The sequence below is a fragment of the Pristis pectinata genome, chromosome 5 (genome assembly GCF_009764475.1).
Source record: "Pristis pectinata isolate sPriPec2 chromosome 5, sPriPec2.1.pri, whole genome shotgun sequence".
Taxonomy (NCBI): Eukaryota; Metazoa; Chordata; class Chondrichthyes; order Rhinopristiformes; family Pristidae; genus Pristis; species Pristis pectinata.
Genome location: NC_067409.1, coordinates 96,736,552 through 96,808,640, shown reverse-complemented (window position 1 = coordinate 96,808,640; position 72,089 = coordinate 96,736,552).

Below are 72,089 nucleotides of genomic sequence, written 5' to 3'. Positions count from 1 at the left end.
TCCACAGAATTTGCCATTTCCCAAGAACATTATAACACACTTTATAATCGATGAAGTATGGTTGAAGACACAAGAGATTCTGCAGATGCTGGAATCTGGAGCAACACACACAAAATGCTGGAGGAACTCAGTAGGTCAGGCAGCATCTGTGGAGGGAAATAATCAGTCGGCATTTCAGGTCGAGACCCTTCATCAGGAATGGAAAGGAAGAGGTCAGAAACCAGAATAAGAAGGTCGGGGGAGGGGGAGGAGCACAAGCCGGCACTTGATAGGAAAGTCCAGGTGAGGGGGGGGGGGGGGGAAGGTAGGTGGGTGCCCTCTTCCTTTTCAGTCCTGATGAAGGGTCTCAACCTGAAGTGTCGACTAACAGTTCATAGATGCTGCCTGACCTGCTGAGTTCCTCCAGCACTGTGTAAGTATCGTTGAAGTATAGTCACTGTTGCAATGCAGAAAGCACAACAAGTCCCATAAACAGCAATCTGAAAACCATAAAATAATCTGTTTTAATGTTGTTAATTAAGGAATGTATTTTCCAATTATCAGAGGTAACTTGTCTTTTCTTCTTTAAATCAGTGGGATTTAGTATGTCCACCTGAATGAACAAACAGGGAATTGCTTTAGAACTTGCAATGTTGTAGTGTTTCCTCAGCACTGCATAGAAGTGTGAGCCTGTATGTTTGTACCTGCAATTAATTTTCTCCTCTGAAGTTTCAGCACAGATGATATTTACTGTTTAAAGATAATCTAAATGAAGCTGAGCAAATGAAAATATTCAAATAACATTCAGAAGAAGTTAATTTTAAAACAAAACTTACTGGGTGTCATTATTTTACTTATTCACTTACCCGTATTTAACTTTAGTGGTTTTGCAAATTCATGATTGATCACTCCATGGATATGACAACTTTTAGCAATTTAACAGGACAATGTAATGTGAGTAAATTATCGGCACAGGTCACTTACAGAATTCCAGAGTACTCACTGTTGAGTTGATTGATCAGCATTACCAGCAGCAAGCAAGATAAAATATATAAGTGATGTGCTGTTGTAGGTGGTGCCTGAACATACCCTCAAGCTGCAATCATGTCAGCCTGGACATTCTCTCAGTGCTGTCCTGATATTGGCCAGATTGTTCCCTCAGTGTGTGTCCCAGTTTTGGCTTTGGTTCTCTGAAATGCCCATACTAGAGGGTCCTGGTTAATGAAGTGCTGGATAATCAAGCTTTCAGAACAGCTGCTGGCTTCTGCTGAAGCAGTAAACAGCAGAGTTATCAGCACAAAGCAGGAACTTTTTTATTATTATTATTAATAATAGGTATATTTATGATAAAATTACATGATATTGTTAGTACACATTACAGTAAGTTTATTAATGGTATTACATTATTATTACACTTTGCATCATAAACTTTTTTTTTATTTCCATACTTTTATAAAAATATTATTTGCAGTTTTCAGGATTCACACCCTTTTTTAGAACATATCCCCATGAAAGTTAAAGGATTTCGGTGCATTTGGAAAGAACTGAAAAACAGAAAAACTGTGTCATTGCCATGATAAAACACCATAATGCAATCTAATGGGAGGTTGGTTAAATCAAATATCACAGATTCTCCAAACATTTCAAGACCACAATTTCATATAAATAAATAATATGTTCAATGACTCGAAGAAGTGTTTTATTTCCACCTTTAAAGTGACAAAGGCCTTTTCTTCTTATCATGTGTAAGGAATAAAATGTACTTCTGGGTGGTGTTACCAAAGAGGATATGAATCAAACCAGAGCAGGCTTGTAACCATCCACTGGAGTTTCAAAGAGAGGGAGGAGACATGACAGAAAATAAAAGATCCTGAAGGCTCCTGACAGGATTGAAGTAGGGAGGATGTTTCCTCTTGTGGGAGAACCTGAAATGATGATCAGCTACACAGGTGGACACCACCAATACACCTCCCGTGTTACCAGTTATAAGAATTATCATTCCATCCAAAAAACATGTTGCAGAACTACTTGTTATCTAGCCAGAGGTAACTTGGTGGAAGTAATGTGCGAAGAATAATTAAAATTTACTTGATATTGATTGTAGCAACTATTTAGATTGCATGAGCTGAAAAATCTTAGAATTTAAATTAAAAGCACAATTATTTTGGAACAATCTTTTCAACAGAATTCAAATTGCTGGAAGGGAGACTGTGGTGATATCAATGCAAAAACATTACCCTTTCAATATGATATTTCACTGGAACATACTTTAATACCAAATTATGTAGACCAAGCCTTTATCTCATCAAATGGAATGTTTGAGACTTCACACTCTCCTGTTATGTATAATTAACCCCCTAATGGCTGGTGTAAAGAAGGTTACACCCATGAAAGGAACATTCACGTAATCAGCAGATATAAAAGACAGTGGAGTTGTAAAATGGGGACACAGGAGACCCACTGAGTTCCTCTAGCAGATTTATTGTTGATTCAGATAGTCGGAATGTTCCTCAGCTTGCAAATCTTCCCACTAATCCACACTATATTTGAAAGAGGGAAAAAAAAGTATAGATATACAAACACAACAATAACAACCAACTTATTTAAAATTATTTAATCGTGCCCTTAATCCATTTTCTTATGGCGTTTGGGCATTATTGACAAGCCCAATGATTAGACTAATTGCTCTTGAGGTGCTGAGTCTGTGAAGTGAAAATACTCCTGAATGAAGTTATTTTAAGGGTTTCAGGATTTTGCCCAAAGAGAGATAAATGATTTGCGATATTTTTCCAAGTTAATACACAGTGTGACATGGAATAGAACATCTCAGTTGGGGTGTTCCCATTACTCTTGTTGTTTTAGAAAGTAGAGTTCATGTGTTTGGGAGGTACTGTAGAAGATGTCTTGTCAAGTTGCTGTAGTGCCTTTTGTAGATGGCACACATTGCAATTGTTGTGGTCCACTGGTGGAGGAAGATGAAGTGGCAATCAATTGGAAAATTGTACCAATGGACAAAAAAGATATCATTGCCATTTTAAAGATTATTGCCTCAATACAATGTTTACTCCTGCTCTCCCTTGGGACATTGGTGAAGCTGACAGAGACAAAATGTAAAGATCTTAAAATCCCACATGTCTTAACTGCTCCACTAGTCCCTCAGCAGAGGACAACCAGAACTTGGGACAACCCTCTGAAAAATTCTTGGGATAAGATATACTCTGATTGGGAGATTGGTAACAGATAAGGATTAAATGCGAAACACTGAGGAAAAATGACCTTCACCATCAAGGGAGCTGTGGAGTACATAAATATGTATTATGCTGGGTATAATGTAATTGATCATGTGTATATCATTATATGTGGGTGTGCAATCGAAGAAAAAACAAATAAGCCAGAAACACCTTTTAGAACAGTTCTTATTTCCTACGTACCACTCCATTGAGTAAGCAGCGACACACAGATCTCAACAGAGTACTTACCTTTCACTGATGACAAAGGCAGAATTGAAAGCAGCAAAGTTGTTGAGAGTGTCAAACACCTCACCATTTATTGGGTTGCTCACAGTAGCAACAAGGTGCAGTCTGAAGGCTAAGGGACTCAAGTTGGGCACAAGAGAATTAAAAACCTATGTACAACATTATAAGGTCTTGAAACCTTTAAATGGAACAGTGCAAGATGATAGCACAGACTCAGTCTGGCAACATGGGAGCCTTGGAGTCTATGACAAAGTGCAAGAGATCAGTTCATCTGTAGAACTGATGGAGATCTCTTTAGGGCAAAGAACAGAGATCAAGAACAAAGATCAAGATGGCTCCCATCCAAAATGAATACATTTGTGAACGTAAGAAAGTGAGCTCACCGACACAGAGAGGTGTAGCTGCACATCCATTCTAGTGGACCTCCTTTTCCATACAAAGCAAAAGATGCCCAGTAGCCTTGGATATTATAAAGATGTGTGACCAGGAACCAAAGGTTTGGCAAGACCACTAGATACTGTATATTTGAAGAACCTGGAGCCCTCCTGAACTGAGCACAGGTGAATGAGTTTGAGTTGAGCTTAATAGATGCACAATGCAAATTATTTAATAGGCAAGATCAAACTTTTGAGTATGAATGTGAGATAACCACAGTATTAGAGGTGGCTTCTAAAAGATGGTAAGGAATTTCACCTAGTTCTTAACATTAAGAATGAAGCCTAATGTTAGTGCAGAGTGTGAACAGACAGGCAAGGGCAAGAGCACTGGCATTAAGTGTTAATTGTAAAAGAAAGGCAATATAACCTCAGTAGGCAAGGCAAAACCTGGAATATCAAGGCAGAAAAATAGAAGCCAAATGGGTTCTCAGAGCATGGGAACTTCTGACAGGAAGCTGGTATAATATTAAGGCTGATGAACACTCTAAGGAATGAATCTTAAATAGTGTTTATGCCACTCGAGGCAGCAGTATGAAAGAGAGCCATTCAAAGGTAAAAATAAAAATTAATGACCAGTATATTGACATGAACATCAGTAAAGCTGCTGACTGCTCATTCATGGGCAGAAATATGTATACCAAATAAGTGCAGCAGGGTATCATTAGCAAAGAGCATGCTGAATTTGAAGACTTGGTCTCGTGAGACGTTGAAAACCCGAGGGCAGATGTGATGTGCAGTTTCTTCCAACGGCAAAAAGGAAAAGTTAACAATCATTGTGTCTTAATTATATTAACAGGCCAACCCCTGTTAGAGAAAGATTGCTTCAAGAAATTAGATGTGGATTGGAAGAATGTATTCAATGCATGCACTTGGCAGCCACACTTGGAAAAGCTGCTGGACCAATATGCAGGCTTATTCAAAGGCTTGTATACAGGTATTAAGCGGCATGGTTCAAATATACTTCAAGTGAGATGTTGAATTGATTTACTGCACACTGGGTCTGGTGCTATTTGCAGGCGACCAACCGCGATACAGCCATTCAGGCAGTAGAAATTTGCCCTTACAGAATTCACAAGCCACTACCCCAAAATTTGAGGTACAGAATAAGATTCCCTCTCACAAAATGTGTGTGAAAAAGAGTAAATAAATCAACACAAAATGTATTTTTTTCCACTCGTATTTCTTGATACACAGATGACGCAGATCTGCATTAAGGAATATCACAATATGGCCTGTTTTCTAGGAATGCAACCCCCGCATGTCACCTGTACGTTGAAGGTTTAAGTGGAGGAAGAGTTAAACAAACATGTATCTTGGAGTGAAGGTCTAATCCACACAGAGCGAGTAGCTGAAACCCATTTCTGTAGTGCCCAAAGCAGGTGTGACTGCAGGGTGAAGCAGGAATTAGAAGGCCACCTTTTATCAAGGTGTGGTCAATCAACAATATCCTTGGTCCATGATATAGAGCCTATATGCTGAGGGACCAAAGTTTTTTATGGGGCTGGTTTTGTCCCATTCTCATGCACAGTTACATGTGAAAAAAGAAAGTCAAACAATCAAATTGGTATACATTTACCAATTTGCCAATTGGAGAAAGAACATCATCCAAAATATTTCTGGTCACAATAGAAAATACATTATATGGAATTCAATGTTGTCTGTGGAATCAAGAAGATATTTGATTGCAAATGTCACTGATGAAGAAGGTCTCCAAATACTTTTGGTGGTATCCTGGAAGCTTCATGAACTTAATATCAAATTCTGAAAAGCTAATGGGATTTTGTGAAGAAAGTGTTGTTTTACTTGAGACTGAAGGCAAATTAAGATGGTCAAGGAGAAGGTTGAGACTATTGTTAAGGCTATAAAGCCCAAGAATGTCACCAAATTTTGATTCTGTTTAGGCATGCTCTAATATTATTCAGGATTTCTGCTGGACCTTGCAATGGTGTTGCGACTATGGCTTCAACCACTGAAGAAGGATAAAACATGGTAATGGTGGGAGGGAACAGCAAAAAATGTCTCAGCAGTAATTCTCTCCTGTTACATGAGTGACACCATCCACGACCTGAAGTTTCCATGTCATACCATCAATTATGGAATAATGGGTCATGTTAGCAAAGACCTATTGTCTTTGTATCAAGAACATTGATGAAAAGTGAGGAAGTTATGTCCAGATAGGAGAGACATTTGTAATACTATTCAGGATTATGAAGGTCCATCAGTTTTGCTCATTTCCATCACTGATCATAAACCTTTATTGGTCAATCTAGGACCCAATCACACTTCTCATAATGATGGCCTCAAGAATTCAGCAGTGGGCTGTAATTTTGTCCCAATATGACTATAGCATTGAGTATGAAAACATCCAAAAAGAAAGCGACAGCAGATTAATTATCGTGATTATCTGATGAAAATGTTTCCATTAAAATAGAAAACACAATTTACAACTTTAACACAGTAAAGATTGACTTTTCTGTAACCACAGTAGAAACAGCAAGACTGACTCAAAAGGATCCAGTATTGAAGTAGCTGTATCAATACACTTTGAGCAGTTGTACTGATTCAGATACATGTTTGCATGAGCAGATGAAGTTTTTTCCTTCATCAATGTTATGAATCGTCCACAAATCAGGGATACATCAAGTGGGAAAAGAGGAGTTGTACCCAAGGAATTCTGGGGAAGAGCTTCACTCAGAACTTCCCTGTCAATTTTTTGGTGAGCCACCTTCTTGAAATGTTAATCTATGTGGTCCTCCCAAAAACATATCATAGATAGCTTGCCTGCCCATTTCAAAGGACAGTTAAGACTCAACCATGTTGTTCTGGATCTGGATTTACCTGGAAGCCAGACTGGGTAAAGGTAACAAATATTCTTCCCTAAAGATTAATGCATTTTTCTGACAATCTGGTAAACTCATGCTGAATGTTAATAAAACCAGATTTTTATTGCTGTCTGTTCAATGAATAGAAATTAAATTCTCCTCCTGCCATGGTGGGATTTGAACTCATATCTCTGGATCATTAGTCCAATAACATAACAGCCATCCAACCAGATCCCATGAACTGAAGATGCACCAACCATTTGGATTTTTGTGGGAAGTTTGTTTTGTGTACACAATTTGTCATGAAGAACATGGTGATATGACATGACCAAGGATGGGATCTTTGATGGAAGTGTTAGGTCATTGGGGTGTTTTGTCTACAGTCTTAATAAAGGTGTAGTAGGTTAAGAGGAAACCTTCTAATGGCATTTACATTTTGTTCTTCGGTATTGTCTGCATGTGGTTGGCTGTCCCTTGGTAGGTTCTGTCATGCTGACAAACTTCTTCCTCGTATATCAGCATGATCAGCACATTTAGTTTCTGTGCTAACTTACTGCCAATGGCTTGTCCACTCCCAGACAAAGCAGCATTCCTTTCACTAACTTCCTGGAGGAAGGAAGAATTCAATAAGTATTCCCATCCCAAATAAACATGAAGCAGAAGGAACCGTCACCCATAGATCAGTGAATATACTACATCTAGGTCCTGTGATCAAATCCCATTGTGACAGCTGGCAAATTTAAATAGCTAATTAAATAACTCTGGAATACCAGCATGTGTAATGCTGAATATAAAACTATTAGATTGTTTGAAGAAAACCATCTGGTTCAATAATACCCTTCAGGGAAGAAAATAAGTCTGACCCGACAGTTGACCCACAGGATTCGTAAGTGCTCTCTGTAATGGCAGCAAGTCACTCAATTGAAGGGTGATAAGGAGTGACAATTAACAACTGATCTCGGCAACGATGCCCATGCCCTAGGAATATGTAACAAAAAAAAAGTGATGCAAATTCTTCTTTATTGTAATGGATGCAAAGGGAGTTTTTCACCTTCCTAAAGAGTTAATTTCCCTTTTTTCGACTTGGCAAATAAAGAACACAAGAAGTCTAAAAATAATGTCCAATCTGCTTAATTTCTGTTTACGGAACAAGCTTCCCTTCCCAGGAATTAACCTGGTAATTGTATTTTTCTGTATATCCTTCTTTAGGTGAGGAGACCTGTGCACAACATTCCAGGATGCAGGGCCCTGCATAATTGCAGCAAAACATTTTTACTTACGTACTCAGTTCCTCTTGCAATATAGGGCAGCATGCCTTTCTAATCACTTGCCGTACCTGTGTATCAGCTTAATTGGTTAGTCATAGTCTGGAGATTGGTGTGAGTCAGCGACATATGTGTCACCAGCATCAGCCAAGCAGGATTTGAGTAAAGGATTTACCTCACCCATCCAATGGCACACTGATTTTTATGTTTGTGTCACAGTACCACATAAGAGATGACCTACTTATAATAGACTGCCCCACCGGCAAAGAAATGTGTTCTTTGTTTATGCTGTCACTTCCATTCAAAAGCCTAAAGACCTCAGTTATACCATCCTTAATCCATCTACATTCCAGGGTACACTAGCCTAGTTTACATCGTGCATCCTCACAATTTAACTCCTAGTGTTCTGGTGTGAGTCTGATGTTAACAAAAAGATAACCCAGATTTGTGAAAAGAACACGCAAAAATCTTGGTGTCATAATGTTATACTCTGGGGAAGTAGCACAGTTCAATAACTTTTTGTGCAGCAGATTGATATGGGCAGGAGTCACTTGAGTGGCAGCAAAGTAATTGGACTGCATTCCCAGTAGCATTCAATTCAGAAATAATTTTTCATACAACAAGCACTGTTGTCTCACCTCATCATTCCACCTTCAGTCTAGATTATATTAAGACACTTACGTGTCCAAAGGTCAATTTGTTCTTCCTGAGGTTAACATTCTGACCCGAGGCTCCTCAGTTTGTGGACTCTTCATTAATCAAGATGGAATCAATTCTTTTGGGCAGACTTTTAGCATATTTCAATCATAAGACAGAAATAATGGCAATAGAACTAGCCAGCTTTTCTTCTTACATATCATACAAAAGGAGGACAAGAACAGAGGATATAATAATGTCCCTGGTGCAGACCAACTGTAAAATAAACAGTGAGCAGATTCTGAAATCATTAGGAGTGGGTGAGGGAGCAGAGTGGGTTGGGCTTTGGCTCAACGGGCTTCGGCGAGAGCGGGAAAGAGGCGAGATTATAGAGAGGGGTGAGTTATTAGTTTAGTTTAGTGTTGAGCTCAGTGATATTCAGCAGTATGCATCTGGGATTAGTATTGTGTTTGGAGTGTCAGATGTGGGGCCCCTGGGAGACGACCAGACTCCCTGATAACTACATCTGCGCAAAGTGCACCGAGATGCGGCTCCTCAAGGAACGGATTGAGAGTCTGGAGCAGCAGCTGGATGACCTTCGGTTGGTTAGGGAGAGCGAGCAGGAGATAGACAGGAGTTATAAAGATTATGTGGACAGCACCTCAGTGGCAGTCCCCCTCAAAAACCGATATCTCATTTTAGATTCGGTTGGAGAGGATGACTTCATAGAGGAAGACCTCAGCAGCCAGGACCTTGGCACCGTGTCTGATACTGTGGTCCAGCAGAGGAAGAGACATGCAGTGGTCCAGCAGAGGAAGAGACATGCAGTGGTTATTGGGGATTCGATAGTAAGGGGTACGGATAGCAGATTCTGCGATAGCGATAATGAGTCTCGGATGGTGTGTTGCCTCCCTGGTGCCAGGGTACGGGATATCACAGACCGTGTCGAGAATATTCTGAGGGGGGAGGGTGAGCAGCCAGAAATCTTGGTACATGTAGGTACCAATGATGTAGGTAGGAAAAGAGAAGAGGTCCTGAAGGAGGAATACAAGGCATTAGGGAGAAGGTTGAAAAGTAGGACCTCAAGGGTAGTAATCTCAGGACTACTACCCGTGTCGCGTATCAATGACAGGAAGAATAGAAAGCTCTGGCAGTTAAATGCGTGGCTGAGTGACTGGTGCAAGGGGCAGGGCTTCAGATTCTTGGATACCTGGGACCTTTTTTGGGGGAGGCAAGACCTATTTGCTAAGGATGGGTTGCATCTAAACTCCAAAGGGTCCAATATCCTGGCGGGAATGTTTAATTTAGTTGTAGGGGAGGGTTTAAACTGATCTGGCAGGGGGATGGTAACCAGGATGCTAGGTTACAAGATGCTAAGGTGAGGGAGAAAGTGTATAGAAACGAATCCATTGAGGATGGCAAGAATGACAGGCAGGTGATAAGTCAGGATAATTTACTGAATAATAGAAGTACAACAAATCCGGATGTTAGGATACAGAATGTTAGGATCGGGGATGAGGATGTTCGGATACCGAATGTTAGGATAGGGGATGAGGTCTACACGAACATGTCTAAGATAGTAGGTAGCGAAGATAGTAAGAAGGATGGACAGGTAGAAAGTCAGGATAATCTGCTGATCAATAGAGGTACAATAAAATCAATAGCAGATACCAGTCTAAACATACTATATTTAAATGCACGTAACATCAGGAATAAAGTAGATGACCTAGTGGCACAACTACAGGTTAATAAATATGACATCGTTGCAATCACTGAGTCGTGGCTTCATGATGGATGTGATTGGGAACTGAATGTCAAGGGGTATACAGTATATAGGAAGGATAGGAGGGTAGGCAGAGGGGGAGGTGTGGCCATGATGGTTAGTAGCGATATAAAATCAATAGAAAGGAAGGACATTGGGTCAGAGGAGGTGGAATCCTTATGGGTGGAGCTGAGAAATAGCAAGGGTAAAAGAACAATAATAGCAGTCATATATAGGCCCCCGAACAGCAGTCAGGAAGTGGACCATAAGTTGCAGATTGAGATAGAAAAAGCATGTCAGAGTGACAATGTGAAGATAATTATGGGGGATTTTAACATGAAGGTGGACTGGGAAATGCAGCAAGGCGGTAGTACTCAGGAGAGTGAGTTTGTGGAATGTCTAAGGGATGTTTTTCTGGAGCAACTTATTGAGGAGCCCACCAGGGGATCGGCTGTTTTGGATTGGGTGCTGTGTAGTGAACCCGAGGTGATTAGGGAACTAAAGGTAAAGGAACCACTGGGAACAAGTGATCACAATATGATTGAGTTTAGTTTCAAGTTTGAGAAGGAGAAGCTGATAACTGGTGTATCGATATTTCAGTGGAATAAGGGAAATTACAAAGGTATGAGAGATGAGTTGGCCCAAATTGATTGGAGGAGTAAGTTAGCTGGAGGGACGGCAGAGGAAAAATGGAAAAAATTTCTACAGGAAATAAGGACAATGCAGGACAGATATATTCCAAGAAAAAAGAAGGTTTTGAATGGAAAAAAGGCACAGATGTGGATAACGAGGGAGGTGAAGGATAAAATAAAAGCAAAAGGGGCGGCGTACAAAGTAGCAAAAATTAGTGGGAAAACAGAAGATTGGAACGATTTTAAAAATCTGCAGAGAGAAACTAAGAAGGTCATTAGGAAAGCAAAGATGAGTTACGAAAGGAAGCTGGCGGACAACATTCGGAAGGATTCTAAGAGTTTTTTTAAATACATAAGGAATAAAAGAGAGACACGGGTTGACATAGGACCAATTGATAACGGTGCAGGAGGTATTATAATGGATGATAGTGAGATGGCAAGGGAATTGAATGAATATTTTGCATCGGTCTTCACCGTGGAGGACATAAGCAATGTGCCCATTAGTCAGGAGTCTCACGAATTGGAGCTGAGTTCAATTGAGATTAATAGGGAGAAGGTGCTTGGAAAACTAAAGGGGCTTAAGGCTGATAAGTCTCCCGGACCGGATGAGGTGCATCCCCGGGTTCTGAAGGAGGTGGCTGTGGAGATAGCGGAGGCGTTGGCGATTATTTTTCAGGAATCGATAGATTCTGGCATGGTTCCGGAGGACTGGAGGGTAGCGAATGTAGTTCCGTTATATAAGAAAGGTGGGAGGCAGCACAAAGGCAATTACAGACCTATTAGTCTGACGTCAGTGGTGGGAAAATTATTGGAGTCTATCCTCAAGGAGGAGGTTACCGAATACCTAGAGGCGCAAGGCAAGATAGGACCTAGTCAACATGGTTTTGTGAAGGGGAGGTCCTGTCTGACCAACCTATTGGAGTTTTTTGAAGAAATCACAGGTAGGGTGGATAAGGGAGAGGCGGTAGATGTTGTGTATTTAGACTTTCAAAAGGCCTTTGATAAGGTGCCTCACAAGAGACTGATTAATAAGATGAGAGGTCATGGAATTATGGGCAGGGTAGCAAAATGGGTGGAGAATTGGCTGGTTGGCAGGAAGCAAAGGGTGGAAATAAAAGGATCTCGTTCTGGTTGGTTACCGGTTACTAGTGGTGTGCCGCAAGGGTCGGTGTTGGGGCCTCTCCTTTTTACCTTGTACATCAATGATTTGGATGATGGAATAAATGGTTGTGTGGCTAAGTTTGCGGATGACACCAAGATAAGTGGAGGAGTAGGGAGCATAGAGGAAATAGAAAGAATGCAGAGGGACCTAGACAGTTTAGGAGAATGGGCAAGAAAATGGCAGATGAGATTCAATGTTGAGAAATGTGCAGTTGTACACTTTGGAAGTAGAAATAAGCGGGTAGATTATTATCTAGAAGGAGAGAAGATTGATAGTGCGGTAGTACAAAGGGACTTGGGGGTACTTATACAAGATACCTTAAAAGTTAACCACCAGGTTGGATCGGTGGTTAAGAAAGCGAATGCTATGTTGGCATTCATCTCGAGAGGTATAGTGTATAAAAGTAAGGAAGTGTTGATGAGGCTCTACGGGGCGCTAGTGAGGCCTCATTTGGAATACTGTGCGCAGTTTTGGGCCCCGCATCTTAGGAAGGATGTGCTGACGTTGGAGAGGGTTCAGAGGAGATTTACGAGAATGATTCCAGGAATGAAAGGGCTTAAGTACGATGAGCGTTTGTCGGCTCTTGGACTGTACTCGCTGGAGTACAGAAGGATGAGAGGGGACCTCGTAGCGACATTTAAAATGTTGACAGGTAAGGATAGAGTAGATGTGGCTAGGCTGTTTCCCTTGGTGGGCGTGTCCAGGACCAGAGGGCACAATCTTAGAATTAGAGGGTACAGTTTCAAGACAGAGATGAGGAGAAGTTTCTTTACCCAGAGGGTGGTGAAATTGTGGAACTCCTTGCCACGCACAGCAGTGGAGGCCAGATCAGTGGGGGTGTTCAAGGAGGAGATAGACAGATATCTAAATAGTCAGGGTATCAAGGGATATGGGGATAAGGCTGGCAAATGGGATTAGAATAGTTTTTTTTTTCTCTCTCTTTTTTTCCCACCCCATTTCTTTTTCCCTTTTCCTTGGAGCAGACTCGATGGGCCGAATGGCCTGCTTCTGCTCCCTTATCTTGTGATCTTGTGATCTTGTGTTCAATTAGGTAGGATCCTAATTATTAGATTAATTTATATCATGAGTAAAGCAGAACAGTGATATGGTATATAACAAATAAAACTGTGCTTTTTAATACGTTTGTACTTTTTCCAGTGAAATCATATTGCCCAGAAATTTGTTCACAGCCAATAGTCCTGGGTGTATTACAAGACAGCAGTAACACTTCCTACTCTGCCTGTAAAATTTGGGTCCATCAAAGTCAATTAAACCAAATAAACAATGGACTGCAGATGCTGGAATCTAGATGAGAAACACCACGATGCTGGAGGAACTCAGCAGGCCAGGCAGCATCCATGGAGAAAAAGCAGGCGGTCAAAGTTTCGGGTCAGGACCCTTCTTCAGGTCCTGGAGAAGGGTCCTGACCCGAAACGTTGACCACCTGCTTTTCTCCACGGATGCTGCTTGGCCTGCTGAGTTCTTCCAGCATTGGCATGTTTTTCAATTAAACCAAATTTCAGAAGTGGAGCACAAGGGGCCATCGTTGCGATATTGTGTTTGTGACACGATAGATGGGATGCCTTTCTGCACATATATTTTCACAAGAATTTTCTTGCATTAGATTCAATTATTTTACTTGTTTTGAAGCAATAAAGCAACTGCAAATGCTGGAAAGCTGAATAAAAATGAGGTACAGGAGCCTGAAGACCCACAACTCAAGCTTCAACAACAGCTTCTTCCCCACTGCCATCAGGTTCTTGAACTAACCTGAAAAACCCTAATTCTACCTCACAGTATATTTCCCTAAATTTGCACCAATTTCATTACATGTATCTTTGTTTATTTTGTCATTTAAGTTATGTATAATTTATGTTAATCATGTTTGTAATGTACTGTGCTGCTGCTGCAAAAAGATGATTTTTTGCAATGCATTTATACCCTGGGTACGCATACCCATGACAATAAACTTGAACTTGAACTTGGAAATATTCTGGTAAAATTCGGCAGGTCAGGCAGTGGAGAGAAAAGTAGAGTTAAACTTTCACATCATTGACCCGTCATCTGTCCTGATGCTGGCTGACTTATTGAGGATTCCAAGCACTTTCTGTTTTGACCAATAATTTTACTTGTTTTGAAAGAAAACAAACTTGAATTTGGATCCTATTGAGACTGTTCTTGTTATTATTGTATGCTCCATTTGTTTTTTGATAACCTAATTTCAGCCAGAAAGATAAGTGCTATCAAGTACTAATATCTGCTTGTTTCAAGTGAAAGCTTATTTCCTTATGGATATCTTATTGTCAGAAGACAAAAGAGCAAGAAAACAGGAGCAGGAGACTCAGCCCTTCATGTCTGCCCTGCCATTCAATGTGATCATGGCTATCTGCCCCAGGCCTCATATCCTCTTCAGCATCAGTTCCACATAGCCCTCGATTTCCTAATTGTTCAAATATGGATCTACCTCTTCTTTAAATGCTTCCTGTGATCTAGCCTCCACAATTCTCTGGGGTGGAGAATTCCGGAGATTAGCCAGTGTTTTAAACTGAAAAATCCAAAGGTTAATTTTCATTTGTATCAAATTGGATAAGAAAGCTGACTTTCAGCATATGGTATCCACCTCCCCTCAATGAGGAGCATTTGATGGCTGTGGGTCTGTACTCGCTGGAGTTTAGAAGGATGAAGGGGGATCTCTTCGAAACCTACCAAATATTGAAAGGTCTGGATAGAGTGGATGTGGAGAGGATGTTTCCAGTGGCGAGAGAGTCTAGGACCAAGGGCATAGCCTCAGAATAAAAGACGCCCTGTAGTATGAAAGGCCAGGGGTCAGATGACAGTGACAACACTACTGACCCCTATGGTTGGATGACAGCATTGCCTATCAGGTCGGAAGCTATACCACTGTCAATCAGGGGTCTGGCTCCGCCCCATTAGGTAAACACCTTTGTCTTGCTGGACCACTTGGATTGGTCTGTGCGAGCACCTTTGTTCCTGGGCACATCTACTATTGGCCCGTTTAAACACCTTTGTCCTTTCTGGGCCACCCAGCCCCCCAGCAGCATAAAAGTGCTGCATGTTTGTTTTTTCTTTCTGTCTCCGAGGATGTTGAGGTAAACTGTGGACTACTTCAGGGCAGTTAGTTAAGGACTCCCGAGACCAAAGAGCCAATGTTTGTCCAGAATCAGGGTGTCCAAACATTGTATTGTTTATTCCTTGATCATTTGTACCCAGTCATTGTGTGTGTGTGTGTGTGTGTGTGTGTGTGTGTGTGTGTGTGTGTGTGTGTGTGTGTGTGTGTGTGTGTGTGTGCGCGCGCACCTCACCCCCTGTAGCGATTTTCCTCCGCATTCGTGATCTCCTGCTTGAGAGTGTGTGAGTGTGCATCTGTTCCCATTCATTCTGTCCCCGCGTTTGTCTTTGTTAATAAACCATTTTTAAATTACAAAGACTGTGTCCAGACCTTTATCTTTAAGATACCAAAAGAACCTTTCTCACAACACGCCCCTTTGGAACAGAGTTGAGGAGAAATTTCTTCAGTAAGAGGGTGGTGAATCTGTGGAATTCATTGCCACAGATGGCTGTGGAGGTCAAGTCATTGGGTACATTTAAAGTGGAGGTTAATAAGATCTTGATTAGTAAGGGCATCAAAGGTTACAGGGAGAAGGCAGGAGAATCGGGTTGAGAGGGAAAAATAAATCAACCATAATCGAATGGCGGAGTAGTCTCGATGAGCCGAATGGTCTAATTCTGCTCCTGTGTCTTATGGTCTTCTGGTCTAATTAATATAAACTTCTGATCTGTGATTTTCATCATATATCCTTCCATACCTATATATTACAACCTTAGCTTCCCATACTTGAAAATAGTGAAACCAAAACTTGGAAACAAAGCATAACATCTAGCTGCTAATATATTTTGCATCTAGCATAATCAATTGAGGATGAATTTCTACCAGGTTAAACAGGGTCTCGATGCGAATTGTCGACTGTTTATTTCTCTCCACAGACACTGCCTGACCTGTCGAGTTCCTTCAGCACTTTGTGTGTGTTGCTCTAGATTCCAGCATCTGCAGAATCTCTTGTGTCTGTGTAAACCTACTTCTCTTCCTAGATGTTGCTTCTCATGTTGTGCATTTCCATTATTTTCTGTTTATAAATTAGATTTCCAACATCCACATTATTTTACTTATGCATTTTTCTGGAGAACTGTGGCTGATTATAAATGTTAATATATGCAATTATGACCGATGGCCACTTTGAACTGCTGGAGCTTAGAGAGAGTTAAATGTCATACACAGCTCAATTGACAGATGCATTTCAGTTCAACAAAATTGGATTTTAAAGCAGAAAAAATGTTGTGGCCAATTTAAACTTACTTTTCCTTATGTTGACAGTTAATGCTTAAAGTTAAATCTTCAATGACAAGCATTGCAAGACATTTTGTCATCCCTCATTTAAACAGACATGATAATAAACTCTCAATGCACTGAAGCATGATTTCACTCAACAAAATATTTAAATGTCTGTCTCTGGATTCTTGTTGCTTTGCAGAGATTATTGGAGTGTAAATGTGACATTTTGAATTGCCAAGCTGAGTTAGAAAATTTAAATAAGTTGATTGACCTTTAACTTTCTCCCAGTGCTTAAAAAATCTGATGTTGATCTGTCCACAAATTATTGCTGTGTTATTAACGTTGAATTGTTTAGAAAATGTGTTCATTACTAGTGCAAATTCTTAACTCAGGGGTTGCAGGATCAAGCAGAAATGTACTATAGTTGCCAGCAATCTGAAATTATAACAAAATAGAATATGCTGAAAACACTCAGCAGGCCAGGCAGTATCTGTAGGGAGGGAAATAGCATTAATGTTTCAGGTCAATGCCCTTTCAATAGAATGGCCATCCAAATGATAGATCTGTCAGTCTCTGGCATGATCACAGGCAGTGCTTCTTGGGAGGGTGAAGTGCATAAGGATTGAGAGAGCAGGACACAAGGGTTTTAGGTTTCTCGGCGTTAAACAGAAGTTTGCCAGCTCTGCCTACTGCAAAAACTGTCCAACAACATTATCCCAACCAAACATATCTGACGGGAATTGTACTCAAGTACAAAACTCTCTTGAATTAGACCAACCTTCTAAAGTGGCAGCATTTTCTGTTTCTTTTCAACCAGCAGTTGCTTCCAATAAGATGAATCTGTGATACCTGGAACATCACAAAGACAAAATTACACTGTGCAAGGATTTACAATATTCTGTGGGTGTAATTCATGTTCTACCATAATTGGATTCAACACTGGATACTTTTTGAACATAGACTATAGAATAGTACAGCACAAGAACTGACCCTTCGGGCCACCATGTCTGTGCTGACCATGATGTCAATCTAAACTAATTCCATCTACCTGCACATGGTCTGTATCCCTCTATTAACTGCTTGTTCATTTGTCTGTTTAAATGCTTCGAAGTGCTATCGTATCTGCTTCTACCACTTCCCCAGCCATGTGTTCCAGGCACTTACCACTCTCTGCCTTGTAAGTCCCCTTTAAAAGTTCTCCCTCTCACCTTAAAGCTACGCATCTGATATTGTTACATATCCACCCTGGGAAAAAGATTATCTACACTATCAATGCCTCTCATAATTTTATATACTTCTATCAGGTCACCCTCTCAACCTCTGATGTACCAGAGAAAACTATCCAAGTTTGTCCAACCTCTCCGAATAGCTAATACTCTCTAACCCAGGCAACATGCCTGTGAACCTCTTCTTAACCCTCTTCAAAGCCTCCATGTCCTTTCTGTAATGTGGCAACCAGAACTGCAAATAATGGACTAAATGTGGGCAAACCAAAGTTTTATGCAGCTGTAACATGACTTCCAGATTTTTACACTCAACACCCTGACCGATGAAGGAAAGTATGTGTACGCCTTCTTTACAACCCTATTTACTTGGGTCACCACTTTCAGAGGGCTATGGACTTGCACACCAAGATCCCTCTGGAAATCAATGCTCTTAAGGGTCCTACCTTTTGTTGTACACTTTACTCTGACATTTGACCTCCTAAAGTGCAACACCTCACACATGTCTTGATTGAGTTCCATCTGCTATTACTCTGCCCATATTTCCAACCAGTCTATGTCCTGCAGAATCTTTTGACAACCTTCCTCATTGCCCACAACTCCTCCAATTGTTATGTTGCTTGCAAACTTACTTATCAACCCACCGACATTTTTGACCAAATCATTTATACATATCTCAAACAACACAGGTCCTAGCACTGATCCTAGTGGCATACCACCGGTCACAGACCTCCAGTCAGAATAACATCCTCCGCCACTACCCAAGCCAACTTTGAATCCTATCTAACAAGTCTCCATGGATTCCATGTTCCTTAACATAAGTTCCCTAATAAGTCTGTACTTTTCAGATGCAACTGGATCCCATTCCTAAAAATCTTCTCCAGAAATTTCCGTAGCACCAATGTAAAGCTCACTGGCATATAATTTCCTGGTTTATCCCTTTCGCCCTCTTCAAGAGAGGAAGACATTGGCTATTCCTCGGTCTTCTACGATGTCACCTGTGGCTAAAGAGGAAACAAAGATCTCTGTCAAGACCCCAGCTATCTCTTCTCCTGCATCTCCCAAAGAACCTGGGATAGATCCCATCAGGCCCTGGGGACTTATCCATCACAATATTCTTCAAGAGATTCAACATCACCTCCTTCTTGACATCAACATGCCCCTCCCTGATCTCACAATCCTGCATGTCCTTCTCCTTGGTAAAAACTGATGTGAAGTACTTATGAAGCATCTTGCCCACTTCCTCTGACTCGAGGCATAAATTCTCTCTTTTTTCATTGAGTGGTCCTACCCTCTTGTTTTTAATGTACATATAAAATGCCTTCATATTTTTCTTAATCCTCCTTGCCAAGGACATTTCTTGGCCCCTTTAGGCCCTCTTGATTCCCTGTTTAAGTTCTTTCCTGCTTCTTTTATATTCCTCAAGGTCCATGTCTGATTTCAGCTTACGCATGCTTCTTTTCCCTTTTTGACTAAATTTGCAACATCTTTTGCCATCCAAGGTTCCTGAACCTGCCATTCTGGTCCTTCTTCCTCACTGGAATGTGTTCCTGAATTCTAATCAGCTGGCCTTTAAATGATTCCCACATGTCAGATGTGGATATACCCAACAACAGCTGCTCCCAATCATCTCTCCCCAGCTCCTGCCTAATACTATTGGAATTTCCCTTTCCCCAATTTAGCACTTACGGAGTTATGATCAAGTTATGATTAAGGGAGTGGAACAAAAGTCCACCAAATTGATTTTATGAAAGGGGGTATTGTCCTGTATGAGAGATTTAATAGCTCAGGTTTACACTTATGAGTAGTTTGGAAAAATGAGACATGTTTTCATTAAAACCTGTAAAATTTGTATGGGGCTTGACAGAGTAGGTACAAGGCTAATATTTCTCTTGGTGGGGGTATCAAGACCCAGGAATCACACTCTTAGATTAAGGGGTCAACCATCTTGGATTGGAATGAGAAGAAATGTCTTCACTCAAAGGAAAATAGTTGGCAATTTCTATCTAAAAGAACAGTGTAAGCTTAGTCATTGGGTTTATTCAAGCAGAGATTCATAATTCTTGGATATTAAAAGAATCAAGTTACATACAGTCAGTGCAGGAAAGTGGCATTGAGGTAAACGTTAACCATGATCTTATTAAATGTTGGAATATGGAGTGCTGGAATGACTAAACTGTAAAAAGTGCAGAAAAGATTTACAAGGATGTTGCCAGGACTTGAGGGACTGAGTTATAAGGAGAAGTTGGACTAGCTAGGACTTTATTCCTTGGAGACTGAGAGGTGATCTTGTAGAGATGTATAAAATCATGAATGGCACAGATGGAGTGAATGCACTCAGTCTTTTTCCCAGAGTTGGGGAATCAAGAACTAAAGGCATAGTTCTAAGGTGAGAGGGGAAAGATTTAATAGGAACTTGAGGGACAACTTTTTTACACAAAGGGTATTATATCTGTGGAAGTGGTTGAGGCAGGTACAATAACAACTTTTAAAAGACAGTTGGACAGGTACATGGATTGGAAAGCTTTAGAAGGTTTTGGGTCAAATGTTCGCAAATGGGACTAGCTTGGATGAGGCATCTTGGTCAGTATGGACCAGTTGGACCAAGAGAACTGTTTTCATGCTGTATAACTCTATGACTCCATGACTCTATAACATACATGATGTGCTGAATGGCCAACTCCTGATTCTATTTCTTGCATTCTTGTCATAGCTATGCTTCAAACTTTGGAACATATTACGAAAATTAAAGTGGAGGAAACTAATGATAAAATGGAGGGTGAATCATGCATGTAGGTAGGTGCAGAGAGTGTTATCATAGCTATCTGATCCGATACATAGCCCTCAACAATATGAACTGAATATCACAGGTCAGAGATTTCAAAGGTAAGAACATAGCCAATTGTTGAAGCCTTGCATGAATGTGTTGAGTGCTCGCAATTTACTCATAGTGTTCATGTGGAGCAGAATAATTTGAAAATGTCTAGGTCCTGCTGTGAAAATGATCTGGCAAGTATTTCAACAATTTCCCAGTTATGCCCACAATAAATTGTATCTTATGCATAATGTGAAAGGATTGATGCACAGCTCTGCAGGAAGACCTTGTCGTAGTTTATTTGTTTCTGAGAATATTTCAGGAGATTTCTGCTTTGCAGTAAGAATTGGATTCAAACATGAGCATTTTCTCATGTTTTGCTATTTCATGAACATGTATCCCCTTATATACGTTGAATTGAATGTGAGCAGCTGCGCTTTAATTTGGTTAAGGATTTTAGCACATAAGAAAATTAATAAAGTGAATTGTAAGAACATGTTCACAATGGAAGGTAGATATGGGAATAAAAGGAAACATAAGTTTAAGACCAGTAGTAGGCTCCAAAGAAAGAAGTCAGGAAACACAAATGGTAATAGAAATGTGGAACCTGTAGCCACAAAATCTTTTAATAATTTTAATTAACATAATGTTTTAAAATCTGAGGTCCATAGACCTTTGTGCAACAGGGGTAAGAACAGAAGGAAACCAGGATGTACTGCATTTAGTTGGTAACAAGGGCTACCAGATGGAGTTAAGATACAGATCTGGAATTATGTCAATGAATGACAGAATAGCTTGAAGGGATTGATTGGCCTAATCTTGCTCCTATCTTCCACAGGGAGTGCAGCCTTTCTTTTCTGAGAATTTTTCTACCTTAGCTTATGCCAGAGCTTGATGCATGAAATATAGTCCTCTGGTACAATCCTGGGTCCAGGATAGAAAAGCACAGGATGTGGATCTCCACAAAGATCCCCACCCTGCCCTCTTCTCACTGCTGCCATCAAGCAGGAGGTACAGAAACCTGAAGTCCCGCACCATCAGGTTCAGGAACAGCTACTTTCTACAACCATCAGGTTCTTGAACTGACCTGCACAACCCTAACCCTACCTCAGCAATGGAACACTACGGACCACCTCTTGCATGACCATGTTTCTATTTTTTTGTACTAATGTCTTGTTTTTGCATGGTTATTTTTTACTCTCTTCACTGTGTTGCATAAATTATGTATAACTTACACTCTGTGTTTTCTATACCTGCATGCCTGTGGTACTATTGCAAGTAAGTTTTTCACTGTACCTGTACCTCACTGAACCTGTGCGTATGACAATAAACTCGACTTGACTTGACTTGGATTTACAGGTATTGCCTGGCATGTTCCTATCTTTTAATACAGTTGGAAAATATCTGGGGTGAAGAGATAAAAATTTATTCAGGCAGGGGAATGGGTATAGTTGCAAAAATGTGGCAGTGGAAGAAGATGAACAATGTGTAACGGTTAGCGTAACGCTATCACAACACCAGTGACCTGGGTTCAATTCAGGCCACTCTCTGTAAGGAGTTTGTACGTTCTCCCCATGTCTGCGTGGGTTTCCTCCGGGTGTTCTGGCTTCCTCCCACATTCCAAAGGTGGACGGGTTAGGAAGTTGTGGGCATGCTATGTTGGCACTGGAAGTGTGACGACACTTGCGGGCTGCCCCAGAACACTCTACGCAAAAGATGCATTTCACTGTGCGTTTCCATGTACATGTGACTAATAAAGATACCTTATCTCTTATAATTCTCCTCTCAAGCACTTCATGAACAACCCATCACTGCATTCACTGAAATATGAGAAACCCCACAACCACAGACTGAACAAGGTTCACTCTGTGGCTGGATATGTACTGGCGCAATTTATAAGGTTGGCTCAAAGGATGGCTGAATATGTGAATATACTGCTGAAGCATCAAAGACTGGAGGCCACTTTGTCCATTCCACAGCATTCCACAGTTATGTGGAATGGTAAAGGCACTATGCAAGGGAAGTTGTTGGAAAATCAGTTCAATTCTATGTTCAGCGTGTGGAAAAGTGGGATAAGGTTTGGCAATAGAGTTCCCTGATATCTTCGGACCACACTCAATTCTTCTTTGCTCAGATGCTGATCAAATGTTGTCACTATTTTCCTGGTTCTTGGGTTTCCCTGTCCCAGACCGAGGATTCATCCAGACCTAATAGAAATTTTAGTCATTAGAAGTTACCCCTCCCGAGTCACCAAACCCTAACCCTAAACCTGAACTGACAGCAAGTGCCTTACGAATGGTTGAGCTGATATTGGGTTCCTTGGGAGATAGTTGGAGAATCCTATTATTTCCTGACATAATCATTTGATTCCTTTTTGGTGGTGTTTAGCTGCTAACTGCTAATGTTTAATCAGATGTCCAGCAGAATATCAATGGAGTATCACAGCCATGGGTCACTCAGCTTTGACTATCCGGTAGTGTAGCAGTTAGCATAATGCTATTACAGCACCAGCGACCCGGTTCAATTCTGGCCACTGTCTGTAAGAAGTTTGTACATTCCTCTCATGTCTGCGTCAGTTTCCTCCGGGTGCTCCAGTTTCTTCCCACATTCCAAAGATGTATGGGTTAGGAAGTTGTGGACATGCTATGTTAGCGCCGGAAGCGTGGCGACACTTGCGGGCTGCCCCCAAGAACATTCTACACAAAAAATGTATTTCACTGTGTGTTTCGATGTACATGTGACTAATAAAGATATCTTATCTTAGTTTGACCATTCCATGTTAAGGGCAAATGACAATTTCTGAGTGGAGTCAGTTATTTCCATGCCAGATCCTTCATTCACTGAAGAAAATAACAGTTCTACTGGGGGCAGGGAAGATGCAACAATCCACAGTCACTCCATTTCAACAGGAAAGGAGGTCAAATTAAATAAGTTTCTTTTCCTGAAGACCAAAGAGACTGCAGATGCTGGAATCTGAAACAAAAAACAGAATGCTGGAAGAACCCAGCAGGTCAATTAGCATCTGTGGAGGCAAAAGGGATGGTCAACATTTTGGGTCGAGTCCCAGCATTAGGACTGAAATGGAACAGGAAAGATTGCCAATGTATAGTAGTGAGAAGGGGGGTAGGGCAGAGGCTGGTAGGTAAGAGGTGGAACCAGATGGGGAGAAGATAATGAGTAGATTGAACCAAGTGGGGGAAGGGTACTTCCTCCGTATTTCTTCCATTTCCTGCACATCTGCTTTGACCTCGTCCCTCCACAGCAGAACAGCAATTGAGTGTTCTTGGTCCTCACCTTTGACCCCACAAGCCCCTGCACCCAACACATCATCCTCTGCCATTTCCTCCAGCTCCGATGTGATCGCACTACCAGTCACATCTTCCACTCTCTCACCTCTCTGTTTTTTACAGGGACCACTCTCTTTGGGACTCCCTGTTCTGCTCATCACTCCCCAACAATCCCTTCCCATCCCCTGGCTCTTTCCCCTGCAATTGAATGTCCCTGCAATTGAATGTCCTCCCTCACCACCATCGAGGGACTTAAAACAGTTTTCGAAGTGAGGCAGCGGGTTGAGAGCTTCAAGTTCCTGGAAATGAACACCACCAATAGTCTGTCCTGGTCAAATCACGTAGATGCCACAGCCAAGAAAGCTCAGCAGCGCCTCTACTTCCTCAGAAGGCTAAAGAAATTTGATACGTCCCCTTTGACACTCACCAACTTTTATCAATGCACCATAGAAAGCATCCTATCTGGATGCATCACGGATTGGTATGGCAACTGCTCTGCTCAGGACCACAAGAAACTGCAGAGAGTTGTGGACACAGCCCAGTGCCTCACAGAAACCAGCCTCCCCTCCTTGGACAATCTTTAGCTCTCGCTGCCTTGGCGAAGCAGCCAGCGTAATCAAAGACCTCACCCACCCAGGTCATTCTCTCTTCTCTCATCTTCCATCAGGTAGAATATACAGGAGCCTGATGGCATGCACCAGCAGGCTTAAGGACAGCTTCTATCCCACTGTGATAAGACTATTGAATGGTTCCCTTATATGATGAGATGGACTCTGACCTCACGATCTACCTAGTTGTGACCTTGCACCTTATTGCACTGCACTTTCTCTATAGTGTGACACTTTACTCTGTACTGTTATTGGTTTTACCCTGTACCACATCAATGCACTCTGCACTAACTCAATGTAACTGCACTGTGTAATGAATTGACCTGTACGATCGGTATGCAAGACAAGTTTTTTGCTGTACCTCGGTACAAGTGACAATAATAAATCAATACCAATACCAATACCTACACCTTTTCCAACTTGGTCTATTGCATTTAGTGCTCACGATGTGGCCTTATGTACATTGCTGAAACCAAGGGTAGACAAGGCAACCATTTTGCAGAGTACCTTCACTCTGTCTATAATGGCTATCTCCAGCTTCCAGTTGTTTGTCACTTAACTCTCCTTCCCACTCCTACACCAACCTGTCTGTCCTCAGTCTTCTCCATTGAGACGGAGAGGCCAGCTTGGAAGAACAACACCTCAGATTCCACTTGGATAGCTTACAAGCCAATGGTATGAACATTGAATTTTCCAGTTTCAGGTAACCCATACCCCCAGTGCTCTCCTTCCACATGCACTCACCCGTCCTGTCCTGGAAACCCCCTGCCTCTACACACTTGCAGGAATTATGGTGGGTGAACAAAAGAAGGAATGGAGATTTCCAAAGAACTAAGGGCAAAAATGAAAAAGGCATTGATACTTTCACTTTTATCTGGAACATCTTCAGCCTCAATAATAAGTGCTGTTCCCAAACTATGGGAACAACAGTAGTTGTGAATTATGTTCTGACTGATAGGCCAAAATGTATGGATTGCCAGGCACAAAACACACCAATTGTACCTCAAATAATTTTCCATAAATCACTTCTCACTACTGTGTGCTCCATTTGTCTTATCCTGACAGTGCTCTGCCTTTTGCTTTCAGCTTATGCTACATTAATGGAAAACATTGCTTTTCTGTTCCTGAAGATTACAGGAAGTGACACATGGTTGGAAAGCATGGCTTTAATTTGTGCTGGTGCAAATTGGGGTCCTGTGCTCCATCAGCACTGCAGCGTGAAAGGTGCTGGCTTGCCATATTATCTGGGCTAGAAGTTTATGATCTGCAATGCTACACTGCTGAGTGGTGTAATGTTACAGGACAGTGACTGTGGAGCTGACAGATGTCATGAACAAATTTTGTCAAGATCACAGATTTCATTAAAAAAATCAGGAAAGTGCAGAGATTTATCTCAACTTTCATCTATATTTTCCTTTGATATGAATATGTAATGAGAGTGATGACACCTTCTCATAGCGGAAAAAAAACAACTCATGTTTCAATGCTGGTACATTTCTAGTACAATTTCATTAGCTTTTGCAGATTTTTCTCTTTTTTAATATTTCAATTCCAAATATTCAATCGATTATAAATAATTGGGAAGGGGGATCTTGATTTCCTTCTTCACCTGAGCCCGATTTTTGTTTGTCCAGTCAGGGTATATATGTTCCTTTATAACAGGAGTGCAATTTTATAGAGATATGACAGGTAATAATTGTAGTGTATTGTGATGATCATTTTATTTTCCTCAGCTAGTATTTGTATGTCACCCCTGAGATATGTCAGTAATATGACATGTGAATAAAGAGGGAAGCTCAAAATTGAAATGGACATTTGATAATTGTTTTAAGTTATAACAGAGATGTTATTGTCAGTCAGAGTTATCAGCTGCATATGGCAAGTTCAAATCACTGCAGATCAATCACCCATCAGGTCAGGCATGCAGTGCAGAATATATTTGTCCTCAGGGATGAATAAAGCAGTCTGGCTCAACTGGCAGACTGCAAATGTAAAAATTTTATCTCACAGTCCAAATCTTTTTCCACCTGTTCCTTTATTATTCCCTGCAAAAGATGCTAAGTGATGCTGGAGTACTGGTGTACAAGCATGAGAAGTAATATAGCACGTCGGAACACCACAGGTGAAAAACTGCAATGTGAGCACAGGAGCAGCACAGGTTTGTTTCAACCATGCCCCAGCTCTGTCCTACTTCTGACCAAATGCATGAAACCTAAGTATAAACTTTCATTTTTGTAATATATTTTGTGTGAACAGATGTCTCAAGGCACTTCACAGGAGTGTTATGATGCAGAGCCGTTCGAGAAGATGTTCAGCCAGATTGCCAAAGGCTTAAGTTGTGGATTTTAAGGAGGATCCTGTAGGAATAAAAAGAAATAGAGAGGTGGAGAGGTGTATGGAAAAAAATTCTTGGTCTCAGGCCTGGCTGTTTGTGGCACAGTTGTCAGAAATGGAGGGATTAAATTCAGGGATGTTAGAAGGTCAGAATTAAGAGCACTATATCTCATTTCCAACACAGATTGGTCTCATTGGTTAAAAAAAAGCTACAGAAAATGAGATGATATCTTGGACAGCATCTGTAGTCTCTTGTGTCTCTATGATATCCTAAATGTTGTCTTTGATGAAGAAGGATAGATTACAGTGTTGGCTTTGTTTATTGACTTTATTTAGAGTCTTGTATTGTGATTGAAAATGATCAGAATGAAGTGGATTTTACAGAAGGGCAAGCTAGTGTTGCATAATTATGAAGCATAATTTCCTTGGAAACAGTTTTGCAATGAATGCTGCAGTGCACACAGCTGAATATCAACTATAATTTGAAGACTGCAATCATGGCTCTAAAATGACATCATTGGTTAACGTCTTGTCTTCTGAGTCAGTCTGCATCTTGCACAGTGTTATTATTGTCACAGGTCGATCCTACAATGGATTCATGTTAAGGATTCTTAAATCATTGGGATCGTATACGATTGTTCCTCATATCTTGCATGGATGTTTGTATGTCGAGGATGGCCAGTTGTCTCAGTTGTGAGAGTTCTGTAAACTGAAACTCAGAGACTGAGAATCATGCTTTTCAGGATGACCAAGAGTTGATGTTGCTTACTTCATACCTCTCCACACAATGCATGGTGTTTAAATAATGGCAAATTGGTTCATATCTAGATGAATGTCATATTGCAACAACATCTAATGAAAATGTTATGGACAGTAAGGGAAAAGATCAAAGATGATGGTGAATAATAAAAAAAGGAAGGATATACAACAAGATTAATAGAAAATTAGGAATGGCTTCGACACCCTTTTATTCTAAACTGATGAGAATGATTTCTCATTTATAATGCATTACTTGAATCAATAGAATATCTACCTTTTCTCTGTCATTGACTGGTATTGATTTTTCTACCTTGTCTTGCTCTAGAATTTAAAGACCACTTTATCTTCTGCTGAAAACAAACTTGTTTTTCTCTCTGTATCAGTTCTGAAAAAGGGTCCTAGACCTGAAACATTATTTGTTTCTCCTTTCGCAGATGCTGCCTGACCTTTTGAGTCTTTCAGCATTTTCTGTTTCTGTGTCACAGAAAGGAAATACTGCTTTCATCATGTGACATTGTGGGATGGTTCATCATTGTTCAAATAGTACTGAAACAAATAATCTACTCACAAAATAAGTGATATATTAAATTGACTTTTAAAGTCACTTACAAGAGGAAAATGAAATTGATGTAAAATATATTAGAATTTTCAGGTTCTCATTAGTATAACATTTTCAAAGCAATCATAGTCCTCTTTTTGTTCATTAACCAAATTGTCATTTCAAAGTACATTCAAATGTAAGACTATTTGATCAGTCCGTTACAATTATATGGATGAGCACAGTACACTTGTCCCTTCATTAGTTAGTACTTAGTGGCAGTCTTTTTAAATTAGAAAAATGACTAAAGAAATATGATCAGTAAGAAAACAATGATTTATTTAAAATAACAATGGTAATGAAACCATTTTATTTTTAATACATTTATACAAATATTAAAAAACATTTTTACTGGACAGTAGAGATATCTAACAAAGGAATATTAATTTCTATGACACAGAAACAGAAAATGCTGAAAACACTCAGCATCTGTGGAAGGAGAAACAAAGAACATTTCAAGTCTGGGGTCCTTTGTCAGACTATCATGTGATGCAAGAATTAAACAGGATTGTGGCTATTTTCTTATCAAAGTGATGTAGTCATTCTACAATGGGGCTGAAAATCCTCAGACCCAATGTAAGATCCCAACTCCTCTGCCGGATAGCCCTGAGCTGTGTCTACAATGGTATTAGTGCCAGGCTGAAAATGATTCCACCAGGACTGCGATCCTGTAATGAAATGAGGATCACAGAGTGTGAGTAGGTATTTAGTGGGCCTTTTTCCAATGAAAGGAAGATTCAAAAACTATACCCATTGAGCTCAGATTAAAGGTCAAAGGTATTTATTGTTTGCCAGGCCTCTTTCAAGCGGTCCTCAGAATAAATAACATTACAAGTAGCAAAATATAGTCACGGACATAATGCCCGAAAAATTGAAGTGTGCTCGGAATCAGGAATGTTGAGCATTGGATTAAACACTGCACATGTCTGCAGGTAATTTTTGTGCTGTCTCTTAAATAGGAATTTAGCCAGCATTGTGCCAAAGCTTGCTATCAAGCTGCCCACTGCACCTACAACTTCCTGGTGTAAGCTCATCATCCTCTTTTGATAGATTAAGCCTTCAAAGTCAACATCTGAGAGGTGTTGAGCATAATTAGTTTATGAATCATATCCTCTGGCAAGCTGGCACCATTGGCACCTTTTTTCCTTGCCTAACCCCTGCAAATCAATTTGCAAAGCAAGCATAATACCAGGCTCTGGGCTGCTACTTCCTAGAATCAGATCCAGTGAAGGAGTGGAGGGGCAACTTCAAGAATGTAAGACTCTTCTCCAGAGGTAAAAGTCCGTCTATATGGGCCAGTGTGGCTTACTGGCTGAAGCACTGAGTGTAAGTGGGTAACATACTGTTGGAAGTGTATTCAGCTGTGCTAGTAAAACATGTAAGTTCCTTTCACTTCTGCTGCTCTCCCAGGAAACAGCATGTGGGTGCTGACTTATTTTTTCCATACCTTAACTGAAAGAAAAAGACATCCTGTTAACTCAAACAGAGATATGTGGCTGATGAACTCAGTTTTATTATGAAGTCAGCATCAGGTGTAATCACACATTGTTTGTGGAAATTCAATTGAACTGAAAATTAGTTCCATCCCATTTTTACCTCAAACCACTCTCAGTGATGGGGTGCAATATTCTCCTTGATTCTGTGCCCAAGCTTCATAGAGTCACGGAGTTATATAGTACAGAAACAGGCCCTTCAGCTCAACTCATCCATGCTGACCCAGGTGCATTCCTGAGCCAGTCCCATTTGCCCACATTTGGCCCATATCCCTCTAAACCCTTTCAATCCATGAATCTGTCTAAATGTCTTTTAAACATTGTAATTGTATCCACCTCTACCACTTCCTCCGGCAGCTCGTTCCATATACCCACCCCCCGCCCACCCGTATCTAATCACAAGTCCAGCCATAATTTCAGTCCCCAATCTCCAGCCTTTAATCAATGCCAAGCCAAGAGAATGTTCAGAACCACGGAGACAACAACCAATACTTTGCAAATTATTGCAGCCATCTCTTTGATTTTAGTCTGTAAAAGAATGCACAACTATAACAGAACTGACTTTATAAATGATCTGTCTGGCAAAACTAGTCCTGAAAGTTTACATGGTATGTTTGGTGAGAGAAGTGTTCTTGGCATGTTTGAACCAATACAGAGACACAGAGTCATTGAAACAATTGCTTTTGTTAGGTATTATGAAAATTGAGGTGACAATTAAGCTCTTGATGTTCCAAAGTCCCTCAAATGTTGTGCTCCAAAGACAAAATTGGTAAAAAAAAACTCAAGCTGTACAAGTTGCATTGTTTATACTTCTGGAAAAATATCTTTTTTTTCTCATGGGTTGTTTTGCTTTTTAAAATGATTTATTTAAGACTGATATGTGGAAACTCAAACCATCAGCTAACAGAAGTCTCACAATACTCAAAAATGTAGAGAACGTTAATAAACTGAAAGTCACTCAAAGGTATCACTGAACTTAAGAATGTTTGGATTTTCTGAATTGTTTATTTTATTCAGTGTTCACAGCAATCTGTCCCTCGCAAAAGTTATATAAATGAATCTACATAGTGCCAATTTTGCTATTATTTGTACATTATCATGAAGGGCTAACATTATATATAATCTGGAAACATTTTCAAATCTCAACATGACAGCTGGGGAATTTAAATTCAGTGAATAAAAAGGTCTGGGGAAAGAAAGCTAATATCTATAATGGTGACCATGCAACTTCTAGATTTTCAGAAAAGCCATCTGGCTCTCTAATTCCCTTCAGACAATGAAATGTGATATCTGTACCTGGTCTGGTTTACATGAAATGCCAGAGCCACAGTGATGTGGTTGACTCTTACTGTCCTCTGAAATGGCCCATCAATTCAAAAGGTAATTAGGGATAAGCTAGAAATGCCATTCTTACCAACAACAACCATACTCTATGATGAAATACAAAACATAATTCTAAACACATAAAAACACTAGACAATTTTATTTTCTTCTTGCATCTGTGAGGAAGCACTTGGGAAATCAGGAAAGAGAATAGTTTAACAGCCATTTTTCTTACAGGGTTTGGCAAATTTGGGGTTGGAATTCGAGGGTCTTTAAAGAACAATAATAATACTGATATTTAGAAGTAGGTATTGCCCTCACTATTGACACGTTATCCAAGAAGCAATCCTCCCTGGTCACTAGAACAAATGCTTGTAAAACTGAATTAAAACAGATAACACAAACACAGTGAGTGCCAATATTTTCAGTTTTTATTTTAGATTTCCAATATCTGTAGTTTTTTTGACTTTTGAATACTTGTAAGACTGGGGTTGTTCCTCCACAAGGTAAAATGGGCAACAACCATCCGCTTTTGTGAAAGCTCACGAGTTTATGAAGTACAAAATTCTGCATTTAACCACAGACAATAGGGTCTTCAACTTAAGACACTAACTTTTTCTCATAGATGCTGCCTGTCCAGCTGAGCTTTTCCAGCATTTCCTGTGTTTATTACAGGCAATGGCAATGGCCCTTGTGCTCCATTGACTCTAAACAAAACTTTCCATTGGAAGTTCTGATGATGACCCCAGGACATGGAACATTAACCAATTCTCCTTCCACGATCTGCCAGACCTGCTGAGTGTTTTCAGCATTTTCTGTTTCAGTTTTAGATTTCCAGCATCTGCAGTTTTTTTTTCCTATTTTCCAGTCTTGTGAACAATAGCTCATATTCCCTTGTGTCAATCAACTTAATGACCAAACAGGTTTGGTCTGGTTGTCTATTCACAATCTTCCTAAATGACAAACAGACTGATTGCAGTCACAACAGCAGTACATACATTGAAAAAAAACACTTCAAGGAAAAGGCACTTAAACCTCATCTCACTTCTGCAGCATCTACTCAGGTAATTACAAAACCAGGATCCTTATCACAGGTAACAGAAACAACAGCATATGTATGCTTTACATATCAGCCACAGAATTCTTTAACTCTTAACTTACTGAGCTAAGCTTTCTGTCCTCACAATTGCAGTTTTATAACTAAAAGATCAGGAAGGGTTTGATGATGTTCCAGGCTCCACTTGGAGGACAGATGTATTCTCATATTAAATCTTCACTATTAAGTTGACATTAGCTATGTTTACCTAAGGCCATATGACTCTTAATTTGAGTAACGTTAACAACCTCCACTTTCACTTTACATCACCACTGTAGTATGATATTTTGTGCTTTGGGTATGAATCAGTGTTGGACACTGGTCATTAATCTCATGTGCATTTCTCAGATTAATCTTTTCAAATAACATAAAGATTAGCAGGTTAATCAATACAAAGAACTCTATGCTGCTGACACATGGGAGGCATTCATGATGAATGGATATTGCTTTACCTGTCTCATCATCTTTCGATTCGTCTTTTCCTTCTGATTTCCTTCCTGATAACAATATCTTGATCATTACTTCATTCTACAGCTTATATTTCCCTGAACCTTTTCAGCTATACACCTAGCAACTCATCCATAGCCTCACTGCCAGAACTCTACAGACCAAGATATCCTTAGAGTCTCACAACCAGCCGATGACCAGCACAGTCAATTCCAGGTCACTCACACACTTCCTAATTTTTCAAGTAAATACTATAAATTGCACATGCAGACAAAGTAAATCACAGTTCCACATTGCAACAATGGACGTAAGAGACTCTCTAGTGCTTCTTTTCAAACATATCCTTTTATTAGGCATCTCACCTTAGCCTTCAACTGTACCCGCCTAAAATCTATATATTACTTTATCATTCATTTGTCTCAAAGATACCCAAGTGTTTTATCTTCTGTCTTGATTGTTTCAAAATCAGTTTCTCTGTGGACTGTGTGTCAGTGCCTTAATGATTTAGTCAGTTATCTCTTTCTCCTGAGCCCCATCAACCATCACACAATATGTTGTTGTCAGGTAACTGTACATGACTGAGTCCATTTCTTCATTACATAGTCACTACAACACACATCTCATCCAATGCATTCCACCTGTTGACTTTCAGATGACCTTCACAAAACGTAAGAAGTCTGGTCACTTAGGCACTCTCTCTCTGTCTCAGGCAGTGGCCAGGCTTTTCAGAGGCAGTCTCCTTAAAATATTCAGACATAAAACGACAGACTGTTCCAAGAGAACAACTTCTCCAACTTTTCCAATAAAAAAAAATGAATTAACCATTTATTTAATACAGAGGAAAGCTCTAGTTACAGACCATAGAAACAGAAACATTCAAATACCTCATGTCAACCAACGTTCTAACAATCTCCAAGGTTTATCACTTTCTAATCCCTAACTTTTTGGCAAAACTCATGTTATAATACCTGCTTCCTCTCCAATCCCAGGCAATATATCTGATCTTGCCTAGGAACACTCTTCATTTCAGAACCTACTTGCTTCCATTTATGTATAATCCATATATGGGTTAGCCTTCTCTTTTATGGTCTGTGCTTCCGAATAATTGTGCCAAAAGTGTTGATCACCACCAGAACTATACATCCGGTCCCTTACATTTGGTGATGGCTTCACCTGAGGCACTGCTTCTGTTTGGTCTCGAGTTTGGGCTCTCACTAGGTCTCTGATACACTGAGGAAATGTGCTGGCTGCCACCATCAGCATTTTTGAAACCTCTGTGACTGACCAGTGTCCCTGACACAGACATGCATCCCTTAGATCATCATTATAATCTTTGAAGTCCTGGGATGACTGAGATCTCCACTATACGTAGGTGGTATCATTTCTATTACCATTATTACTGCCTTTCCATTGGCTCTAAAATCTTAAGGTTAAATAAAGAATGACCCTTCTCCTATTGGGGCTACTTGATTATTTCCTTCACTGCCCCTCTTGCACCCACCACCTCTTGTTTAAGGACCCATCTTCCATACCTCACAATTCTTGAAAAGCGCCAGAGCCTTGCAAAGCAATTGTGCACTGCTGCTGCAGTGCAGCTGTGGAACATCTGCCTCCATTTTCTCTCCTTAAGATCCTCAATAGCACAGAAAATAGCTGCCTATGCTATAAATCTAATAGCTTATGCTTTGACCTGCTTTTGATCTATTCAGTCCTGAATAAAATGTACCACCATTTTGAAGAGATCCTGCTCTCCTTTTATGGACAGTCTGCTCTTAGTATCTGCACCTCTGCTGTACAAGCCTTGGTTAATTTATATTTACAAGTAGCTACAATACCCAACATCTGACAATGTCTTCGAAGATCAAAACTATTGGAATGCAAAGTCCTTCATCACCTTCTCTCGGGAAGATTTATCCCTCTCTGAGTGGGAAAGTTGATCAAGCAACCTCTCCCAAACTCTGATCTCATTATGCAATACTAGCCACCTAGCCTTGTCCCATCTGTAAAACTGAAGAAGACAAGATAAAATATGCTGCTAACTAATAGTTTATGTGAAAGTTTGTGTATTTACTTAGTGCCTTCTATAACTGAAACACTGCCTGAGATATGGAGAGACAACCCTACGTCTTCAGATTTTTCATGTGCTTTTGAAAATCACTGGAAAGCTAAAGGATGACACAAGCAGCACTATACAGAGATACTGCTATGAGTGAGCCAGGTTGATCAATGCTGGTGATCAAAAAGCATATAGAAATACATGGTGAACTTGCACTGAATAAAGGGTCTCAGTCATGCACCATTACTTTACAACATGCACCGTTACTTTACAACATGCAACGATTAAAGTGGTTCAGAGGAGAGAGTTAACTGACTGGACCATCATGGTATGTAGTCCATAGAGAAACAGATTTGGAAATGATCAAGATGGAAGGTGGCTATCTTGGAATCAAATTAGTGATAAAGCAGCATATAGATTTTAGATGGGGATCATTGAAGATTAAGGAGAGGTAACACTTTGCAACAATCACTTAAGGGATGGATATGATTGAAAAAGCACAGAGACATCATTCATGTCTATTTTTGCAATGTGGCATTGTGATTTTTGTTTCTGTCTACAATTTGTAGCATTTATTTGTGAAATTAAGGAAACAAGCATGTTTCCATGATAGGCCTGTTATGGTGCATTGCCTGAGTGGAAGAATAGGATGTACTGTACAGACGTTAGTGATATGATGTTTTGCTCTGTATGTCCAATGAACAGAAAGTTTGAGTTTTTTGATGCTTCAGAAACCCTGACCAGCATCAGTGTGGCACATTGCTAGGAGCAACTATGAGGATGCTGGTAAGGTTACATTTTTAAAGGGTCATATTTTCCAATGTAGTCAATTACATGGGGACTCACCATGCATGCTAAAGTGAAGATTTAAAAACATATTTTTTACCAATATGTTCTATTACTTTCAATTTGAATATTATGTTACCCTTTGACAGTCTCTTGCATTTGTTAAATTGGTCAATTCAGGAGAATTTGTCTTTCTTTTAATTTTATGATAACTTGTCAAATTCATCATCTTGGTCAGAAGACTTTTTATCTGTGCTGAAACTATGAACTAATTTATGAAGAGAAAAGATTATGATTTTAATTCATATATCAGTCAGAAGAACATTTTATCCTTTGACCATTCTTATATATGATTGCAATCATAGAAAATTATATGTCAGAAACAGCGTTTGTTCAATCAAATCTGCACTTATTATTTTCCACTTAAACAAATCTTGTTTTCTGATGTGTCTCCATTAGTATTGCTCTTTTTTAATTAACTGTAATGCTTTATCATCAAAGAAACCATAAATTCTACCAGCTACCAAGAAATCCAAGAGATTTAAAGATTAAAACTAAATATTTAAAATATTAATTAAACATCGGTCAGCTGGTCATATAGCATGCAATGAAATGAGATATTAAAAATAACTCTTAACGAGCTCATACCTTTGAAAAATGGACATCATTGCAATGTGAGAACTGCGTCAGCAAAGCTGTAAGTCTGAGAGAACAACAATGTAACAGTTAAAAATGCTGGAAACACTCAGCAGGTCAGGCAGCATCTGTGGAAAGTGAAAAAGAGTTCAAGGTTGAAGATCCTTCATCAAAACCAGGAAAGAAAGAAAGCAACTTACTTCTAAATTGCAGAGAGGATGGAGGAAGGATGGATAAGACAAAGTCAGAGAAGAAAATGGGTGAGAGCAGGAAATGGATGAGATGTGGTCAAAGGTTCTGTCAACTATGGTGGCGGGGAAACCAAAGCTCAGGTCAGAGGAAGATATCTCAGAAGCAACTGTGTGGAAAGTCTTGTCGTCAGAGCAGATACAATGAAGATAGAGGAACTTGGAGAATAGAATTCTTTAGTTATCCATCTATCCATACCTAGCCAACCCACTTTGCAACTGAAAACTAACTTGTCTTCTCTCTTTCCTAGTTCTAATGAAGGTCTTCAACCTGAAATCTTAACTCCATTCCTCTTTTCACAGATGTTGCCAAACCTGCTGAGTGTTTCCAGCGTTTTCTGTGTTTGTTTCAGATTTCCATCATTTATAACTTTCCAGTTTATTTACAGCAATGTGATAATGTCTAGGTAATGAAGTATGTAATATTGATTGATAAATCAAAGTAATATGGGAGTGAAGGATAAAGTAACTTTCTGATAATGATGGATTGTCTGAGTGTTCCACGTGAAGGAATATTGGACAAGGAGGATCATACAGCCATAACCTGCCTGATGTTTTGCTCGGCGATTTAAAGAAATGAAAAAATGGGTATGTTCCACTTTACAAGCAGGAAGTTCTTACAAGAGCGGCACATTAGCAAGCTTTGAGTTTGTAGCAAAATATCAGGATAATCCACCCAGTACAATAGTTCTTCCTTCTGAGACCATGCATAGATTTGGTTGGACTATTATGCCTTGAAATTGGATCGCATCCTTTTTTGGTGCATGGAAATGTACTGCATTTTCATGTACTGCAAAATGTAATGCAGGGGCAATATGGTAGCATAGCGGTTAGCACGACACTATTACAGCCCTAGCGATCGGGATTCGATTCCTGTCATTGTCTGTAAGGAGTTTGTACGTTCTCCCGTGTCTGCGTGGGTTTCCTCCGGGTGCTCTGGTTTCCTGCCACATTCTAAAAATGTACAGGTAGGTTAATATGGGTTTAAAATGAGTGGCGCGGACTCATTGGGCCAGAAGGGCCCGTTACCACGCTGTAAGTAAAATTAAAAAAAAATGTGTATCTACATGTTCTAGCATCCAGTCAGATCTTACACACAAAATATAACAAAACTGGCCAAACATACTATAGAAACAGCATTATGGTGGTTTACACTCAGACTCATGTGCTAAAGCAGGACCTGCTGCTCCCGATGAGATCTCATCTGATTTTGCACTGTTTCAGACACTTTGATGCACATCATTCCAAGATGGAGGTCAACCCTTAAAGACACACTTCCAGTGGCAGCCAAGAACCCACAACACACGCAATGGTAATCAGGGAGGAAATAACAGGAGAGACAGGGGTCCCTAATTCAATGTAAAGGACCTGGCATTCCAACCAGTACAAAAATTGCCCAGTGAGAGTGGCAGAGGGAGCATGACAATCATATGTAAAACCCAACAGGAGGTGGCAATGTCCACCAGATATTGGAATCCCCACAAATATAAGCAATGCAGAAATACATTTCACAACCTCAGAAAATATGTTCCAGTGAGCAGCCCACCACTGAAAACAGTTGCAGCAAAACATTTCAGGAATTAGATCAGGGATTCATTCATACTTGTGTTATCATCAGTGCAGGTGGTCCTTTGAAGGATGGTGTGAGGGATTATTATGTATTATCTGGGCTCTTTCAGCTGATTATAGATGAACTATGTTGTTGTTAAGGACTGGAGTGTGGAAAAGGTCACATTGTCTAGAATGCAAGCTATGAGTTAGCAGGCTCTTTACAAAAACAAAATCACTCTTTCAAGGAGTCAATTATAGCTCATGCAGTTAATGCCACATTCCTTTGCTCAGCAAGAGATGAGGCTGGTGGTATTTTGCTGGGACCTTCCCCTTGGAGCTTTCCTTATTCTCCTGCTTCTCCTCAACCAATCCCTCAGACTGAAGGGCTGCAGGTTTCTCATCCCCTGGCAACAGTTTGAATCATAGAGTCACACAGCACAGAAACAGGCTCTTTGGCTCACCATGTCAATGTTGACCATCAAGCACCAATAAATACCAAACATATTTACCAGTACTTGGCCGGCATCCTACTATATCTTGGAAATTCAAATGCATTTTAAAAGCTACAAGAGCACCTACCTCCACCTCCTTCTCAGCTGCACATTCTAGATTGCAACTGCACTCTCAGGGAATAAAATTCTTCTTCAGATCCCCTCTATATCTTTTACTCCATACCTTAGACCGATGCCCTCTGGCCTAGACACCTCTGCCATGGGGAAAAGTTTCTTATTATCTCTGCCTGTCATAATTTTATATCCCTCTATCGGCTTCCTCTGCTCCAAGGAAAACAAGTCCTGCATATCCAGTCTCTTTTCATAATTGAAAGTTTTATTCCAGGCAACAACAGAGTGAAGACTCAAGAGACTACAGATGCTGGAATCTAGAGCAACACAAAAATCTGGAGGAACTCAATGGGTCAGGCAGCTTCTATGGAGGGAAATGGACAGTTGACATTTCGGGTTGAGGCCCTTCATCTGGACAGCCTGGTGAAACTTCTCTGCTATGCAATCACATCCTTCCAATCGTGTGGCACCCAGAATTGTACACAGTTTTCCAGCTGCAGCCTAAACCAAAGTTTAATAAAGTTGCACCAAGATCTCCCTGCTTTTATATTCCATACTCCAGCTACTGAAGGCAAGCATCACCATCCTATCTATGTGTGCTGCCACCTTTAGGGATCTTTGGACTTTGTACATCCTCAATACTCCCCAGGCCCTTAACATTCATGGTATATGTCCTGTCCTCATTGGAACCCCCAAAATGCATCATGTTACAGTTATCAGGATTAACTTCCATCTGCAATTGCCCTGTTCAACTTACCAGCTGATTCTGTAACCTAAACCAACTTCCTCACTGTCAACAATGTCATCAATTTTTGTGTTATCTGCAAACTTACTATCATGCCTCCTACATTCACATTGAAGTGTACAGCAACAGCAAGAGGACGAGCACTGATCCCTCTGGCACAGCGCTAGTGACAGGCTTCCAATCAGGAAAGCAATCCTCCACCATCAGATTCCATCGACTATTACCAAGCCAATGTTAGATCCAAATTGTCAACTTGCCTTGGATCCCATGGGCTATAACCCTTTGGACCAATCTTCCGAAGGTCTAAATGAAGTCCATGTAAACCATATCAATCACACTGCCCTCATCAGTATATTTAGATTTCTCTTCAAGTAACTTAATTCAATTAGTTAAATCAGATCTCCTTTGAAGATCACATACATAACCAGATTAAATCACATTTATAATGAGATGCTGGCTTCAACTTGATAGGTTGTGCAGAATGCAACAATACCACCTCCAAGACAGCTGGACATATCCTGCTGGACGCTTCTGGACTGTTTGAAGCACCAGAAGACCAACAATACTTCCTACAGTGATTGTGGCATTCACATTGTAGTGCTCAGCAGCTGTAGTGGGGTCGCAAAGTGGTATTAGGAACCAGGAAGAAGAGGGTAACCATTGTCCTCACCACCACCATCTCCCCTTCCTCTTCTGCTGGCTGTAGAAAACATGCATCAGTTCAGATCCCCTGAAGATGAAGGCATAGTGTTTGCTGCCTGGAAATATAATGTTTACCATCAGGAAGACCTTCTCATGATCCACAACCACTAGAGCATTGGAAACCTTTACTATTGAGGAAAAGATATGGGCTATTAATGGAAGCCTATACAGGCACAAAAGCAGTCAATTGTTGCTGACGCTCATGGCCTTCCAGTGACACTGGCATCTTCCATTGCCTCTGAGATGCAACCTGCCTCTCACTGAATCAAAGTGGGTGAACTCATCTCTCCGTGAATATAGTGCCTGGATGACTTCTCTGATGCAACAGTGAGAAGTAAATTGTGAGAAATGACAGCAATCCAGTGCGGTCACTTGGAAAAATCCTCTCACAGGAAAGCTGAGATTCAGCGTGACATTAATCTTGACAGTGAGAGCAATCCAGGCATGAGATCCTCGCTGAAGGTCTTCCCATAACATGTCATACATCTCAGTGTTGGCAGTCTTGGAAAGCTTGAGTTTCTGAATATATAGTTTATCAGAAGGATCCAGGTAGAGTGTGGTGTTTTTTAAGACTATGGTGACAGGCCAACCAAATGGCTAAAATTGAAGCGAGAAATGTATTTATAATTATTGCTTTGAGTTAATCAATCATAAATGGATATAAAACTATTCCATTAATGTCTATCAATGCCGTGAAAAAGTTAGACAAACTCTTATAATTAAGTCAGAGCAATTTTGTATATTCATTTTCCTGCCCTTGGTACCATAACCATCTTTGTGGAGAGCTAGAAAAAGCTTATTTAAAATCCTAGCACCTCCTTCTGTTCAATGCTAAATAAAAGATGAAAATGAAAATAGAATAGAAGAACACAGGTCTAGTTGAAGAAGAGTATAACGAATACAAGTAATTGCACCATGCATACTAGCTCTGCTTATCAAAAGGTAATTAACACTTGCAAAAAATGATTAAATGCAGAAAGTGATACTCATAATTTACATAAATGTGCTTTCTATACAATTGGCATATTTAATGCACTCTTTTGATTTACAAGCTTCAACATTATTGTCAGTTATAACGATGAATAAACAATTAACACAATGAGAAGATATTCCAGTGTCCACTATTTTAATAATGGCATTAATCTGCTTATTTGAAGTGAGTTAGTATGGCCATTAAAACAGTGGCTGGAGGGATGACACATTAAGCATTTATCTGCTATTACTGCCAACAGTAATTTTGGCCTCCAGTGATGGAGATTCTACAGCAATAAAAATTACAGATATTTACTAAGCAGAACCATAAAATTGGCATGAAGTTTACCCTGGATTTTGCAGCTGTTCCACTACATCTCATAATAGATCTGTTGCAAATATGAGCAAAGAATTCAGCCTATGGGGCAGTAGTCCAAAAGTTACTCCAATTCTCTCTCAAATATGCATTAATCCACCAATTGTGCCATTGAAAAATAAGGGAAGTTATTCAGTGTTTGAGAATTTTTTTCATTTAAGTGAAAGTTTCTTTTGGCAATGTAGGTATTATGGAACCACAGCTAACAGATCAGTGAAGTTAATAATTGATAGCGATGCATAACCAATGTAGAATTCATTACAATACACAGAAGCACTACAGACTGGGATGCTTGTGTAATCATACCAGTTAAAAGCGTGAGTTTATCTACCATTTCACTAATTAGCTGTCATAGTTGCTATACAGTAACAAGAACAACACTTCAAAATGAACTTAATTGACTGTGAAAAACTCTGGGATATTCTGATACTATATAAATGTTTGTCCTTTCATTCCTTCACTTCTCTTCAACAGAAAATATATTGCTTCAAAATCACATGCATGAATTTTCCTTCACTTGGTATTTGTGAATCATTTCGTAGCAGGAAGAAATATTATAAAAATGTCAGTAATAAGATAACTGAATAAGGTAGGTAAAGAGAAGTATATCCACTAAAGCTTGAAGGTCTAATTCTGAGGGACAGTACAGCTGTTTCTTAGGATAAGGAACATGAAAATATCATCCTAATATTAATACTGTGAAATATCAGCACAAATCAAATTATGAGATAATCACCACAATGGAACATGGTAATCCTTTGCCTCTTTATGACCCAGCACCCAGATTCTTTACTTCCCTTAATGTTCAACAACCTATCAGAATCAGTCCCCTGAGGCAGAAAATTCTACAGATTTATAGTTGTTTTGAGTAAACAAATTTCTCCTCATTCGCAGTTCTAAATGATGAACCCCTTGTCCCATCCTAGACCCTCCAGTTGGAGAAAACAGCCTTTCAGCATCTATCCTGTCAATCTCTCTCAGACATCTCTACATAATGCAGTACTTGGCACATCCCTGCCACCTGTGGACCGGATGACCCCACAAGACCCAACATTGGAGGGAATGATGAAGATGTGATTGCTTAAAGTACTTAGGCTTTTTTTGCTGTAACTACAGTCAGACATTAGCTTTTGAGTTTAATGGCTTTTCCATACATCCCAGCATTCCAGCAACAGCAAATAGTGTGTGTGATACACTGTACAAGCTTAAATACCTCTCATCTGCTCTATTAATCCAAATCCCAAAATCAAAACCCCAATAGAATGGTGCAGTATTGCTTTTTTTGGACAATACTGCACGTGACTAATCTATGCAAAGCATTACACAAATGGAATAGCTAATGGGTCCCTGTAGATAAAGCAGAGAATAAAAGATTTAAATTTGGTTGTCAATCATTCACTGAAAATATTCATTCACTGCAAGACTGTTATCAACAAGACTAATCCAAGTACAATAGTGGAAATTATATCAAAGCCATTTTATTATCACTTGTAACAGATTAATATAATCCTGTTTTAACTTGTTGATAAAGCTTCCTCTGGAACATTATGTGCAATTATGGGGTGTCCTACTCTCAAAGTGACATTGATGCATTGGAGAGGCTGAGGAATGAATAACAAAGCATGTACCAGAATCTCAAAGTACCATATCATGAATGGATGACAGTATTTAACTTGTTTTTATTTAGTCTGTGATTGAAAGGTGATATAATCCAGATTTTTTGGATTTTTAAACATTGCAGATGATTTAGATATAAACAGTTTACAATGAGTTGAAACTAAATTACAGAAAGGCTGGGCAAATGATTGAATAAAAAGCCAAGCCTCCAGTGGTTGAGACTTACATTTCTCACTATTTGACAATTATATGAAATACATTTTTAAAAGCACGTCATATCTCTTGTAATACTTTTTGAAGAACTAGATGAGTAATTGGAAAGATATAATTAAAAACAGAGAGGAGATGTACGATATGCAATATTGGTCGAGAACAATGATATTTTACTTTAAATCTATCAGCCCTTTAAGAATTATGTCATGTGTGTGATTGCTCTCTGAGCTGTAACAGTATATTGTGGAATGTTCTATATACAGTGAAGAGCCTACAAATAAACCAAATAAACTTCGCTCGAGCTCCTCATGCCTTCTGTCATAAGTCTGTACATTCTACAATTAATTTCTTTAGAGTTTAAAAACTAGTGAGCACACACTCTTTCCACATGTCCATATAAATGGGCAGAATCTGGCACACTGCTATCCCTGCATCTTTTGTCACAGTCACGCCATTTTACATTAAATTGTGATTTTGAACTAAATTCGAGGGCTTGATTACAAAATGGAGTTTAGTCATCTCCGAGATTTGAACTCGGAGTGGTGAACTAGATGTCTGATATTTTGGGAATCCTTTGGTAGGCTACACCAAAGTTCAGGAAGTTCTCTCCCATCAGGATTGCAAAAGCTTCCTTTTGGAGCTTACCATCTCTTCATCATACTCAGCAGGCTATTGCTTTACAGTCTTGTCCAGAACAAACTGGGAGTTGATAGGTTTGAGAAGTTGATTTTTGAGTGAACAATCCTTTTAGACAGGTGACAAAATTGTGCTAATCTGCTGCCTCCTGCAGTCATATAGTCAATATGGTGCAGACAGAAACCATTCAGCCCATTGAACCAATGATAGAGTTTTGACTTGTCTGGTTAATCTCATTCCCTTGCTTTATATCCTAAACCCTGCAAGTTTGATTGCTGATCCATTTTCTTTCAGAGATCATCGATCATCTCAGATTGCACTACTATCATGGGAAACAAACTCTAAATCACTACCATTGCCATTCACTGCAAAAAGAAGTTCTTCACATTGCACTATCCACCACCCCTCCCACCCCCATCTATATCTCAATGGAAACTTGTGTTCTTGTACCACTGGCTCATGCAACTCCTTTCCTTATCTAAATCTATCAAAATCTTGTATACCTCTTTCAAATCTCCATGTAACTTCTTTTATTCGAAGGAAACCAACTTCAGCTTCTCCAAACTAACTTGTCATCCTTCACCCTGGAACCATTCTGGTGAATGTCCTCTTCATAATTTCAAGGACATAAGCATCCTTCCTATAGTGTATTGACCAGAATAAACACAGTATTACCAGAGTTTTATTATTGTTCAACTTAACTGCTGTATCTCTGTTGTTGTAGCTCTGTAAAGTGCTGCTATTGCAAAATGCTATTATTCGTGGCATTTGTACCCTGTGTATGTATGCCTATGACAACAATAAACTTGAACTTGAATTCTGTTTATGAAACCCAAGATCCCACTTTTTTCATTAATTGTTCCTTCAATATGACACTCTAGTCTGAACTGATTCCTATAATTGCATCTTTATTCTGCTTTGGGCCCGTTTTCCCCACCTCAGTAGTTACAAGGGGTGAAGAAAAGTTGGAGAACTGATTCAGATTTATGGGTGGCTCCAGAATCATGGGGGTTAATTTTAAGAGCTGAAAGTCTGGCTGAAGTAATGAAAAATCATTCTTATTGAGTCTGCCTGGGAAAAGCTCCACTATTTAATTTCCCTTGTTCTGAATACCGACAACAAAAATACTAATTTTCACAGTGCTGTGCATCTTTCCCTCTCCTGCTAAGGAAATGTCTCTTTCTATTGCTATTATTCAGTTCTCTACATCTCCTTCTGTTACACTCATGTAACTTTACACCTGCTACACTGCTCAGAACTGGAGATAGCAACATTCTGCTTTAGGTTAGATCAGATCAGCATTAATTCTCACATTCCTGCCATGTTCTCCTGCACTTCACACTGCAAACACTTTTTTTTATCTCACAGATTCCACCTCTGCCTCACTTCCTGCTTCTCACTCTCAGTGCACATAAGATATGAAGCCATTTGACATATTTCCGCAATCCTTTCACAGACCATGTGATAACACATTGCTATTTAACTTGCATGGTAGGTCTGCAGACCACAGAAAGGAGATTGGGAGATCTCAAGTGATGTAGCTGTATTGTCAATCCTTATTCCAGTGAGAATGCCGTCATTGGTAATATGGGAATCTGGAGTTTTGGAGATGATACAATAGGACCTCTTTGTTGCTTCATTGTTTTCCATTTAACTCTATAGCTCATATTACACATTCTCGCAAAGACACACACACATATACATTTTCTCCTGCGTCTCCTGAGATCACAAGGTCTTGCTTCCACTCTAGTTATGTAGTGCTCAGATGGCTGATGAGACCAATAGGGAGTTCCAAACTCTGGTGAGGCAGTATGTGCCTGATGGGGGGAGGGGGGTGGGGTGGGGTGGGGTGGGGTGGTTTTTGTAGATTGTTGGGACGTTTTATATTTCTTCTGTTGTTTGGACATGGCTTCTGCTACCCTCTACGTTATAGACTTGAGGTACTCAGTAATGTCCCTGATGCTCCTTGCCAACTTTGAGTTGTGATAGGCCAAGGATTCCCATGATTCCCAGTGAGAATATGAAATATATGTTTTAAAGCAGCTTTGACTATTCTTGAAGCATTTTTTCTGTTTTCCAAGAAACCTCTAACTGCGCTTGATTCCAGAGTCTGGTTATGGCCATGTGGACAATGTGTCCCACCCATTGGAGCTGATTGTGTCTGATCACAGCCTCGGTGCTGGAATGTTGGTCTGGAAGATAATGCTGAGCTTAGTTCAGCTATCTTGCACCTCTCAAGTGCTTTGAGTTTCCGAAAGTAGGTATTCATGTCTCTGATGCATATAGAAGGGTGGAGTTCACTGCTGCTCTGTGGACGATGAGTGTGGTGCCAGGTTTGAGCTCTTTGGTTTTGAACAATCGTTCCATCATCAATGTCCATCTTTGCTGATAGTTGGCTCCTGAGGTACGGAAAATGCTTTAGAATGTTTTCCAGTGTCTTATTATGGATCTTGATTGTAGGGCAGTGGTATTGTGCAGCAAAGGAAGCTGGTGGAGGACCTTTGTCTTCTGAATGTTTATTGTATGACTAATTATCCTATCTGCTTCAGTGAATTAAAACAGTGATGACTTGGAGCTCAGCCTCTGAATTTGTAAACAAGCATCATCTACAAATTGTAACTCAGTGGCTGGAATACATCACCAACCATTTGTCCTGTACATTAGCTTCATTAGCACAGCCTTGGCCTGATGTAGGACAAGGCTCAAATCTAGCAACCAAGCACAGAAAACTCCTGTCATCTTGTATGCATCAGTGACGTGGATGACCTTCAGCTTCACTGTGGTAGACTCATTGGTTAGGGTCATGGCTTACATCATGATGGAGATGCAGAATGGTAATGGTTTTCTGAGGACAGCTGAATTAAAGGATTCCTCATTACCTTCATGGGTGGTAGAGTCAAGGACTTTTGTGAGGATGAGATGGGCCATGTGGAGTGGTTGGTGCAGTTCTCTACATTTGCCTTGGAGTGGTTGTGCAGTGAATGGTAGGACCATGGTAACTCTTGATGGATGGAACCTGCATTATGACTCTGGCAGGAGCTCTTCAATACAGGGAGGATGCAGCTGAAGATGATCCATGCCTTGGCTTTCCCTGTTGCAGAATGGAGGGAGCCCCCTCTGTAGCTACCGCACCAGACCTTTCTCCTTTCTTGAAGACGTTCATGACTCAGTGTCTTTAAGGCCCTTTGGCATATCCTCCTTCCCAGATAAGGGAGAGGCAGCCATGAATTCACACCAAAAATGTTTCTCCGTGTTGTTTTAACATTTCACAGGGACGGGATGCTTTGTTATTCCTCAGCTATTTGACAGCCTCTTCAACCTCTTGCTGGGCTTGGAACCAAAGATTTGGGTGGAGACATAAATGGAAACAATTTGGCTCATTGAGTCTCTGCTGGTACTCCCATTAATCCCAGTCTTTCATTTATTTCCCTGTAACCTATTCGGTGTAGCATGTCCATCAACTCCCTTCATTGTTCTGACAAGCACTTACACTGCTGGTGGTGGGGGGGAAGGGGGCAGGGAGTATTACCTAATTAACCCACCAGCATGTCTTTGGCATGTAAGAGGGAATTGGAGCATCCATAGGGAATGCACATAGTCTCAAGGTGATTCCACATGGATAGTACCAGAGGTCATGATTGAACCCAGATGACTGAAGCTGTGACACAGCAATATTACCTTTAGGCACCCCAGATATAACAGATGACGTTTTGCAACATGAAGTCAAAGACAATATCGTGGTCAAGGAGATTTTCAGTGTGCTCCCTTCAGTGGTCATTGACTTCTTCTCTGCCCTTGATGTGACCTATGCCAATCTTAGAGCCCACTGTGATGAGCTCTTGAGAATTTGAGTTGTTGATGTTCTTGACACCAATGAAGAATCTCCAGATAATGTGGTTGCTGGATGTCATTCTTTAATTCATGAATTTACACAGACAGGAAGATGGCAGCCATACGACTTTGGCTGTAGTGTTTGAATAAGAGATATACTCTAAGTAGAGGTCATTGTGATGTGCATACATACACAGAAGTAGGGAGTTCCTTGTCTAGAAATAAATAAAGGAAACACTCATATTTGAAGCAGCTCTGCTGTCTGTTACCTTAGGTTAAAATTACCTTAAGGTCCAGATTAGAATGTATAACAATGGTGATGAAACCATATGAATTTATAAATGATTCAGTGTTCTTTCCTCTGCAGTTCCAGACAGAAAAAGACCCTTGTAAATAGCAAGAAACCAGAGGCACTCCTGAACATTGGGTCTGTAACTTATTAGCAGAGGTCCCCTAAACTCAGCAGGAAGGCATAGACTGCAAGCAACTGTGTTTGCTTCCCACATTGTAAGACTTTATTTCAGAGGAACAGTAAATAACTTCAGAGAAAAAAATAAAACAATGAAGACACATCAAGTTTTCAAATAGTGGAGCAAGCTGAAAGTAAAAAAAAATGCTAACATACATGAGGCCTGAGTATTGTTCTGCCATTTTGGCTGGTAAGAAAAGCAAATGGCAGCTCAAACACAAGCAGGCTTTATTGGTCATCTAGAGGAAAATAACAAGGTGTGTGAATTGTTCATATCCTACATGCAAAGAATGTACAAGATTTTCATGATCAATTATTGGGTAGAAGACAATGTAGAAAAGATGTAGATATTGAAAATCGTGGTGAGAAAATTGAAGAAAACAATACTACTTATGGAAATTGGTTCCAAAATGTATTATGGCTTGGTCGCACCACAGAAAGGTACAGGTATTTCAGTTCTGGAGGAAGCTTGAGAGCTCGAAGAATATTTTAACCCACAGCCATTTGAGATATTCAGATTTATAAACTCAGCACACACAATCAAAAGTTGTAAAGAAGTATGATTGATTGCATGATGGCATTCAAAGACCAAACATAGTATTGTCACTTTGGAGAGTTTCTGCATCATGTACTCAAATTTGTATGTGGTCTAAGAGGTGAGAAGATACAGTCAAAGCTATTAAGCAAAGAAACCTTGTTTGATTTGTCATGTAGGATTGTAGTTTCCATAGAGATGGTGGCCAAAACTGCCAGGAATTTTACTTGGTGCAATCCTACAGTCCCATACAGCTTCCAAAGCTTTGGTCCATAAGGCTGCAAATGGCAGGAGTCACTACCACAGATAGAGTAGCAGCCATTCTCCTTGCAATTATTCTTTCGAAGAGTCTAATGCTACTCATGTTAGAAGGAAGAATACATTGCAATAGTTACAGAAGGGAAAACAATCCAATAGATAGGATTGTAGTCTATAATATTAATCAAACAGAGAACACATTTCTCATAAAAAATGATAAAAAAGAAAATTTGCACAATATTACCACTGCAGCAAATGACACAGAATTTACATCGTACAGTGTCTATGCTACAAGCAACCCCTAGTGTGAGACAAAAGGGTTTCAAGGTTACCATCCTGATTAATGGATTAGAGATGTGGAATGGTATTGTGACAGACTGTTCCATTGTGGCAAAGGACACATGTGGCATGTTATTCATGCATCTTCCCTTAGAAGGGAACATGATCTGTCTTAAGATTTACTTAAGAGAAGTTTTGAAAGCCTTGTATGCTATGATGGCCAGTGTGTCAGGTTGCTCATAGTTGTAGTGGACTTCCCTGAGTGACTGATTAGTACAATTCATTCACCAAACTAGAAGTTGACTGGGCAGTAGTGTCCACTGCCCAGACTGATAGTCTGTTCAGATTACCCCATAAATTGTCTGATATTGATAATGAAAGTTCAATTTTTATACTGCACTTTCAATAAGTGATTGAATCATAGAATCTTACAGTACAGAAGAAGACCATTCAGACCATTGTGTCCACACCAGTCTCTTCCAAATCCACCCCCGTCACCAGCCTCCCTCAAACCCATCTCTATAGCTTTGTTAACTTTTCCTTACCACATATTTTTCCAATTCCCTCTTGATGACTATAACGCAACCGGCCTCCTTCACATCTGCAGAGAGCGCATTCCAGCTTCCAGACAAATGCTGTATAGAAAAGCTTTACCTCATGTCACTCTTAACTCTCTTCCTCGTTATTTTATATCTGACCTTTAGTCCTTGACCCTTCCGTCAACTGGAATAGACTCCCAATATTATCTTTGTTCAGCCCCCTCCTCAACTTATATGCTTCTATTAAATCTCCTCCCAGCCTTCTCTTTTCTAAAGAAACAGTCTCAGTATCTCTAATTTATCCTTGTAACTGTAGTTTCTAATCACAGGAACTATTCTTGTAAATCTTTTCTGGACCCTCTCCAAGAGTCCTCCCATCATTCTGATAATGAGGTGACCAGAATTGAACACCATACTCTATCTGAGGCTAGACCAACGTTTTACAAAGATTCAGCATGACATCCCTGCTTTTAAGCCCCATGTTTCTATTGATAAAGCTCAGAATAATGTGTTGCTTATTCACTGCTATCTCAGCCTATCCTGCTGCATTCAATGACTTATGCACCCTTAACCCCAAGTCCCTCTGCTCCTGAACACATTTTAGAGCAGTTCCATACCACCTCTCCTCATTCTTCCCGCCAAAATACATCACCCCATTTTTCTCCACGTTAAATTTCATCTGCCATGCATTTGCCTATTCCCGGCAGCCTGTTTATATTCTGCTGCAATTTATCATAATTCTCTTTGCAGTTTGCTACATTGCCAAGTTTTGTGCTATACATAATTTGTAAGTTGTGGCTTGCATCCCCAAGTCTCGGTCATTAATATGGATCAATGGTTGTAACATCGATTGCTGGGGAATGCCGGTATTCACAGTCCGAAAAACAACCATTCATCATGACGTCAGCCAGCTTCATATTCATGCTGTCAATCTTCTTCTTATTTCATGTGCTTTAACTTTGCTGAAATGCCTGTTACGTGGCACCTTATCAAAAACCTTCTGAAAGTCAATGTATACCAAATTAGCCTCATCAACCGGTTACCATGTCAAAATATTCAATCAAATTGCTTAATTATGGTTTGCCATCAGCAAGTCCATGCTGGCTTGCCTTAACTAATCCGTTTTCTATCAGGTGACTATTAATCCTATTTTAGACCAACATTTCTGAAAGCTACCCCACTTCTGAGATTAAACTGACTGACTGGCCTGTAGTTACTCCATTGTTTGAATTAAGGAGTAATATTTACTACTATCCAATTCTTAGTCACCACCCTGTATCCAAGGAGAATTGAAAGATTATGGTCAGTGTTCCATGATTTCAGTACTTTATCGGAACCCTAGGAGGCATCCCATCTGGTCCTGTTGACCGACTTAAGTTCAGCCAACTTTTCTAATACCTCCATGCCATCAATTTTTAATATAGCTAGTGCCTCAACCGCTTGTAGATGAAGATTTTCCAGCATCAATCACTTAGTCAAGTCAACCAGATGAACCCCAAAGCAGGTCATGAACATACTTTTAGAGGATGGATTAGCCTGGACAAGCAATCAAATGAGCCTTTGCTGCAATTAATTAAACATGGATTTAAATTATCATCTGAAAAACTATGTTTAAAATGGGTTTACTGAGGAAGTATTCGAATTGTTCTCATCAAGAGGATTGTAGATGTGCTACATATTGAATACACTGCAAAAGTCAATATAAAGGTCACCACCAAGAGTTTTGTCTGTTGGCCAATCATTTATGAATCATTGGAAGAAACTGCGTTCATCTGCACAGCTGCCAGAAATGCAGAGTAGTCCCCCAAGGTTACAATCATGGAAATAGGGAACACAACAACTCCTTTGGATCAATGTTGATTGTTGTCAATTGGGAACAATCATTTCCCTTATGCTCATCAATGTGTGCTAATTGAGGTCAGACAAAGAAACTTGTGGAATGTACAATGGAAGAGTTAAGATGGATCTCTATTTTATAAGGAATACCATGAGAATTATTGTCCATCAATAGGCCACATTTTACTCTGCATTTATTTGAGAGTTCTTGTACATTGTAACAGGATCAAACATCTATTGATTTCTTCATAAGATCCTGCTTCCAAAGGGGCAGCAGGGAAACCTGCACTTGTGTTGAAGGAAATCTCAAAAAAGCAAATGTTTCATGGTTCCTCTGCCCCCATGATGAATCATTGATGGGCTAACTGATTGTCTAAATACCACACAGCTCTGCACTCTGGCAGTGTTGTTAATGCATCACCATCCTCACACACAATTGAGCTTTGTACAGCCTAACTTAGAGGGGATAGTGGAAAGGCAGCAACTGAAGCAGAAGGTAATATTTCAATAGAAAAGAAAAGCAATTTTGATTGAGTGAGAGAGTTAGAATCACCAGACCAATGATCAAGTATGAGAGTGAGTAATGGGGTTCTGGTGAAACGATCCAAGTCTGTGGGCAGAGGAGATACTCAGTATGAATCAGAAATAATGTGAGAATTGTTCATGTAGATCAAATGATCACAGTAAGAGACATACCTGTAGACACTGAATTAATGAATGATGATGAATCTGTTCTTGATGTTGATGTAGTCAATTACATTTCAAGAGCAACAGAATAGTCATGAATCAAGTCAAGAGCTTGAAGGTTCCTCTGTGAGGAAGAGCAAGAGTGAAATGGTGAGTTGGGAAGCACAAAGGAAGGAGGGGCAAGGGAGCTGGCAAAAGAGAAGGCTGAGGAAGCTGGAAAGGGAATAGGATAGTTGGAGAGGAAAAGACGGGTGAAGCACGAGGGGAAAGGAATGGAGGGCTGGAGAGGATTAGGGAGAGAACAGAAAGGAGGAGGTTTGGAGTGATTGAGGGATGAAATGGAGTGATTGGAGCTGGGGGAAAGTGAAGGGTTATTGAAAGAAGGAAAGAACTGTAGAAGAGGAAAAACTGAAGGAGAGAGTGAGCTGGAAGATAGTGGGATGGGATGGGATGGGATGGGATGGGATGGGATGGGATGGGATGGGATGGGGCGGGGCTAAGGAATAGACCACAGGAAAATGTGTGGAAGTTCTGTTTCTTTCTGGGTGTGAGAATTGAGTATGTGTGCATGTGGGAGGTGTGTTTGTGGGCGTTTTGTCAATGATGTGTTCGAGTCCATTCAGCACAACCTGCTTTCCGGTCACTCTTCAATGGGCAAAGATCTCATTCTTTCAAGTTCTTAAGGTAGCTGGTGTGCAACAGCTAGTTAACAGACAGGCATTTTGCACGCACACACACTGACACGCGCGCACACACACACACATGCACGCACACACACACATACACACACACACACACACACACACACATGCACACACACACACACACACATGCACACACACAAACTTTGCAGGAACTTAATACGGTGATGGGATTTGAACTGGGTCTAGAACTCTGTCTGCCAGCCCTGTAACTCAAACATCACATTAAAGATGAAAAGTACCGCCACTACCACCCATGTGTTTTCCTCACCTCTGATGATCTTGTGGACTGTTATGGAACTTGGATCACCACCCTTCCCCGTTCTGGCTCCACATTCAAGTTCAGTAACAGCCAAGTACTGTCTCTTTAAGGATCACTTGTTAGGACATCCTGTAATCTACACTTTTCTTAATGCATCTAGCCCAGTGCTTGTTATGTTCAGCTTGATATTATTGAGTGGGCTTCAAAGAAGTAGTCAGCCCTTCTTTGTCCATGTACATAATATATATGGTCTAGGTTCTGCAGGCTCCTATAACTGTCTTCAATAATGCATGTTGGTGCTCCACTGGCACTTAGTTCACATGAGCCCAACCACTATATTTAGAACCCACCTTCATATTTTATGCTATTCACTTTCTAGACAGTAGCTCTTTGAAGAAAAGGAACTGATTTAGGCCACCATGGACATGTTTCTTTTGTTAATTTAGTGGGTATGAGGGTGTGACTAGTAAGGGCAACACTTGCCTTCGAGAAGGTGGTGGTGAGCTGCTTTCTTATACTGATGCAATCTGTGTGGTCAAGTTGTTTCCAAAATGCTGTTGAGTAAGGAATTCCAGGACATAGAATCAGTAAGAATGGAACAACAGGAATATATTTTCAAATCAGGATAGTATGTGCTCCCTGTGGGGAAAGCTGCAGGTAGTAGTGTTCCCATGTGCCAACTGCCTTTGTCCTCTTGGATGGCAGAGGTGATGGGTTGAAATAGACTAGGTGACAAAATGCAGTGTATTTTGTATATAGAGGATAGACAATGCAATTTAGGTGCACAAATGGCAGAGCAAGTGAATTAAGGAAGTGAAAATTTGATGGCTACATTTCCAGTTAATCTTATTTTGCAACACGACACAATCTCCAGGATGGGCAAGTTAGAGTTTCTGCCGCATCTCTAAACTCCCACTTCAAGAGGGAGCCACTGGTTCATTGCTGCAGTGCAATTAACTGGTTTGAATGCTCCATGTTAGAACAAAAGATCTGACATTTAAGACTTCAGGCTCTGTATTTTCTGGCACTTAATTTAAAAAATAATCCACTGATGAAAGCCCCCACATCTGTGCTGATGAAGCTGCCTGTTTCACACTTGATTAATGAAATAATTGCTGGCCATAAATGAAGACCTGATACAGAAATAGTAGACTGAGCATCCAAGATATTTCTGATGTAGAGCAGTAACTCTTTGAAGGATGAAATTGCTTAGTGGCTACAGGCTGACTTTCTTCCAATGTAATTTCCTTTGAACTGATTATATTAAGTACCGTGTACCTAAACTATTATTCATGAAATTGCTATGAACTCAGGAAGATGAATCTGATTTAAAAAAAATATATCCCTCGTTATAATGGCAATAATTTCAACTTCAAAGCATTAGTGAAACCTTTTGTGTGCTGTAAATCTCCCTGGACCACTTAGTCCCATCCATCTAATTATAGCTGCAATTTAACAAAGGGCTCAAAAGCTTTCCAGTTTATAGCAAAGGATACTGAGGATGAACCCATCCATTTAACATGTCGCTTTTAAGGGATTACCAATGTATTTTTCCATCTGGGATACTCATAGAACTCAAAGCAGGAATGCCATGCTAACAGAATTTTTTACTTTCTTATGTCTGTTGCCAACAGAAAAAAAATTGGAATTTAAAAGGCAGCTTCCTTGAACTCAGGATATTCTGAAGTGTTTCTCAGCCACGGAAGTACTCCATAAGTACTTCCTCATAATTTAAGGAAAGCACTAGCTAATTTCTTCACAGCAAGGATCAATAAACAACAACACAATAATGACAAAATGATCTGTAGGTAGTATGTTAGTTCAGAATAAATATTAGGCCAGAACACTGGGGAGAGCTCAACTGTTATTTTGTGAAGTAGTGCTATGTGATCTTATGCATTCATCTGAGAACAGACTAGACATTTGTTCAATCAGCACTTCAGATATTTAAAAAAAAATTGCCAAATAACCTCTGCAGATTTGCTGAATATTTGCATTGAATGAAGTAAGCATTCTCTGCCTCCCACCCCTCCCCTTCCCCCAAATTTGACACTTCCTACTCTACAGTGGCCTTCTGGAAATACCTTGCATATTTATAAATTTTAGGATATTTTCAGAAATTTCAATCCAGCATGTTGATATGTTAATTCTTTAAAAATAAATTTCAGCAACAAAAAGGCAGAAAGAAAACTTTGGAAATGTTCAGAGAATCTTTTTTTGATAGTTCCCTGTGTAATAATTCAAATTCAAAGGCAATGTAGAAGAAATGATGAGTCAGTCCAGAGAACAATGGGGGATCTTTTTTTTCCCCCATTGAGGCATATGCTGGTTGGAAAGCCACATTTTTAATCCACTAAAGATGACAGTTTAGGTGGACAATTTCATCTGCCATACCCTTCACTATAAATGGGAAAGCTTTTGAGTCCTTTGTTAAATTGCAACTATAATTAGATGAAAGTGCCTAAGTGGTCCAGGGAGATTTACAGCTCACAAAAGGTTTCATTAATGCTTTGAAGTTAAAATGATTACCATTGTAACGAGGGGTTTTCTTTTTCAATCAAATATTCATCTTCCTGCTTTCATAGCAATTTCCTGAATAATACTTTGTACTAAGTATCATGTACCCAATCAGTTCAAATGAAAATATGCTGGAAGAAAATGAGCCCGTAGCTCCTCAGTAATTATATTCTTCAGTGAAGAACTGCTGGAGTTCACAAGTGGCCTCCATGCTTAGTTTACTCTTTTGATGCTAAGTCTGTTTTATGGGAAGCAATTATTTAATTAATCTTTTGCATGAGCACAAATCCAGCCAATGTGTACTCAGCACAGGTGTGGAGACATAACCAGCACATTTATTTTTGATTATGTGGCAGAAACTATTGATTAAGTAAAGGATAAGGTCTAAAAACATTATCCTTGGTGTTGCATAAAGGATTCAAATGTAGCCTTTTAATTGCCTTGTTTTCTCATCAATGAGTTGGCTACAATAAATTTGCTTGAGAGCATTTTTACCATGAAAAGGAAAGGTAAATCCGCAAGTCAACTGATATTCAACACCACAAGAGTTGAATCAAAGTTAAAGAATGAAATCATTAATAAACTATAAAGTAAAAGCCTAATCATTGCAAGAAAAAATGAAATATCAGAAGGAATATGGATTTTCATGCTTTGAGGTTTATGGGAATAATGATTGCTGTTCCCCTGGATGTCAGGACAATGAAGTTGTATTATGGAAGAAAATCTACCTTTTACTAAGTTTTGAAGTTATCAGGAAAAAGAGATGATTCAGAACATTGTATTTTATGAGGTAAGAAAGAGTCATTAACAGTCATAATGATGTTATGAAAAAATATATATCTTAAACATTCTTGACAACAGGATAAACCTCAATACAAGAGTGAACTGTTGAAGATGTTATAAATCCAAAGAATAGAGTCTATTAGCTTTGATGATGGCTAAATCACATTAATCTGGAAGCTAAGAAACAGAAACAGTCTAAAGATTTTTTAGCCAACAAAGACAATTATCGAGTTATCAAGTATCATGTCAGCACAGTACATTTGGTTTGGAACAGGATTGGAAATGTACTGTGCTGAGATGACACTCGATAACTGTTACAAATTACGAGGCAAGTCCAATCAGTTTTGAACTAACCACCAAAAACACAGATGAACCCAGTCATGTGCTTATACCACACATGAAGGCAAGACGTTTTGACCAACTGGGCACTTGAAGACTCCAGGACAAGTCCAGATGTAGACCCTGTTAAGCCTTGATTAAATACATCTAATCTCTGTGAGAAATAATATTTATGCAGGAAGAACCAGGGTCAAAAACCTTATCTTATGCAAGAATGGCGAGAGGAATGAGTAATTTCCATGGTAGTAATTTGTTGGGGTAAATTCTCTCGGGAAAGCACAACCTGAAATGAGCTAAAAACAGAAAATGATGGAAATGCACTGCAGGTCAAGCACCATCTGTGGAGTGAGAAACAAAGTCAATATCTCAGGCCAAGGTTTTTTCCAGCATTTTCTGCCATATGTAACTTTAAAATAAATTATCATAATAGGTTGCCTCGTGTACTGGATTTTCAAATGTGCCTTCCATGGAAGTGTGGTAACATACAACACTGTTTTTCTTCAATAAGTTACCCTTATTTATGCAAAGAGCAGGTTACCTCATGTAATTGATGAATTTATAACGGAAGCTTGGGAGTTCCATCAGCTATCTTTCCCAGCAGATGTAATGATATTTCAAATACGGTTGAAATTCTTGAAAATATTCGAGGGAATGTAATAAAAGACTGGGATGAAAGAAAACTTGGAAAATAAGGAAGAGAATAGATTCAGGGCATGATATAAAAAACAAGAAAAGAGAGTTGTTTCACTAAGTGTGAAGACTTTGACAAGATCATCTTATGAAAGCTTGAGAGCCTTTAATAAGGATGAAATATGAAGGATCATAACAACCACGTTCTTCCTAAACTGCCTACTTATATTTGTTTAAATTACTAAAATTAAAGCACTCCCAAAAGAAAATGTTATGGATGATCTAAAAAAAAGCTTGAAAACATTGACATTACATCTTTGTAATGTGCATTGGAGGTTGCTGAATGTGTTCTATCCACCTTTTAATGCCTGTTGATTACATTGGTCCTCACTGGTTAACACTGATGAGGATCCAGCACTTTAGCTTTGTTGAGCAATTGCAATGTCATGTTTTTATATATTCAAATCATTCACTTGATTGTCATCAGGGTCAAAGGGATGCATCACATACGTTTTTTTTCTCATGACAGTGCTACTCTCGGGAGATTAAATAAATTGATTGAAGACTATGAGGCTGCACAAATTATGTGTGGCTGTCAGAGGGAGAAAGCTCAGTAGGGCAAATGACCTTTTTTCATTTCATAGTTGCTTTTCTTCCCCAGAAAATGGAGAGTTTTTTTTGTTTTTTTTTACTGAAAGTTAGAAGAAGGAATTACTTTTTTTGCTGTATCTTTCAAGACTTCAGGAAGTCCCAAAGGGTTTTACAGACAATGAAGCATTTTTGAACTATGGTCATAGTCTCAACGCAGCAAATATGGCAATCAATTTATACACAACTCCCTCCTAAGTTCCAAATCAATAATAATCTGGTTTATGTGATGTTGATTAAGGGGTAAATATTCTCCAGAACATCAGGAAGGAGACATGTGTTCATCTTTAAACTAGTGCCATGGGATCTTCAGTGTCCACCTGTGAGGGCAGATGCAGCTCTGGTTTAATGTCTCATTCCAAAGGTAGCATCTCCAAGAGAGGAAAACTCTCTTAATAGTGCATTGGAATGCAAGACAGGAGTTCACTCGAACTTCTGATAAATTAACATTCAATATGAATTTGAGATTGCCAGTTCCAGCAAATTTGGGCAAATGTATACTTTTAGCTGCCTAACATTTATGCTTATTCACTTTGAATTTTTATTCCTTTGGCAACACAAACAGGTGGAAAAAACATTTTGGAGTGATATTATACACTGAAGGAACTAAAATATGGTAGTGAATATAAATATTCACATCAATATTCGCCAAAACAATGTAAGCCATTCTGCAGTAATGGTATAAATCCGAAATGGCTGCAGATTATCCTTTATAACCAGCCTTGCTGCATCCTTACAGTCCTACTATGAGAGCTTTGTTACTTTGGATTTTGTAAACTTCTAAACCATTTTATTAAAATGAAGAAAGTTAATGAGGGCTTCTGGTTGCAAATCTCACAGAAATATTTTGTCAACTTGTGGAACCAAGCCACTAAATGACAATGCACAAACATTCAAAGCCTGTAATATTCATTTTTTTTAGCATTGGAGCACTGTTGGATTGACAGAAGCAATCAGCAGTGTGGAAGTTAGGAACTCCCATGTTCATGCACACATTGGGGAATCCCAAACCTTCCCATAGATATGGGGGTAACTTCCAGAAATTTTGTGTAAACTATAGGCCCAGAAATTCCAGGCCAATATCATTATCAAGTAAATATTCTTATCTCATTGTTAATATGTGCATTCTAAGTAGTTTGAGCAAGATCATTTACATCATTTGTTCAGCATTTCCATTTTGGTAATAATCCTTACATTTTGGACCAGCAAAAACAGCAAATGTTTGCTTTAGCACAGTGTCTTATGAGGATAGGTTGAGTGAGCTGGGGCTTTTCTCTTTGGGGAGGAGGATGAGAGGTGACTTGATAGAGGTGTACAAGTTGATAAGAGGCATAGATCGAGTGGACAGTCAGAGACCTTTTCCCAGGGTGAAAATGGCTAATACGAGAGGGCATACTTTTAAGGTGATTGAATGAAGGTATAAGGGGGATGTCAGAGGTAAGTTTTTAACACAGAGTGTGGTGGATGCATGGAACGCACTGCCGGCAGAGGCTGTGGGGTAGATACATTAGGGACATTTAAGAGACTCTTAGGTAGCCACATGAATGACAGAGAAATTGGAGGGAAGGGTTAGATAGAGCAGCATAAAATGTTGGCACGACATTGTGGGCTGAATGGCCTGTACTGTGCTGTAGTGTTCTATGTTCTATGTTCTAAAATGATCTCATCTGAAGTTAACATGCTGTAAATGCAGCTTTGATTGTCACACAGAACTAGAAATCAGTGTGTTCAACTGTAAAGCAGGTAGGGAAGCTTTGCAAGTAAATCTCTTTAAAAAGGCTGAATTAGACTTTCAAAAAAGTTTGTGTTGAGTAATTATACTCAAGAACTCTTTAATATCGTACGTTTGATTCAATGTTTATTCCAAACTTGATGATCCATTGACAACTGGACAAAAGATATCAAGAAAATAATTCCAGCAGATATTTCAGAACTGATCTCCAGGGGACTAACCTGCCAATCAACCAGGCATAAAAGAAGTTCATGAGAAAGACTAGAAAAAAAGTAGTTGCATGTTATCTGTTTACTCCAGACCTGTTAACATTTTAAATTCATAGAAATGTGATTTTTGAAATTCTTCTCAAATGAAGTCCTGTTATTTGAGTAATTATGAGGCAATCAATCAATCAATGTGTTCATTATTCAGGGAGTAAGGCATTTTGATATTGCTATTCCTTTGTTTTCATTTTACTAAACAGACAATCTGACTCCAGCTTTTGTTTGGAAATGTGGTAATAAACAACATTCATGGACAGGCTGGATGTTGTAGTTAATGCCAAAAAGATGGCATTCACTGCTGACTTTGAAAACGCCGCCTGAAGAGGACTGATGGACTTGCAAGAGGACACATACCCCTACTATTCTGACACAACTTTGAATTTAGTGCCATTGACAGGATGCAGCAACACTGAAGGCTTCAAAAGGATGTTCAGCCCAATCACTTTGAGAAATATTCATAATCAGCAAACTAGGAAGTTAAAGGTTAGGACATTGCATAGGAAGCAAAGTAAAAACTGAGATTCTCACATGTAATTTGAAGATGAAAAAAAATATTTTAAATATGTTCAATAGGTCTGGAATTTGTGGATATTTTGTAAGATTGAGAATTTGCATTGACAACAAGTGAACAAAGGATTCAAGGTTACTTAGAGTAATGACGAGGTTATGCCATTCAAAATTCAGTCATATCTTATTTAACAAGGCTGAAGATTTCCAATGTTTTTTTGCAGTAAGAATAACATGTCAAATGTTGAAGTTCTTGTACCATATTATCACATTATAACACAGAAGGAGGCCATTTTGGCTCAATGAGTCTATGCTGGCTCTCAAAGCATTCTCATCCCCCACGAACTTTCCCTGTAACCTACTTCTTCTCACCTACTCTTCAATACCTTCTGCTCCCACTCTAGATTCTACTTCTCACCAACACACTTGTGGCATTTCACAGTGGGTAATTAACCCACTGCCCACATAGTCTTTGGGATGTGGGAGGAAACTGGAGCAACCAAACGAAACTCGCGCGGTCATGCAAACTCCACACAGACAGCACCAGAGACCACTGGAGCTGTGAGGCATCAACTCTACCAGCTGTGGTATCTTCCAGGTAGACTGAATGAAAAAGACCGTATCTGTGCACTTTGTGGAGGGGTAGGGATATCATTGACAGCAATTTCCATGCACATGTTCTTACTTTTGCAATCCGTTTCATTCAGTAATAACAAGAAGCAAGGATATTTTCAACATGATTGTATTTTCAAACCCGAGACCAATATCTGACATAAGGTGCTGTAATCTATTTGCATGCACCAAGATCTAACAACTACCATAAGGATTCTGATCTATTTTTGATAGAATGGGTTGAAGGTAGAATGTTGTTCAGCAAACCCTGGAGAAGACTCAATGTTCTTTTTTCAAATGGATTTACAGGGACACAGATCTTGCAAGTATAATAAGATAAGATAATAAGATAAGATATCTTTATTAGTCACATGTACATCAAAACATACAGTGAAATGCATCTTTTGTGTAGAGTGTTCTGGGGGCAGCCTGCAAGTGTTGCCACACTTCCGGCGCCAACATAGCATGGCCACAACTTCCTAACCCGTACATCTTAGGAATGTTGGAGGAAACCAGAGCACCCGGAGGAAGCCCACGCAGACACAGGGAGAATGTACAAACTCCTTACAGACAGCGGCCGGAATTGAACACGGGTCACTGGTGCTGTAATAGCATCACGCTAACCCTTACACTATTAGCTAAGCACATATTGTAACTGTTCTGTGAAAGTGATAGGCATTTCTGGAATATGCAAATCTGCCATTTAATATAAAAATCCAGATACTGTAGTCAGTGATTCTCTTCTCCTCCACAGATTGCATTTTTGCAGAATTCTCCAATGTCTTCCAGAAATTAATGAACAGTTAAGAACTTAAGCTATCTGCAATTCATTCTCCTGACACATGACCTGAAATGATTCACCTTTGTCCTATACAAGGCAGCAGTGTTGTTAACTTAAGTTTGTTAAATGGCTTAGTTAATAAAGCCATAATTGCTATTTAGAAACATCTCTGGCCCTAAAAATAAAGATAATTTCATATGTGTAGATGGTAATTCCCACTGATAAATACTTTAAAATTCCAGGACTTCAAAGGTCAGAACAAGTATCTTGCCCAGATTGTCCACAGAGGATAATCATAGAACAATGTAAGCTCATGGAATGGAAAGAAGGTGCTCAAAAACTTGCCAACTGCTCCAGCTACTTTCTATAATTTCTCCCTCTAATTGTTGTTAATAGACTGTAATTTTTGAAGGAAAATACATCTTTGATGTTGCAGCTTTAATTCAACCAATTGAGAATGAGTTTTGGGCCAACAAGGAAGATAAATTGTCCACTAATCTAATTAATCAACAATGCTAGGGTTTGACCTCCACACAAACCCTTCCATCATAATTCCCTTCTACTTTTTTCTCTCTCATATGTTTGACTATATTCTCCATAAATACTTTGCTGCCAATACTCTTTGTGGGCAGAAGTTCCAAATACTTACCATTCTTTGAATGAAGAGGATTCTTCTGAATTCTCTATTGGATTCATTTGATAAAGGACACTGGAACTTCATCTGAATGCCTTTGGTTAAATAATGTACAAATATGTGAAGTTTGCTCAGCTTAACATTAAAGTCTCTGTTGCCAATCATTTTTCAAGAAATTTCAGAGGTCACATTACAGATAAATCTTTTTTTTCAGGAGACTGATCCACAACAAATCCTGGTTCATTGTGTTCAATAAGCTCTAAAAGGAATCCCATAATGCAGTTGCACAATCCCCTCAGAATTTTCACAAAAGGAATTATAAATGCCAAACCTACTTATAATAAAATAAAGCCTAGAGCACACAAATATATTCGACTCAAAATGCAAGCAATCTTTCAGAAGTGTTTGACCCTGGTCATTATATCCTAAAAGGAATCTGAAAAAAAATTGGTTGCCATGGATACTCTGACTTCAGCTCTAGCTCTCTAAAACATACATTTTAATGTGCTAAGAGGTGAGAGTAGCATTTTCAGTCAAAGACCCATTACTAAGTGGATAGTGAGATCACCAAAGCAGTGCTCAGAGATATTACTAAATTATAATTGCTCAGTATTATCTGCGTGTCATATTTATCTATAGTTCATGCAATTTATATTGCTGGAAGGATTGATTTTAAACAATATAATTTATGGACTAATGGAAGCAGCTTGGGATGAAGACTATGGTTACATATTTCATATTTAAAGAATTGAGGACAGTGAGAGATTGCATTTCTAAGTAGCAGACAAGAGGCATTTCAATACAGGAGCATAGATCAACTTTCATGTAAAAAGCTTTTCACTTCCTGACCCAACATCTCGAATTGAAAAAAAAGTTGGGATAAGTGGAAGAATTGAAAAAGGTCAGCTCACACTGTGCACTCACACCACAGATATCCCTTGTGTTATTCTATTTAAACTTTGCACTATTGTGTGCATCTTTGAAATAACTTTTCCTTCTCTATGGATTCTTGTCTTCCAAACACTTTATTGAAGTTAAAGTGCAAACACTTCCCTTCCTCATGAAAGTTATCAAAATGGCTCAGTAGTGGAATGACTAAAATAACCTGAAAGGGATGCACAGAGCATGTCAACATCCTAATACCAATTATCCAATGTGATACAAGTATTCTTGTGTGGCAGAATGCTTTTAGAAAACACCATTTATTTTTTGGCAAAAATACAGATTCACTTGAGGCATCAAGCTACTTTGAGAATTACTGAGCTGCCCTCATCAATATTCTAAATTTTTTCACCATTGTCATGGGTCTCCAAGTTCAGCCCAAGCTCAGTGCTAGCACCCCATCCTCCAGTCAGAAGCTCATGAATTCAAGTCATATTCCTGAGACTTAAGCATAAAACCTTGGAAAACACTGCTGTACAGTGGAAAAGGTGAAACACAGTTAAGGAAGAGATGCCAGTGCGGTATCCCTGATACTCTCTCATGTGAATATAAAAGTCCCAACTTAAAAAAAACATTTAATTCCTTACTACCATCATGAAATCAAGTTATCTGGTCATTATCAAGTTGTGATTTGCAGTAAATTGCAGTGAACAAAAATACCTAGAGTGTTTTCTAAGTTGCAGTCGACTGCACTCTAAAATTGTAAAATTACCTGTGAACCATTTTGGGATCCTCACAGGGCATGGAAGATGAAAGGCACCTATCTATTCCATCTATCCCACAGTTTCTATCATCTGAAGCAATCCTCTGGCATTGGTATTGGTTTATTATCGTCACTTGTACCGAGGTACAGTGACAAACTTGTCTTGCATACCGTTCGTACAGATCAATTCATTACACAGTGCATTGAGGTAGTACAGAGGGCATTGAGGTAATACAGGGTAAAAACAATAATAGATTACACAGTAAAGTGTCACAGCTATATAATTCCAAGAAAACTCATCACCAAACTCTGAGACCTGGGAGTCAACATCTCCCTCTGCAACTAGATCCTTGACTTTTTGATTGACAGACCACAATCAATGAGGATAGGCAGCAGAACCTCCAGCACGATTATTCTCAACACTGGTGCCCCACAAGGCTGCGTCCTCAGCCCTCTACTCTACTCCCTATATACTCATGACTGCATGGCCAGATTCTGCTCTAACTCCATCTACAAGTTTGCAGATGATACCACTGTAGTGGGCCATATCTCAAATAACATTGAGTCAGAGTACAGGAAGGAGAGAGAGAGCTTAGTGACATCGTGTCATGACGACAACCTTTCCCTCAATGACAGCAAAACAAAAGAGCTGGTCTGACTTCAGAAAAGGGGGCAGTGTACATGCACCTGTCAATGGTGCTGAGGTCGAGAGGGTTGAGAGGTTCAAGTTCCTAGGAGTGAACATCACCAATAGCATCCTATCTGGATGCATCACTGCTTGGTATGGCAACTGCTCTGCCCAGGACCACTAGAAACTGCAGAAAGTTGTGGGCACAGCCCAGCACATCACGGGAACCAGATGCCCCTCCTTGCGCTCTGTCTATACCTCTCGCTGCCTTGGTGAAGCAGCCAGCATAATTAAAGACCCCACCCACCTGGGTCATTCTCTTTTCTCTCATCAGGCAGAAGATACAGGAGCCTGAGGTCACATACCACGAGGCTCAAAGACAACTTCTATCCCACGGTGATGACTATTGAATGGTTCCCTTATACGATGAGATGGACTCTTGACCTCACAATCTGCCTTGTTTGACCTTGCACCTTATTGTCTACCTTCAATGCACTTCCCTGTAGCACTGTCTTGGAGCAGGCCTCTCTGTGTGCTATGGGTTAAAGCAATGTTCACAAACCTGACAAATGTTTCATTCTAGATCAAGCTTCCATTTCTGCTGTGTAATGCTAGAGCTCTGCAAGAGGTGCTTTGACCATTTCAGCAACTCAACCAACCCAGACTGAATATACACCTTAAACTTAATATTGCCAATTGCATCGGTTATGTAATGAGAGGGTTAACAGCAGATCTTTTCACTCACAAGGGAGTTGTCAGCCCACTAATTCATAGGATCCTTAAGGCCTTGTAGCATGCAGAGACGAGACATGAAGGAATGTGAAATGACAAGATAACTTGTTTATTCTTGGAGAAAAGCGAGGCTAGTTCAGTTGACAATGTAAAATTCATAAAGAAATAATTAGTTTTAGACTTGTAGCTAACTAAAATGCACAGATAGGAAAAGAAGCATGGGCTTTCTTGATTATATGAGTAGTGAACAAGCTCATTGAACTTCTCCTCAGACCAGAATTGCGATCAGTGCCAAGGACCCCTCTGAGATTCTTCAGACCAGAGTCCCCAACGAGCAGAAGGGCGTGAGATTTGTTCTTTCATCAATTATTTTACACTGTGTTTTAGACATACTGTTTTGTACATCATATGTACAGTATATCTTTCTTATCTCTTGTTATACTTTAAATAAATACACAGTTGCAACCTTGAAGTGTTCTTTCTCCCTCATTGATCCAAGTCCTCGAAACCTGCTTATTTCCCGTTACAAGTTGACAAATGTTCTTTCAGCTGTGGGCAAAATATTAAAATAAATGTTAAAATATTTTTTACTGCTTGTGATATAATAAGGTCACTTACAATTCCAGGTCTATACCATAACTATCTAGACCAATATCATGAACAAAATGCACTGCAGTTACTTGTCATGGTTACTTGGACAGCACCTCCCAAACTCATGTTCTCTACCACCAAGAAGGACAAGGGTTAAATGTGCATGGGAATACCACTACTTGCAGGTTCAATGCTTACCTATGACAGGCACATCAAGGAACTGGAGAGGAACAACCAATGCGGTCTCTGCAAAATCCTTCAAAATCACCATAAGGATAAGGGAACCAGTATTAGCCAGATATGCCAAATTTGAGATATTGATCTTCGAACAACCTTTTCCTCAAGGGGCCAAAAGCTGTACTTTTGCATGGAAGACAGTGGTGAATTTCATCATTGATATCTGCCTCCATTAGTAGGTGGTTCCCATGATGAGGAAAGTTGTCCACATTTTCCAGGGTTCTTTGGTGGACCTCTATTTTCAGGGTGCAGTGTAGTGTGGTACAGTGAGACTGGTAGAGGACCTTTGTTTTGTGGTTGTTTAATGTCAGAACCAGTTTCTTTTACACATCGGTGAATTAATTGATGATGGTATGGAGCTCGGCCTCTGAACATATCCTTAAGCAGGCATCATCTGTGTGCTGCTGCTCAAGACCAAGTTGGAATGGAAGTGATGTAGGTCGAACAGTTTCCCATTGTTTCTGCAGATTAACTTTACTAGAGTGAGGTGCAACACTTCAATGAGAAAGATTACTTTCTCAAGTTAAGATTGAATAATAAATGGTGGTCTTGTTAGTGATTTTTAGAAATCACTATTGGTCAGCAACGTAGTGCTGAAAATGTTGCAACTTAGCATGGGTTGAGGCTCAGATTAAACCACTGTAACCTCAGGAAAATGAGGCCAGAACCCTTTAGTTGCCAAAATTGATTCTGATGGAATGTATCAATAGAAGCAGCCGTTCAGGAACTCAAAATTTAAGGTTTGTAGCGCACACGTAAATGGCCCAGAGCAACAATGAGAAGGCATTGTGGTCAAGCCAGGGAACAGGGAGGAAGCTCAAAGCAGGAGAGGGTGTGGATTCCTTTTGGGGTCCAAAAGGCCATCCCTGTTTCTCCACCACTAGATGGTAGTACTTACCCTACTGGAGTTCTTGAGAGGCTGGACTTGTGGGGAGCATTTGGGCAGCTTTACCACACAAGTGTTAGATTAATATCACTCTTGCACCTCTGGCAAAATCATCTGAACCCATTCTGTATGTTAAAGCAAGGACTCTGCCTTTCACTGGACATGCTGCCCACTTAAAAGGTTAAAACTGCAATCTGTAAGAGGCAGCAGGAAATGGTGAATTCATCCATTTTTCGACCTGGCTGATTGAATTTGCTCCTACCTGCATTATATTGCAATGGAGATCGGGAGGATTTCTCTTTCTAATTTCTGAGCAATTTTTACTTGACCTCCTTCTTATTCCGTGTATTTTCTAAACAAGCAAGCTAAGCATTTGTCCATGCCATCACTTGTAAAAGTGGGTATATTCTGTCTCTTGTCTCCCTTCTTAACCCCAGGAGTAATTTCATCAGTCCATTGTCAAAGCCAAGGCAAAATCAGCAGTGGAAAAGAATCTAGATTTTTTGTCAGTGTCAGGCTGGAGTTAAACCTGTAAAAGGATCTATTTTTAATATAGCTACAAGCTGGCCAAAGGTATTTTTTTCCCTATTTCATAAAGACCACTCTTTGTGAATGCTCCTTAAATAGCTCAGACGCTGGCTGGGAACTTTGTCAGGGGTGCTTGCGATCTGTAGCCAGATTTGAAATGAGTGAGTCTGAAGCCAATATCTTCAGGTAAATGAATTTCCCCCCACCACACGACCAGTGATGCTGTAGTGGCTGGATAGAAGCAATAGTTAAGCAAGTCCAAGCATTATTTATCTTTACCTTGAACTGAAGAAAAATTGTTGCCACAATTTGCTCAATACTTGGCTGGAATTTTCAATTTAATACTGGACAGAGAAGGTTGGAAACCTGAAGTGATCTCACTCACTTACATACACTAGCCTTTGATGCCTTGTCCCACACTTTAACCACCTGAACAACTAGTCCTGCATGGGAGAATTGCCTTTATCTTACTAATTATTGTCTTCAAAACATAAACATACTCTATTTAATCCATACAATATAAAATAGACCAAGTTATGGGGAGAATACCCATTACATTTATACATATCACACATGTGAACTCTCTCACACACTGACTCATGATTATCTCATGTAGGCGCTGACAGATGTATACACACACACACACACACACACGTGTGTGTGCACACGCATTACTGCAATTACAATAATTTTCTAAAAATGATATTCTAAAGAGGGTGATGTTCCTTGAAAGACCAGATTTTGGAAAGAGGCAGAACCTCCCTCAGTAAACAAGGCCCTCACTCACCTTGCTGCACTGGATATAAATGCAGAGCAATTTTTGTAGTTGTTCAGCCAAGCTGAGGCAAATTATGGCCCTGATAAAAAAAATTACTGATCTGAAACATAACCTCTATTTCTCTTTCACAGATGCTGCCTGACTTGCTGAATATCTCCAGCATTTTCTGTTTATGGTACCCCAGCTGGAAGGGCAATCTATTATAATCACTCTTCCATGGCTATTAGTGTGATCATTCTACCTTTAGTTTTAAGCTTCAGAGTCATTTCAAGTTGCCACTGAGGCTTGGATGGAGATAAATTGCTCCTAGGGACATTAATACATCCAGTGTATCATTGTGTTTGTTGGAATGTATTTTGGCAGTGAGCTACAGAAACAGTTTCCAGGCAGCAAGGGCTTGTGGTGATTAAACAGATGTTCCATTGATAGTTCATGCATACTGTTTTGATCTCTACCAAGCTGAGCTATACTTAACATAAATAGAGAAGAATATTACTCACAACATGTGAATACTTGAGATATCAGTTCAATCACCCTTCACATCAGAGTATTCCAGGAACTGGCAGAGATCTTGCAAGCCATGAGATCCTAATAAAAGATTTGTGCCACGAAGATGGCTCCGGATTGATGCTGAGGCTGTGGGGGATGAGAATGAAAGGGCTGTGAATGCGCATTGGTATCTTAGCAATCGTCATTCATCTTGGCTGATGTCAACACATTGGCAGAGTGAATATTAGTGCTAAGGATATTCCAGAGAAGCATGTGCTCATTTTAAGTTTTCATCTTTTTTATTCATTTGCAAACTGTGGGCATTGCTGGAAAAGTCAGCATTTATTGACCTTCCCTATGAGCTACCTTCTTAAACCACTGTGGTGTTCCTTGTGAAGGTATTAACAAGTCATGTTGGGTAGGGTGGTGAATGATTGGAGGGAAACTGCAACTGGTGATATTCCCATGTTCTTGTTCCATTTCCTTCTTGGTTATAGAAGACATGAGTCTGGGAGATGCTGTCATAGTAGCCAAGACAGTACATTTAGTAGATGGTGCAGACTGCCTGTGATGGAAGGAGTGAATTCTTATGTGGGTGGATAATGTGCTCCTTAGGTGTCATTGGAAGCAAGCAGAGAGTATTCCATTATACTCCTGGCTTGTGCCTTGTGGATGGTGGAAAGATTTTAAGGCATCAGAAAGTGAGTCTCCTCAGTGGTGACCACACTTATCTACAACAGGATCCTTCCAACAACACCCTCCCCCTCCCAAATAAGTTGATGGTGGGGGAAATCAGCAATTATAATGCTGCTAAGTATCAAGGGCATGTGGTAATGTTGGCGATGATTGACACCTTTCATTTGTACATGGTACTTGTCACCCATGCTAGAATATTTAACAGGTCATGATGGAAGCAGGCAGGGACAACTTCATATTCTGAGCAGTTGCAAATGGAATTTCACATTGTACAATTAGGTCTATGTAGTGTTCTTGAGTTTTGGAATGACAGCTCACCCTCTGGATTGTGTGGCAGGCATTTTAGATTCAGAGCATACCTCTTGGAAGTTGTGCAGGACACTGAAGGTGCACTGAGTGTGTCATAATAAATAAAGTTTTGTACTCATACAATGACTTCTGTAACATCAGGTCATCCAGAGTGCTTAAAAGACAATTAATTAATTCTGAATTACCGTTTCAGTTGTTGTTCTAACATACAACAAAAACAATCAATTTTTGCACAGTGAACTTTCACAAGCCATCATGAAATCAATGAAATAAATTATCTTCTTTATATTGGGAGATAAATGCCAACCAGTGCACCAGGTAAATTATTCTGCTCTTGTTCAAATCGTGCCCAGAGGTATTTTATGTCCACCTTCGAGGACACGAAAAGGTCTCATCTTAATGTCTCTGAAGAATGGAAACCACAACACCCCTCAGTACAGCACTGCTTCAGTACCCCAGTGATCATATGCTCAAACATCTGGAATGGGACCTGAAATCACAACTTTCTGATTCAGATCAATGGTGCCATCAGTAAACCAATGCTGATGGTTCAGATTTTCAGCAGCTTTGTTTTATTTGATTATTGTTTGTTGTTGATTTCTCATGTGTGAGTGGAAGGTAGAGAGGCAGATGCATCAGCCATTGGAAGGAAACCAGTACCATGCAGCATAGGGAGCTACAATGTTCCTATTTTAGTGTTATTTATGTTTGTGTGCCCACCTCAGGAACACCATGTATTTCTCTTTTAAGAACATCATGTGTATTTCCCTTTTAAGATATCTGTGCCTAGTTTGTGAGCATGAGCAGTAGATTACCAGGCAAATAAAATGGCAGCACAGTCACTCCAATTCACTGCAAAATTGAGCAGTACTGGATGATATAGAAGTTGTGGTGGCAGCTGCTAATTACTTCTTTATCGGTGGCAGTAACTCCAGGACTTGTGGAATCCATCCAATTTGTCTTTGGAAACATGTTATAAAAGGATATAGAGGTGTGAATCACCATTTAATGCCAATGGTGTTAAGTTGAATATCCACTGACTGGAAGCAGTAAGCACTGTGTGCAATACCTTACATAATGGGCTCAAATCAGCCCATGGCTCACGTTCATCTTTCACCAACTGTCCACTATTGCATTTAAAGTTTGCACTGTGTGGCTCCCAACACCTTTTTGGCCCTGGTTCTCCAGTTGTTCCTTGAGGCAGAATGGATTATGCTTGACAGTCAGGCCAGAGGTATCTGAAATTAAGGTCCTAACCATGGACTGCCCTGACGGCTGTCCAGCAGCTTGTTTCTTCAAGGACTGTCTCTGAATATCTCTGATGATCAGAGAAACTTCTAAAACATTTAAGTAATTAGAAAAAAATAAAAATCTGACAAACATAAAAACATTAAAAATTAATTATTTCATTTTGAACCACTGCCAACTTATATAAATTAATCAAAAATTTTAATACTAGTTAAAATCATGTTATAACAAAGCCATTTACTTTCACTGACCATTGTGGTGAAGTTCAGTGTTCCCGTTCAAATGATTGGATCCTTTAGATGTGCCAGCTAAGGCAAGCAGAAAGCTGCAGGACCAGATACAAAGAGAATCAGAGCCCTCATCTCAGGACGTCCCAAAACCACTGCTGTACTTAGTGCTGAGCCCAGCGATGGACCAAGTGGTCAGCTTCTGACTTCCAAACTACTTTGCATTTCCTTGCTGCAGGGTGCAGGTGTGGAAATCCAAAGCCTGTGACACATGCAAAACAACTTGTTTATTGAACCATCAGTTATCCATCAATACCACCCAGTCTAATGTGGTCATAATAGAAAGAAGTTAAGCAGAGTAATTTTTCAGTCCAGACAATTTTGTTTGAATGAGAAAAAACTTCTACAGTAGTACTACAGTACAAGTGCACTCACTACATTTAAATAACAAACAGACTTTCTCATATACTACAGTTATGAAGGGAGTTATGGATGATGAGCCACAGAGTGCACGATGTGTAAGATGTGAGCTATCACTTAACTTCAAAGGATTCAGGCTGGCTACAGTTACCCAAATTTGCAATTAATTGAGTCCCTTGAGAAATGATTGCTTGGCTGAGGGACCAATTAGTTGCATTGTGCA